The sequence below is a fragment of the Pholcus phalangioides genome, unplaced genomic scaffold (genome assembly GCF_987345545.1).
Source record: "Pholcus phalangioides strain wild (caught in Gottingen) unplaced genomic scaffold, Ppha-v1.0 ptg000014l_1, whole genome shotgun sequence".
Classification (NCBI taxonomy): domain Eukaryota; kingdom Metazoa; phylum Arthropoda; class Arachnida; order Araneae; family Pholcidae; genus Pholcus; species Pholcus phalangioides.
The window spans coordinates 8898774-8959721 of NW_028301607.1; the positions used below are offsets into that span (position 1 = coordinate 8898774).

The 60948-nt window shown below is 39.4% G+C and overlaps 1 protein-coding gene across 1 annotated transcript; it reads right to left on the reverse strand.

Moving 5' to 3' along the window:
• Positions 1–8123: 8123 nt before the first annotated feature.
• Positions 8124–60645, reverse strand: LOC149078097 (uncharacterized). Its single transcript, XM_089241693.1, has 5 exons — positions 60488–60645; positions 34155–34294; positions 14074–14388; positions 13298–13469; positions 8124–10150 (listed from the first exon to the last, which is right to left on the reverse strand). Exons 1-4 carry the CDS (start codon positions 60555–60557, stop codon positions 13299–13301), a joined length of 696 nt encoding a protein of 231 aa, XP_089097819.1. The 5' UTR covers positions 60558–60645; the 3' UTR covers positions 8124–10150; position 13298.
• Between the last annotated feature and the right edge of the window lie 303 nt (positions 60646–60948).

Sequence of the window (60948 nt, forward strand, 5' to 3'; positions counted from 1 at the left end):
GATTTTTATCTTTTAAATTTTTAATCTTACGCTTAATTTTATTAATTTAACAAAAGGCGCTTCTCAGGACCAAATCACATTGATCGCAATGGAGGATCTTTCTAGTAATTACTGTTATAAAGTAATCAGAAATGACGAGGAGAGAAAAATCGTTGTTTTTAGAGTAAAAGATGTGACAAACAAAGAAACCGCTATGGAATTGACTTTATAGCCTTTACGTTATACTAGGGGTCTTCAACGTGTGGCCCGCTGATCATTTTCTGAAAATAGTTGAAAACATTGAAAAACGATTTATCCCAGAGAATTAATTGAAGAAATAATTTCGAAATCAATGAAAAAAGTAATTTCAGAATTTATGCAAGAAGAAATAAATACTGTAATTTCGGAATTTATAAAAGAAATAATTCTGGAATAAATGAAAGAAATAGTTCTAAAATAAATGAGGGAAATAATTCTAGGAATGAATTGAAGAAATCTAAAATTTAGTTAAGAAATTATTCCAAAACTAATCGAAAATTTAGAATTAATGATAGAGATAATTCCAAAATTGATGAGAATCCTTAATTATTGGAATAAATAATTCCTGAATCGATTCAGAAATAAAAAATTTCCTACGTGAAGCTCAACACAATCACCCACATGATTCAAACACTTCTGACACCATGGAGAAGTGATCAGCCCAGTTTCCCAAACTTTAAATTTTTTCCTCCTTGTCAACCAATAACTTCTGAGGGGGTGATGAAATGGTCCAGAGGAGCGAAGGCTGTAACGAGATGCCTTTGAATTTCCCTATAGATTAATGATTTGAAACTCATCTCGTCTATTGCTTGCTAGCACCCAAGAGCGCTGTTCAACAGCCCAATTGGAAACCACTAAAAGAATTAACATTATGCTGGGTGTAGTCAAAGCAGGGTCATTGAAAGGAGTAGATTTCTCTCTCCCCGCAGGAAAAATTTCTGGCTATGTAAGAGAACTTCAGATCTTAAACAGCTACCTGAGGCGCGGGTGGATGTCTGGCCAAGATTTTTCTGAGGTTCTATCTGACTAAAAATGGTCTGCCTATGAATTTACATGTATACTAAAGAAAATTTGAAGACAATCCCGCCAGGCTCGGGTGAGTTTGTGTTAAGATGACACTGTTCCACCCGTGTAAGGCATATATATAGACAAGTTCTGGGGGAAAGGCACGATGATATGCAATATATAATGGTCGCCATGGCCCCGCAAGGTTAGGTAGGGCCCGGGACAATCATTTCCCCCTTCATGCTACAAATTCACTGTTGAAGGGCCCATGAAAACTTTGGTCTGCGGGCCCACAAAATATCCCAGCCCAGCCCATTATGGCCACGATGGTCCATAATCATCGGATTTATTATACTTACACAAAAAATGTATAGGTTACCCCACATCAATCAGCTGAGATCTTTGGCGTCCCATCCCCCCACAGTAAATTTGTTCTGTGAGAAATATAAAAAAGTTAAAAGAATCATCTCCTGAGCTCTGTCAGACCCGTAATTGTGGGTGGACATGGGTCACCAGCATAGGCGGAGATAGACTTGAACATCTGGGGGAACACGATGACGTCAATTCATATATTATATACTATATATATGCCTACGGTTGGGATCTCAGGGCCGCAACCACGGCCCCCACATGGGTGGGGCTGACAGGGCTCTAGCTGTGGGGCCCGAGACAATTCTCATAATTTTTTGCTTTTTCACGCTATAAATTAAATATAGAAGGACCCGTGGAAAGTCTGACCGGGGGGGGGGGCGTAAAAGATCCCAGCCTAGGGGCCCTGCTCCAGGATGTGGGGGCCATGGACGCAACTGGGGGGGGCAGGTGAGTCTGGTGCCCAGAGCGCTGAACCAGAAGAGGGTGCCGAATTCACCTTTTAATTGTTTCTTCTACATCAAGGGGCGCCAAAATGCCGACTTGCCCCGGATGACTAAGTATCTAGTTGCGGCCCTGCTCGGGGTATACACCTCAGGAACCAACTTTTGCAAGGGCGCTGGGCATGGCCCCCACGAGGGTGGGGCTGACAGATCTCCAGCCCTGAGGCCCAGGAATATGGACGAGATGGCCTGGGACGCTTCTCAGTATTTTTCACGTTATAAATTCATCATATAGGGGCCCGTGAAAGATCCCTTCCTAGGGAGCCTTGCTCCAGGATGTGAGGACCATGGCCTTGGGCAAAGCAGACATTAAATACCCCCACCCATCAACATGGGGGAAGGGAATTTTTTTTTAAATTATATAATCTGCAATAATAAATCCGCGTGAACCGAATAGGACCATTTGCGGTCGGCAGAGACGTAAAAAAACTTAATTATGCCAGGTGTTTGTGTTTTCCTAGCGTGGCGCATCTGTTCCATCGATTGCATATCCACATATTTTTGCCTTTTTACACAATAAAGGAAAAAGCGATGAAATGAAAATAAATGATTATTTCTTGAAATTGATATTCATATCACAAAAAATCCAATTAAAAGTGGGGGGGGGGCTTTTCTTTTCAATATTTGCTCTATTCCGCTTCAAGTATTTCTTTCCCGTGGTATTTATGTTAGGATGTTTGCTAACGTCATTATTTTGTCGCCAACGATAAATAGCCAGGCCTGACCACCCTCTACTAAATTAACCAATCAGGGAGCAGAATACGGGCTTCCGAACATTTTGTCTGTAGATATCGTGAACATGCGCCCACGCCTTTTATTCACTGTGACGCAGATATGAATACCGTTTCTTCTTCCCTAGGTTACATGTGCATGCATGATCTTTTTCTCGCGATAAATTTCAACGGGAATGCCGTTTTAAAGTTTGTGGAACGGTCGTGTCGAAACTCGCTAGCGCGTTCAATGTTAGATCATGAATGCATTCTTTGATGACAATCATTTGGATTGGTATGCAATATCACCCCTTTAAGTTTTTCCCATCTTTTCCGAATCACCCTGTAATTAATTTATAGCGGGAAAAAACCAAAAAATTATGATAATTGTCCTGGGCCCTTGTGGGGGGGGGGGGGAGGCATGGCTGAGGGAGCCAAAATGCACACTTGCCCCTTGTGATAGAGTACAGGGGCGGCGCTTGGCCATGGGACCTATTGCGGCCTCACGATGCACCGCTCAAGACGGGTGCTAAATCCAAGTTGAATGCGTAAACAAATGTTTCATTGGCCGAAAAAAATCAAAGAAGTTGTTTTCTGTCGGCTGTGGAAGAGCGCAAAAATTTTTTTTTGCTAGGAAATTGCTTGGATACATTGTGAGGGAGGAGGGACATGACCCCCAAGGGAAGGGCTGACAGGGCTCCTTCTTGGGCCCCGGGCAGGGCCATAAGCGGAGGCAACTACAAATTTAGGGGTTGGCATTTTTAGGTGGGAACAAAGAACACCATATTACAAAATTATCTAATTTTAAATCTAGGGGGGCAGCAAAATAATGTTTGCCGCTGGCGGCAAAAGTCCTAGTTACGGCTTGATCCCGGGGGACTAAATCCTTATAATTTTTCTTTTTTTCACTCTATAAATTAACTGTAGAAAAGACCCCATGGAAAATCTGTCTTGGGCCCGCAAAGATTCCAGCCTAGGAGCCCTAACGCAGGATGTAGGGCTATGGAGGGCAACACAGCAGGAGACACAAAAAATGAGTCCCGCGCGGGTACAGATTTTGTCTTGAATCGCCCCGATAGCTTACATTCATGATTCTGGTATTACGGTCAGAGGGCCTGTCTATTTTCTCATTGTTTCCGTTGTCGGGTATGACTCAAAAGCGTGATGTCATGTGAATTTTTACTGCGTTCAATATTTCGGGGCCTAAAGTATACTTTGCAGCCCGGGTGCACCACACCCCTAGCACCCTCGCTTAAGCCGCCCCTGCAGCCAGGCGTGGATCCAAGGCTATATGCGAGGCAGGGTGAATTAGTGGGTCTAATTTCGTACGGTCAGTGTCATCTTTACGCATGGGCTCATCCACGCATGGCCCGGGAGCCTCAAGAGAAAAAAGAGAGGAGGCACAAAAATGAGACCTGGTTGAAATTTTTGAGATTAAGCACTTAAATTTGCCAGGTAGGGCTTCGATAACATCACTATTGACCCGGGTGCCCACGATACTCTTAAGACGACTATGCGTAAAGTGATTAAACGTCCAATATTTTACGAGGCATCATGCAATTCATGTAATAAAATGCAACATTTGGATTGTTTATTAATGCAATATTTGGATTGTTTATTAATGCAATATTTAAATAGTATATTGACACCTTCGCGAACAAACTTATGGCAACAAACTTTGATGACCTGTATTTGATGAATCGGCGATAACTTAGGTATATATAATTGATAAGTAGATAAGAGAAAGTATACAGTATAATTCTCTCTTCACCCTCTTATCCCACATATGATGTTTCACTCTTTCCCCGGGGGGAAAACACACTAACAGGGGTATAGAAAAGAACAGGGAGGAAAAGAAACAACTTCTGTTCATAGGGCTACAGTAAAGCTTCGCGATGACGAGAAGAAAAAGAAAACACAGATAACCGGATTGAATTTATTTCGCTGGTGTTTGGATGAAATACTTCGTAAAGGGGGGTTAAGGCAATACTTAAGTTAAAAGATATGCATCAAATTGCATTCAAATATTTTTTTTATTGGAAAGATTGAAATTCTTCTTAGAAAATTCACACAGGATCAGTGACCGTATTTTCTTCCGTAAGAGGTTATTGTCGTCCTTTGACGCAAAAACAATCTCATAAAAGTTGAATGCAAATTTAAGGCTCAGTTTGTTAGGAAAATAATGATGACCGCATTATGTTATTATTTTGAGAAATATACATCTTGTTCAGAATTTGCTGAATCATGCGTAATCAACGACAACAACAGCCAAAGAAACACAACGAAACAAATATAAAAATCCAGATACATTTATTGATTTCAATAACACACATTAAGAGCAGTTCAATCATGGAAAAAAAAAAGTTTTTTCCCCCACATATTCCTTGTGATGTTTCGTAATTTCCGAACCCATATCAAATATGGAGATTTGTGTATGCATGTATTACAACTTCAAATGTGAATAATAAATGTAGGTAAAGCCAGCCACAAACTATTCTTATATCTTGTTAAATAGTATATATATGTATATATATAGTAATGTATAAAATGCATTGAGAAGAAAAACTATTGAAGAAAGAGTATAAAATAAAAATCAAAGTTCCATTGACTTTCCAATTAAAAAAAGAGTGGATCCATCTCTTTAGCGAGAAAGAGCGAAATGCAGCAAAAAAATGGCTCAGAATCACGCATTTTCAAAAACACGCACTTCACTAATTGAGCTTCACGTTGTGATCCTGACCGAAAACAAACAGCAATTTGTTTTGCGACTTATACGACGCTTTTCTGAGATATCTACGCCTTAACCAAACGTCTCACCTGTAACTGCGATGGAATCATCAGTTATCCATGTATCGATCAAGAATCAGATATGGACAAATAAGTTCGTTCACTTCTTCCCAGTTGGAATTATTAGAATGATTCTGAGACTTTCTTTTTTCCAGTTGAAATTATTAAGATGCTTCTGAGGCAACTTTCAACGGTTTCTCTACATTTTTGACTTCAAATAGAGCAAGGTATCAAGCTTTGCTTAGGTACTTTGAGGCCTTCTATCGTACTGAAATTATTAAGACACGTTTGAAGATATCCACTTCCCAAATGAAATTAGCGGCATATTTCTGAGGTCTTTGTTCCAGTTGAAATTGTTTGGATGTGTCTCACACCTTATTTTTCGTAGTTTGAAAAAAAAACAACTGGATCTATCGTTTCAATTGACATTATGAGAATATATTGGAGGATTTTTTTTTCCAGTTGAAATTATTAGGGTACGTCTGAAGTTTCCTTTTCTTCAATTGAAACAAGAAGGGTACATTTGAAGCATTCGTTTTCCCAGTTGAAAGTACTAGAATAATTCTAAGACTCCTAATACTTTCTGAGGCTTTCTTTTCCCCAGTTGGAATTATTAGGATGCTTTTGAAGCTTCTTTTCCCCAGTCGAAATTATTGGGATGCTTCTGAGACTTTTTTTTACAGTTGAAATTATTAGGGTACGTCTGAGGTTTCCTTTTTTCCCAGTTGAACAAGTAGAGTACATCTGAGACATTCGTTTTCCTAGTTGAAAGCATTAGGATAAGTCTGAGACACTCCCCTTTTCACAGTTGAAATGATTAGAATACGTCTGAGGCTTTTTTTTCCCCAGTTAGAATTATCAGGATGCTTTTGAAGCTTCCTTATATCACAGTTGAGATTATTAGGATATATCTGAGGACTTCATTTTCCCAGTTGAAAGTATTAGGATAAGTCTGAGACTATATTTTTCTCAGTTGAACTTATCAGAATATGACAGGCTTTCCTTTTTCCCAGTCGAAATATTCAGGATATGTATGTGGCGTTTTTTTCTCAGTTGAAATTATTAGGATGCTTCTGAGGCTTTCTTTTTCCCAGTTGAAATTATTAGGATGCTTTTAAATAACATCTTTTATTATCCAGTAGAAATATATTTAGAATACGTGACTTTCCACCTGAATGGTAACTTCTGATATGTTCTACCACTACTGTCTTTTTGATATACAAACGGCCCAACAGGCATACATACACCAGTGAATGATAGAGGTGTCCCTTGCATCTTTGACTGACTATAATGAACTGCTGATTTTCAGTGTTGACCTGTATGCTACTTAAGAAGTTTCCTGATACAGTCTGACTGTAATTAAACGGCACAACCTGCAGATATCTTCATTCAAAACTGAAATGCATATACGTATTTACTTCAAATTACCGCTTTGTCATGATCATAATGCAAAAGTGTGGAAGAAATCCTACACTTCATCTCAGACGTTAGAAAACCTTTTGGCTTCCATTGGTGTGCACAAGATTCCGTTTTCATATGGAGTCCATTAAGAACTACGAAAAATAAAATACAAGAACTCGTGTGGTGAAAGAATGACGAATACACTGTCGTCAATATAATTTCAACAAGAAAGAAAAACCTCAGATTGAACGAAGCCTGATACCTTACTTTGCTTAAAATCGGAGAAAGAGACAGATGAACAGCTGAAAAAAATATATCCTACTCAAAAGGGAGATGTTTTAATATTTTCACGTTTGATTTGTGACCGTTGAAGATGTATGCGGCAGGTGCAGAAGAAACGTTTGGTTTTGCTTTATCTTCTAGACGAAGACGTAATGATACAGAAAGCGCATCGTGCAGTGAGTGAGTCGTGATGAAAGCCTGCATTCGTCGTTGACTAAACTATAGTTTGTTAAACGTTTATGAAATGACTGAAAGATGGGAGAAAACTCCATACGAGATGAAAATGGTGATGACTGATGACCTCGAATGAAACAATTCGTGTTATAAAATAATAATAGACAGTAAATGGAACCGAAAGATGTCCGCGTCTGCCGTCCTATTGCAATATCTAAAGTTGCGTCATTTCTAGTGCCTGTTAATTAAATTTGGTCTCTTCTTTACATGTTTGTGATTCACACGGATATTAGTTATCATGAGCAATCACTCCTGGGCTGAATCAGATTAGATGACCGCTTGAAATAGCCAAGGTGCAGAATAGGTTTCTCGTTGCTAGTCTCTCCTTGGAGGATGAAATCACCGACCACACGATCGAATCTCCAGAAATAACAAAGGCATTTCTATATAACCTTCGAAATCACCCCTAAACTGCTGGCTACTGTCTAATAAGCTCATCTGAATGCGTGAAACTAGATCAGTGGGGACCAAATAGACAGGCTGGACTTTCCATCTAGCTGTATTCGATCACTTCAGAAAAACGTTGTTAAATGGTCACATTACCGTAGCGCGGTACGTCACTTTCGATTCGCATTCAATTTTTCCGTACTTTATCCTTTTCTCGTGTCGGATTATTGGAAAAAATGATGGAAGTTATCAGGTTTCTTTAGATAAATCGGAAAGCAATAAAGTGGTTTTTTTTCCCCGCCAGCAGTCACACTGTCTTCAGCCCAGTTGCTTCTGTGGACTGCACTGGGTAAAAAGTTGGCATTCAATTCATGTCAGAAGCAACATAAGTTGGAGAGATCAACCTAATTTTTTTTTAGATTTTTTTCACTATAAATGTCAAGTAAATAACATGTAAGCGCCCCGCGAAAAGTACTAGTCTAGTGGTTCCACTCCAAGATGTGTAGGAGGGGGGGGGGCGGCGCTTACTGGATTTGTTTCATTTTCCTTTCATTAGTTCAGTAAATTGTTGAGTTTGCTTTCATTTTTAGCGATGAGGGAGGGAGTTTTTTCCTAAAAATTCATGATTTTGGTGAATTCTGGAGCTCCAGGGCCGTAGCCAGGATTTCCTTTTTGGGAGGAACCAAAGTGATAGATTGATTATGTTATTACATATATGACATCTATATTTTTATGGGCATCTTTTTTCAGCCACCTATTTAGGCATTTGCCTGTTGTGGCCTTTGTGTTTGTATAATCAGTTATTTTCTCCCATTTTTGGGGGGAGAGGGATTGGAACCCACCCCCACCCGGTCTCACTTTGGCGCTACGATGAATCGCAGTTATTATAGGAAGATTATCCTGGTCTCAAACGATAGCAAGCAGGGAATTCATGAGTGAATTCGGTGACAACTGCTTTGGCAGGACCTAGATTAGACATTCGAAATCATTCCACCATTCCAGAGTGTGGTGTGCAAGACGAGTTAGCACTAGATCCCGCTGGTAAATGCTATTGTCAGCTGACGTCACAACATCTTAATCTAAGAATCAGACATCAGACATGCGCCTGTGAATCAAGAAAACATACCCGCGTTGAGGGAACACGTTCTTACTTTTACGAGGATTTTATAACGTTATGCTGATGTTATTTATAGAAAATATCCTCTAATGAGAAACGACAACCAAAAGGAGCACTTCCGGAATTGTTAAAAAAATAGCAAATAACCTCATCTCAATCATACATAAGATGTTATAGATGTAAAATCCACATTATATACATAGATGTTAAGTTCACCAATTTCAACATCGTATGACAGACGATATAGCATTCCCTTCTCCCAATTTTCAGTGTTTTTTGGCAGTTTCCGACAGTTGAAAAATCACCATAAATATATTACAAAAACATGTTTAAGACACAATTAATCACATTATGTTTTCTTCTATACAATAGTTAGTCATCGCATAATATTAACGTCTTTTTTTCCTGCCCCGAACCAGTTATTGTGTGGCCATCTATCAACGCAGAGCACCTTTTCCCCCCGTATGGTAGTTGTACTTACTTTCGAAATCCCAGACTCGACCCAAAGTAATGATTACAATATGAAATATCGAATCTTCGACTATTCGCCCATCTAGGCCATCCTAGATCTGAATTCCATCAAAGGATTTTGATATTAGCCCTTTCCTTGCAACAGAAGATAACAGTTGTACCGGTTATATCACGAGAGCCGAGTTAACCGGTACCATATGGTGCCATGGCCACACAAATATCATCCGCGAGAGCTTCAATAGAGTTTTAGGTGGGGGTTAAGATTCATATGAAACTTAATATTACGGTACACACACAATTACAATAATTGGGAAAAAAACCATCAGCTGATTCAGAAATAATAAATTGAGACGGATGAGTAAATGAGGGAAGCTGAATCGATTGACCTTGAAGAGAATATAGCACCATATTCATAAAATATACTGGATTGGAATGATGTCCGCCAGTCATCCGACAGCTGGACTGTAGTGATAATGAATGGAAACATATTTGTAGAAGCGATGGAAAAAATGTCTTCCTATATAGATGAACTTCCCCCTATGACAAATACCACAAAAAGCTTCTCTTTCTCCTTAAAAAGGTAACAGAAAATGTTCAAATCTGCGAAAACAAGGTAATGCCTCTTCATTGGCTTTTCGCCTTCCCCCAGAAATGATCGAATTTAGTTTGAGTCTCTCGTAAGTTCTGCTCAATGAGATAGGGGGGGGGGGAAAGTCCCACAAAAGTCACGGACGAAAACTTTTCTAAAGAGCAACATTTTTTTCTCCAAAAAACAATTAACAGCTTCTTTTCTTTTCAAGTGTCTTTCAAATTGATGATGGCGACTGAAGCTGCGCCACCTTCTGAGCACCGAAATGTCACCGGATCTGAAAGAAAAAGGGAAGGAAATATTGTGATTGAGTGACTTACTAAGGATGGAAGTTGCGAGTTTTATTTGACACACTTCTTTAATTAACTTTTTAAACACAATCTTTATTTGACACGCACTTTTATGTATCTGAACACAAAAGGACATGTTTCACACTCTATTAGACATAAAGGGGGAGTCCGAGCAGGTTATAGAAGAGTGCTGGAAACTATGACTGCTGGAAGTTTCGATATTACTTCAGCATAGGAGTGGCGCTAAGAAATCAAAACAATCAACTACTTCTGGCTTGAATCAGTAACTCTGCCCGAGAATTAAAACAGAGGAAGAAAACAACGTAGCGCTTACCAATTACTTGTACAAATGTTTATTACAAAAAAAAATCATTGTTTTATCAACCAATGAAATTGCTTCATTCATAGCTGGAGTCCGAATCATTTCTGCAATTCGTACTTTGGCCAAAACTCTTGGTCGATTCGCGAATTGGCCGCACTTCGGACTTGGGCAGTAACATATATGCTATGCACGAAACATAATTTTCGAAATTCATAATTACTGGAGAGAGTTTAGATAATTATGGCAACGTAATGATTTGATCTGAAATGCGTTGGTTTTTTTTTTCCATCAAAATGACTGGACTAATTGAATAAAAAAATAGATATTCACACTCCGAGACAAGGTCACGGCTTGGTAACGAATAATACATTACACGAACACGTGCCTTATACGTGCAATTACACCGATAGGGCTTCATTCCCGGTGCTTGGTGAAGAGCCTCGGCGTGTTTTTGTATGTGATCATTCATACGGAGAAATAATTCAGCAACGCTCGAAGAAGTTAGTGTCAAGAGCATAAGTTCATTCATCCGATATAGGACTATCCATCCACACGCGGATTGGATAATGACATTCGAGTTTTTAAACTTTCAGCAGCTTTGGGCAACCGTAAATTTCGTATCAGATATAAGGGTCGATCAAATGAAACCCATTCGAGTGGTTGTATTAGGACTGACGAATAGATGCATTGGTTGGTACGTTATACAGAGACACAGGAGAAGCAGGATATCGTCAGTGAAAAAAGAAATTTGGCCACAATAACACGGTGGCAGACAGATTTTGTGGGTGAAGAAGGGCTTTGGTAGTGACATAGAAAAAGTGGGTGCCGTCAGTGAGGACTTTGATAAGTAAGTACGCTATAATGACACAGAAGTAGGGGGGATATCGTTAACGGTAAAATTAATTAGGTAGGTCCACTACAATGTGTCACAGGAAAAACGTCGGATATCGTTAAGGGAAGAATTAATTAGGTAGGTCCGCTACAATGACACAGAAAAAACGACGGATATCGTTAAGGGAAGAATTAATTAGGTAGGTCCGCTACAATGACACAGAAAAAACGACGGATATCGTTAAGAGAAGAATTAATTAGGTAGGTCCGCTACAATGACACAGAAAACGGACGACGGATATCGTCTGTTAGGAAAGGTAAATAATGACACAGGACAAGGACGGATGAAGAAGAACTTTGGTAGGTAGGTACGCTGCAACGATACAAGAAAAGGCGGATATCTTCCCCGAAGAAGGCCTTCGTTTGAGCAACATTCACGCTCGATAAGACGTGATATCGTCCTCGCATATTGACCGTTATGTACGGAAGCAACAGTGACGCAGAAAAAGGTGGATATCGTCCACGCACCTGTTTGGTAGGTCCGCTAATGATGATACAGGGAGGTGATAGTTATCATCGATGAAGGACTTTCATAGTTAAGCTGCAGTGACACAAAAGAAAGACAGATATAATCTTTGGAAGAGGACTTTGGCACGTCCGCTAGCAGGGCCGTAGCGTGCCTTCTCATTGCCCCGGGAAAGACTTTTTCTTGGGGCCCACTTGAAAGAGTTATTATTATGTAAAACAAGTGTATATTTTTCTGAGGGCCCCACATTCGGCTCAGGGACCGGGGCAGCGCCCCGGTTGCCCAGCCTACTTACGGCCCTGTACACTGGAATGGCACAGAAAAAGACGGATATCATCCACGAACATTTGCAGGTCTGTTACAGGTGATACCAGATATCGTCGATGAAGAAAGACTGATAGGTAAGCTGCAATGACGCAAGAAACAGACAGATCAAAGACTCTGTTAAGTGCACTATAATTATGAAGAAAAAGACGGGCATCACTCGCGAAAAAGGGCTTTGGAAGGTAGGCACGCTCAGGGCCGCCTTTACCAGACTCGGGGCCAGGTACGAAAAATAATAGCAGGGGGGCAGAGGCGTCTTGATGTTTTCGGGGATTAGCTCTGAATTTTATATTGGGAGAATATTCTGTGAGAGAGGAGAATCGAAAATTCAGAAAATGGGAATCAAGAAAATTCAGAATAAATGAAAGAAATAATTTCAGCACCAATGAAAATTAATAGTAAATGCTAGAAATAATCTATCAAAATTCAGAGAAAATGTAAGATATAATTCCAGAAATAGATGAAAATTCAGAATTCCAAATATGATGAAAATGCAGAAAATTCCAGAATTATTTTTTTCCAGATGAAATGCAGAGTTCCAGAATTATTACTTCCTAGATGGAAATGCAGAATTCCAGAATTTATGAAAAGAATTATTATTATTGTAGGTGCGAGGCCTCCCAAAAGGCGGGCCCGGTGCGACCGCACCTGTCGCACATCCCTAAGGGCGGGTCTGGGTACACTATACTGATGAAAAAAAAAAAAAGACGGATATCACTCACGAAGGCGGCTATACAATGGGTCCTGCACAATATGCTACCCCCTTTTGTGAGCAAACGCAGTAACGAATGTTTGTAGTTTGTGGCTTGCCGTGCAACAAAATACATCATAAAGAATGCCGAGTTGCTTATTTCTGATGGTCTGACAGCTTACAGTTAATCGGTATGGCGTAATAACCGTAGCTGGTCCTCACGCACAGTTATCGCGTCTTCTTCTCGAGCAGTTAAATGCTTGTCTGAACGCCTATAGTTCAGACTTTATTTCGAAACCGCACAAGTTCGAAGCATTCTTTGCTTAACCTTGATGAATCCATTCGAATCGTTTCCATTTGATCGACACTGAAGTCTCAAAATTTGAAATATCCTAAGAACAATTTGCAACGGCTTATATGAAAGCCGTATTACTATTTACCTTACTCATCCACTTCTTCTTCCCCTACAGTTGGTTCTTCTCCTCCTCCTTCTTCGTCGTCGTCGAGCTCTCTGCGGACCTTGTATCCGCGGAAAGTGGCTTGGATTTTGACAGCGGCCTTCTCCACTGCTGGATCGTCCAGATCTATATCCACTTCTTCCGCATCATCTTCCTAAAAAAAGGCATATGTTTTGAACACGTACAGTTGACTACTTCACATTCAACGTTTTGGCTACAATTTGGATTTTCTCTATTTGACGAATCGGCGATAAATCTGGTAACCTTGTCCTAACCAACCTCACGTTAGAAAAAGGAAGATGGGGGAAAGAAAAAATATATAAAAAGAAAAAGTATAATACATACGGTAGATAAGGGAGTTTTTTTTTAAGAGTTCCTTTTCACCCTCACCCTACGTGTTCTCTTTCGCTGTTACATGCACATAGTAGAAAGATAAATTATATGGGTGGAAAAGAAATAATTAACAGGAGTATAGAAAGAAAGGAGGGAAAGGAAAAGCAACTTCACTTGTTGATAGGGTTGCTATAAAGTTTAACAATGGTGAAGAGAGAGGGGGAAAAAAACCAGTGATCCCTTGTTTGAATTTATTCCACCGGCATTTAGACGTAATATTACGCCCGTGATCGTGAAGAGGTCAAGAACGCTTTTCACTCATATAATGATCAGTCGAAAATTCTAGGAAAAAGTTTCCAGTTAAACGTGTGGGCATTTTTGTTAATACTTTTAATGCAACATTTGTTGATCTTCCATCTACTAACCTCTTTGCCATTTTCCACAACAACTTCGACTTCCTCGGTCTGTTCTGGATCGGGTTCTGCAGTGGCAGCAGCCTCTTCCTCAGGTTCATCCGCGGCGGTTTCCTGTTGCTCGGAAGCTTCAGGCTCTTCTTCGGCTTCCTTGTCAGCGTCTTTGTTCTCCTCGTCGTCGGCTTTCTCCTTGATGTCCTCGTCATCTTCTGGTTCGGCCGTTGGGGCTATTTCGGAAGGTTTGGCATCTTCTCCTCCTCCTCCTGCTTCTTCAGTTGCTGCTGCTGCTACTGGTTCTTCTCCTCCTCCTGCATCTTCGGCATTACTCTAAAAGAAGCAGACAGATTTGTTATAATTGTCGAACTAAAACTCGTTGTTGGTTTTCAGAACCGCTGTGTTATCATGAAAGAGAACAACATGGCATGATACCGGTACAAATTTTATGCGTTATATAATACTAGTTATAATTTTATGGTTGCAGCAGGAGTGAACTGGAAGCAAAAACAACGTTGAAAAAAAAACAGCGTTGACAGATGCTGGAGAATCCATAAAATAAAAATATTTGTTATGATTTCTTCAAGTAAAATTGGGTAATGGTTTTAAATTGGTGTGCAGCATGAAAATGAATTCATGTATGATCCCAAATATTGTCATTTGCATGCTGCGCACGAGTACAAATTTTATGCACCCCCCCTTTTCCGGTTTTATATTTGCAGCAAATTCTAGCAATTACTCTTTGGTGCGCCCAGGGCCACAATTTTATGCTTGGTCAGCCAGCACGAATTTCGCTGCTCTCCCGTAAAGGAGAGGTTAATGGGCGCAATTTGTGCAACTTCTGGTCTGGCACTCGGGGCACTATACTCACCTGCGTCGAACTAGTTGCAGCCCTGGTTGTGTCAAATACATAGCTGAACGTTTTATTTAAAGAGCATTATGATATTTTGCCGCAAACAACCCACTATGATGTACATTTTATGAAATTGTTTTGTAGATGGCATGAGTTCAGGTGTAGCATTAGTATACTCCATTATATTATACACGAGGAAAAAACATTATCGACTTGGACCCGTGCTGCCACCTATGAAATAAAAACAAAACTATTTGTTATAATTCTTCAGATAAAATTTGGTGATGGTTTTAGACCGGTGTATATAGCATGAAATTGAACAAACTACGGTATGATACTGGTAAAAAGATTATGCTCCTTAATTCCGGTCATGTTTTTAATGTTTGCCGAAGAATTTCAACAATTATTTTTCGTGTGCCGAATATGAATATATAGTTGAAACATGAAACGGACGGGCGATAAGATATTTTGCGGGAAGTGCTACGTTATTAACGAATGAGCTCATCCGACATGGCTCGGGGAGCCTCAAGAAAAGGGGGGGGGGGCGAACAAAAATTTCTGGTTTAAATTTTCTTGCGAGGTAGGGCCTCAGGAACGTCACTTGGCCCGGGGGCCCATGAGTCATGACACTCTTTAAACGGCTCCGGTCTGCGGAATACCGGAAACGCTGTTCTAGAACATTTGGTGAACTCTATAAACGCTCCATAAAAATATATAAACACAATAGACTCAGTCTTATGTCGAAGACTGGTGGTAAGTAGTTGAATTCATGTTTTGTCTGGCTCTCGGGAACTTTTCGCACGAATGGTGTTTGTCCAAATACGCCCATAACAAAAATAAAATACCATGATGAATATCTATAGAGAATTAAAATTATTAAAATTAGTCAACAGAGGGCATTTCTGTGCTTCGCTTTCAGTTTATTAGCCCTGAAAATGTAATTTTTACATTCATCGAGACTTTATTTGGAATTTCTACTAGCATAGAAAGATGCTCCTTTTGAAAAAAAATTATTTCAATAAAGAAAACCTCTTACGGCTTATAAATAATCGATTTTGCTATCGATATCCGGAGAGAATTTCTATGTAGTTACGAGAGATGGGGGGAAAAAAATCATTGCCGTGTGGCTGGAGATGAATGGCATAAAAATCGATTTGATCCAACCGATATTTATTGAGCCATAATCACGAAGTAAAATAGAAAAAAGAGCAATACATTTACAGAGGTGTGTGTGTGTGTATATATGTATAAATCTTGGCGCAAACGGCGGCCAAAAAACACATTTTCGTCGATGTTCCACATCAAAAATGGCCTATCATTAACTTTCACTTAACGGAATTGGGTTAGTAGTAATTATTTGTGTGTGTGTGTCAAGACCTTCAAAAATAACATATACGAGTATACGTATATAAAATGGCGTGCGATATTTGGCAAGGCTCGAGATATAGGCGGGTATCTTCCTGTTGAAAAAAAGAAATCAGGCTCTCAAAACCCCCTCTTTTAATAAAATGCTAACGTTCCCCCCTCTGTGTGTGTGTGGGGGGGGATATTAATATTAATGTATAACTCGCACACACACCTCCATTATCACCGACTGATGACACTAATGGCACCAAGACTCTAAATATAATTTCGATTCCTTAATTTCAGTGTTCCCATAATGTTCCTATGGGGATATTGGTCGGAAAAAGAACTCTATAATTCGATGAGAATAATGACTATTGGTTTTAATTGATACTTTTTAAGTTGAAATGAATAATAGTGATGCCCTATATTTTCGTTGCGATTATTCAAGTGCGTAATCAGGTGCGAACGAAACGTACCTCCGGTTGCGTCGAGTCGTTTGCTTCCTCTGTCGTTTCTACATCTTCGGCTATGGCTTCTTCTGATGGAGCCTTCGGGAGAAGGGGGGAGAAAATATTAGGTGCCATAAATATTTAGGGTGCTTGACAAGACAATCGATGAGGAACAGAGAGATTTGGTGCAATAAGGGTAGTGGTCCTTTACAACACGAGGCGTGTATTCATCGAAAGTCCCTTATACTCTCACTGGTTCGTCCCTCCCCGACATATAGCCCTGGATCATAGTGCTATCCTATATTTCTTTGCTACTATTCAAGTACTGTCCTTTTTTTCGTTGCGATTATTCAAGTGCTGTCCTATGTGCAGTCCTATATTCGTTGCGGTTATTCACCTGCTATACTAAATTCGCTGCGATTATTCAAGTGCTGTCCCATGTTCGTTGGGATTATTCAAGTGCTATCCTATATTCGTTGCAATTACTCAAGTGCGTAATCAGGTTGGCACGAAACGTACCTCTGGCTGCGTCGAGTCGTTTGCTTCCTCTGTCGTTTCTACATCTTCGGCTATGACTTCTTCTGATGGAGCCTTCGGGAGAAGGGGGAGAAAATATTAGGTGCCATAAATATTTAGGGTGCTTAACAATCGATGAGGAACAGATAGATTCGGATCCCGTATTTTAAAGGGTTGTGATCCTGTAAAATACGGGACATGTATTCATCGAACATCCTTTATACTCTTACTGATTCGGCCTCCCCGACATATAGCCCTGGATCATAGTGCTATTCTATATTCGTTGCGATTATTCAAGTGCTGTCCTATATTCGTTGCGATTATTCAAGTGCTGTACTAAATTTGCTGCGGTTATTCAAGTGCTGTCCTAACTAAATTCGCTGCGATTATTTAAGTGCTGTCCCATATGCATTGCGATTATTTCTCAAGTATTGTTCTTTTTTGCAGTTATTCAAGTGCAGTCCTGTATTCGTTTCGATTATTCAAGTGCTGTCCTATATTCGTTGCGATTACTCAAGTGCTGTTTTATGTGCAGTCCTATATTCGTTGCGATTATTCAAGCGCTGTCCTATATTCGTTGCGATTATTCAACTGCTGTACTAAATTTGCTGCGGTTATTCAAGTGCTGTCCTAACTAAATTCGCTGCGATTATTTAAGTGCTGTCCCATATGCATTGCGATTATTTCTCAAGTATTGTTCTTTTTTGCAGTTATTCAAGTGCAGTCCTGTATTCGTTTCGATTATTCAAGTGCTGTCCTATATTCGTTGCGGTTATTCAAGTGCTGTCCTATATTCGTTGCGGTTATTCATGTGCGTAATCAGGTGGGCACGAAACGTACCTCCGGTTGCGTCGGGTCGTTTGATTCCTCTGTCGTTGCTTCAGTTTCTTCATCTTCGGCTTCTTCTGATAGAGCCTTTAGGAGAAGGGGAGAAAATATTAGGTGTGACAAAAATATTTAGGGTGCTTGACAATCGGATGAGGAACTGAGAGCGATTTGGTGCAATAAGCCTGAATCTGAGAATTTCACCACTGATAACCAGGAGGTGTCGACAATGGTGAAACATTGTGGTGATGTGGTCTAACAGACGTCCATCATATACAAGAATCCTAAAGTTATGACAATGAGAAGGGGATGGGCTTCATATTGTATATTCACCGGTGCCACCCAAGGTGTTCCGTAAAGTATGTACTTAAATTCTGAAATTCAAAAATCTTCACTTCCAGTGCATTAAGAATTTATATATATACTCCAAAACCCATAATGGGGGAAAAAAATTAAAATTTTTAAATTAAAAAAAAAAATCATATGTACGAAACAAACATCACAGAACTGGAACTTGTGCTGCCACCTATAAAATAAAACTGTTATAATTCTTCGATGGAAATTGGTGTGACTAGTTTTTGATTAAGGGGCCGTTCAAGTATTCCGTCATCGATGGGGGAGGGGGGTTTCCGATTTGCTGACTTTTGATGACAAGGGGGAGGGGGCGTTTGGATAATGCTTACTTCAGCATCCACCCTTTATGAAAATATGAGTTAGGATTCAGAGAGGCAGAGCTGATGACGAAATTTTGCTGACAAGGGGGAGGGGGGGGGGGTCAAAAATGGCTAAAAATTTGCTTACGTAATACTTGAACGGCCCCTAATGAGCTGCATGGAAAAACAATATAATAGTGATATTAGTAAATTTTTTTTAAGCAATAATATTTTACTAATTTAATCAGCAACATATGCTTTCTGGAAAACATTGAAAATAATTATACGGTATACTATTATACTTAGGGTGACCATACGTTCCGTATTTCCCGGGACAGTCCCGGTTTTTTCGACCGTCCCGACTTTTTAGCGAAAGTTTTCCCGGTTTTTCCCGTTTTTTATACACGAAGCTTACCTGAATTTTTATTCATTATTGAAGTCAAAGAATGAAATTATTTTCTTACTCATAAATTAGATTATGATAATTACAATTATAAATACTATCTACCTACAGAGGGACATAGAATTGGTTGAAGGGGCGCAGAGAAGAGCTACGCGTGTCCTTGTTGGCACACGGGGCTTGAATTACGAAGAGACTCTTCATTTTTTGAATATGTTTACATTGGATGAACGCAGGTGTCGAGGAAATATGATCGAAGTGTTCAAAATTTTCAATGGGATGGATAGGACGGACCAGGAACTTTTAGTACACCGCCAATCGACTGCTTTTACAAGGGGACACCAGTATCGATTAGTGAGGGACAATGCAAGGTTATGGTGTTGAGGGAAGTTTTCTCTACTAGGGTTGTTAATATATGGAATAGCTTACCCCCGGAGGTAGTAAATTGTAACACAATTGACACGTTTAAAAAGAAATACGATAAACATGTTGGGGGTAAATCGAGAAGCTATCTATACTTAGAATCAGACAATCGCAAGTATTCTTTATGGGCACTGTATAATATTTTATCATGTGTATATATTGATTAAAATTTGTGTTAATGGCATTTTTAATTGGGTTGCTGTATTTCTGAAATATGTGACATCCATATTTTTATGGGCATCTTTTTCTCAGCCACCTCGTTGGGCATTTTGCCTGTTGTGGCGTTGTATTTGTATTTGTATAAGAATATTAATCTCTCACATTTGTCTTGGTGAACGTTTTATTTCGTGGAATTCATTTAAATGCACTGCAATTCGCAATAATGCTTTATTTCCCGCCATTTTGATTGTTTACGTAATTTCTCCAATATTTGGCAATTTTGTTTACTTCTGGCGTCATTTTTGGCGATAATTGGCAATGTCCCGTATTTGGAATCCCAATTTCCCGTATTTCTTTTGAAGAGATATGGTCAGCCTAACTATACTATATGTAAGAAACATCATAGAACCGGAACCTCTGCTTCCACCTATCAAACGAAACTGTTATAATTGTTTGATTCTGACCAGAATTAAACCGTTTCCGGTCCAGATCTCTTTTATTCACAATCCGGAGAAGCCAAGGAAGTCTTTGTGCATTTTTAGTTCATTATTTTACAGCTCATGAACAACAACTGTTACAATTTTGAAGCACAAACTCAATAATTTAACTAATATATAAATTACCATTTACCTATATATTTATGTGGCACATTTTAAGCAGGCTAATGGCTAGTATTTTTTATATTTCATAGGTGCCAGGGAAAAAATTCCGATGTAACGATATCATTTATTATTTAAGCTTAATATGCGAGAGAAAGCGTTGAAGGTTACCAGGAATTTCTAAACTTCGCCATGGTGACGCATTCGCACGCATCTTCGGAATTGCTCCTTGCATATGTCTACAACAGATGGCACCACTACACCAACAATCAATGCACAACAAATGTTTTCCAACCAAAAAAAAAACCCAGCTTTTTATAATATACTAGCTATAATACCCGGCGGCACAATTCCATTATGTACACAGGTTTTAACCTGGGATACGCTCATTGGCGAAGATCACAATGACGTCATTTAAGATCGAGGGAAATTCTAACTCCGAACCTATTCTCGTGACGTACTAGCCGAAGAGCCGAACATTACCGATTCGGAACTATGGCTGTTACGTTTTTAGCAACTTATCGCCAAACACCAGGATTCATTAAAGATCACGATATAATATTACAAAGATATAAAATTTTATAGCAACATAATATGATTATCATAATAATGATATACAATATCATATAACGACTCTAAAAAACATGCTTCCGACTTCTTTATTAATAAATGCCCCTGTAGGCCGAACTTCGTTCGGCGCGGGCCTGCGGCCCGCAAACGGCTTCGCTCCTCCAGCCGTTACAGGGGGCCCCTGCCCCCGGACTGAAATTATCAACTATGTTGTCACCACAACCGGAAATATGGCAAAACTTGTAAGTTGAAACAAAACATTCCAAAAACAGACCGCGGGTAAAACTATTAAAAAAAGAACTCGAGTGGGATTACATTGATATTCGAACTCACAAACCCCGTACTCTAACCATTACACCGACTGGCACACGCCGATTGCAGCTAAAATTAGATATATGTACTATTAAACGTTGCCAGGCAGTATATTGGCGCCAACCAACAGTCGCCGGAAAAACGCGCCAATAAATATGACGCGCATGCGCATTACATCGAGTTCCGAAGTCACGATCGGGTGTGACGATGTAGTGACGTAATAGTGATCTTAGCCAATGAGGCGCATCCCATGTTAAAAAATCCTATGTACGGTATGGAATTACGCTACCCGGCGCTGTCCGGGTTTTCTTGAATGAGGCTTTTTTGGATCACGTGATATCTCCCTATTTCTTTGAGGGACATACAAACCGTGTCTACGTTAACCAATATGGCGACTTCCTGCGCGACTCATGAAACAAATCTAGATTTAAAGAAACGTAAAAATAAATATATATTTTTTCTTTTTTTAAAGGGTGCTAAGTATTTTGATTCCCCCCTTTGAACTTCAAGTTATCCATCTCTGCCTGTTTCTGCTTTAAAAAATGCTTAATTAAAGCTGTGAAATTTTTTCGATTACGGGCCCATAATTAGTTTTAAAACATCCTAAACTATATGAATTTATGCAGTTGAATATCAAAAGACAATACGGAGACATTAATTTTCATGCTTGAGAAGATGTAAATAAAAAGTTGAAATCAATGTTATTGCATGGATATCCAACTCGAAAGTAGGTCCGGCTAATTACTTCATATTTAATTTTCTGGGCTTCGTATATCTCTAAGTGAACTCAGTATTTCAAAAATGGAGTTTGAAGACAATTTTGAAAACTGTTGATTTGACAGAAAACCCCACAAAATTTCCGCATTTCTACATTAAAATCGGCAATTTTAGCACCGATTTCTATGAGGATCACCCTCTTCCTGACCCTCAAAGCGATGCTGATGATGATTATGCCGTCATTCAAAAAACTTCATTACTGGGAGTATTGAAAATGTGGCAAACCATTATAAAAAAGCATAAATGTTATACATATACTGACAGCCTTGAAGAAATGACAAACCATTGTAAAGGCATATACACGTCTTAAACGCATTGCCAGGGAACCACGGTAACCAAAGTAAACGTTCGGAAAGTGATTGTTGAGGCCCAAAAACCATTGCTGCGCGACAGTTTTTTGCCCATTTGGGGCATTTGCCCTGCTCTGACGAAATTTTAAAGTAGCCTATTGTTCAAGTCGGGTCCCATTTGGTCTATATGCAAAATTTGGCGACGGTCGATCTAAAATTGTAGATTTGTATAGAGAACACACACACACACACACACACACACACACACACACACACACACACACACACACACACACACACACACACAGACAGACAGAAAATCAATTTTATATATATAGATAAATTTTTAAAACGGTGATTCCAACGGAGGGTATTTATTAATTATCCGGCACTGAGTATTGTTTCCCCCATTTTGTTTGTCTCTGAATTGAAGGAAGAGATTGTCTGCTTCTGTAATGAATTACCTCAGGGCCGTCTTAACGCATGGGCCCAACAGGCACGGCCCATGGGGCCTTCCCCGGTGAATAGGGGCACTCCCTCGATAATGGGATCAGGTGCTATGATAAATAGCATGTGCCGCTTTAGCAAATTAGCCATTTTTTCAAGAGGAAATTCGAGCAATCGACAAGGCCATATAATAATAGGGCCTTCCAATTAGGGGTTTGCCTGAGGCCGCCTCCGACGGCAGGTTAGGGGTTATACAAAATTCCCCCCCCCCCTTCACCCCTTCTAGTCTAGTTTTCTTGACTACTCATTTTTCTATATTAGCCGCCCTATGATGAACATTATACGGATATGATGACATCGTAACTATGATGGAAGCATTTGTATACGAGTATGATGGTATCTATGTGATGGAAGCATTTATACGAGTATGATGGTATCTATGTGATGGAAGCATTTATACGAGTATGATGGTATCTATGTGATGGAAGCATTTATACGAGTATGATGGTATCTATGTGATGGAAGCATTTGTATACGAGTATGGTGACAAAAGACGTCAGAAGTGATTTCGAACCTGTGGGTGCTCGTCTTGAACTTTATGCAGGAAATTTTGTTTTGTTTGAATCGATTCTGGTGGGGAAGGGGGGGGGGGTGCGAGGTGCTCCATCTTATGTTGCAGATTATTGCGAGTGCTCGAGCATTCACAGTATCTCGGCTCCGATGTCACTGATGATGACATCGTGACTATGATAACCGCATCCACATGCACACATATGAAGATCATTCCTATATGATGAAAGCATCTGTACGAGTCTGGGTCTGACGACATCATGACTACGATAACCGCATTCATTTGAAGAGTTATGAGTATGCTGGAAGCCTTTATACGAGTATGATGACATTGTCACTACGAAGACCGCTTAGAAAAAAAAATTAACGATGATGTCGTGACCATGATAGCCACATTCATACAAAACACTGGTCCTTCACCGTGGAAAAAAACTTCCTCCAGAGATCTCAGGGTTTTACTGTCTTTTGCGTAATGGGTCTCAATTTTCTGTTTGGGACGGCAATGTTCTTCCATACAGGACAGATGATGCGGCCGGTGTATGGGAAAAGTGATGATATCCTACGTATGACATGGCATAAAATATTTACTCAACGTGAATTGTATCGGACATGTCTGCGACAATTCTGGAAGACACTTAAGTCCAAAAACATTGGAGCTGCTACTACTACCGCTGTACTACTGTACTTAGCCCATTGCGGTCTCATAAAGACATGGAGGTCCTCCTCTGAGGATTGAAAAGCATCCACCGTGAGTTACCGGCAGGCACAAAATCTTGAGAGAGATGTTCCTCAACATTTTAAATATTGAAAAAGCATCGATTCTTACATGACATCCTCTATAAAGACGGATTTACAGTCTTTCGATCGCCATTAGCAATACTTCCGCGAGTAATGGATGCGTCTCTTATCGATTGACCGTCCCCGGGTGGGAAAAGTTATTGGCATTCGTTGCTGGATGACCGGTCGGCGAGTAAATATTGTCTGAGGCCAATCGGAAAGCAATTGCTCTTCTCGTGGAACCGCAAGGCACGTGACGGCGCATCTCAAATACAAGAAGGAGTGTAGACAGTGGAGTAATGTCCCCCCTTCTATCTTTACGCCATAGGGTTTTATAAGCATTCACGGGGGCGGCTCCTTATCCCTCAGTTCTGAGACAATCAAGACCGTCTCTGAGGAAGAGCGGGAGTGATTGAAGAAAGGAAAAGTAATTAAGAAGCAGCTGCTACAGCTCCTTGGGAAAGTCCATTATGTAAATTTCGTGTGCTAGTGGTGTTTCCTGATGCATCTATGTAGCTGATTTTAGCGGAAGGATCCTACCCATTTTATTTACATTTAGATGCGTCTTCTTGGAGAAGATTCAAGATTTTGTTTTTTTTGGAAAAGTGTTTCTTGGTTTCGTTTCGAGCATGAAATGAGTCCCGGATGTAATTTGGAATTCCTTTTCCCACATAAACTCCTACATCGAAGAAATTGCGGATGAGGTTTCTTCATCGGACGAGGATATAAAACGATATCGTGTCGAAAAGTTTCACCACCGCGTGGGTTCGTGGAGGCTTCAAAGGAAAAGAAAATGCGAAATGCTCTGGGAGTCCCGCTTACCACCAAACCTGAAGTAGCAAGCACCCCCCCCCCCAATTTAGAATAGCTTTTGCTATCAACCAGGGCCGTCTTAAGAGCATCATGGGCCCCAGGGCCAAGTGATTTTTCTGAGGCCCTACCTTGGAAATTATAGAAAATTTTAACCGGATCTCATTTTTGTGAGGCCCCCTCTTCTCCTGAGGCCCGGGTGGGCCCACGCATTAAGACGGCACTGCTATCAACCAAATGTACCGCACACCAACTCCGGTCATATTGCCATACAGCAACTTACTACCGATCGAGTTAGGTCGGAAATGAAGGTTGGTCACGGCGATCACATCAGGTTCGGTTCGGAAAGGTCTTGTTATCTACGTCCTTCACCCAGGCTCGAACCCGCATCTTATTACTGCGTCACTCCGGCGCAATTTATCCGTAGTTGACAGGATTCGAACCTGGCTAATTAAAACTGGAGAAACCGTGAGATACCCAGGCTCTGTCGCAAGAAGCAACGCCAATACTCAGGCTGCCAGACATCTCCTGCAAGGTTAGGGGCATTTTTTTTTTTCATTTGTGTCTCCGTATTGCGTTGCGGTTTACTCTACAAAAATCAACCCTGTCACCGTTGATAAATAAATAATTATATACATTTGTAATTTTTATTAGGAAAATTCATTTAGGAGCAGGCGCAGATCCAGAGGGAGTCGGTAGGGCAAGCAGAAGCATACGATGCCAGTATACTGGTACGAATCCGGCCATAGCAGATGACTCCGAGGGCCACATTTTTCCCGCGGGCCATCGGTTGAGCATGCGTGCGCTACGATACATAAGTCGCCTTAAATGTGAGGTCATCACAATCACGACGTCCTCATGCACGATTGCGAAAGAGACCGTCATACTCGTATGAATGCTTTCATTATTGCCACGATGCCATCATGCTCGTACGAATGCAACAGCCACGATGTCGTCATTACCCGAGTGAAATGTGGCAATCATAACTCATCCGAATGACTATCATTTAACTGATATGAATGTAACCTTTTGTTTTCTATCTCGATGCTAAATGACACTGGCCATTTATAAAAGAAAAATTCATACTATTTGACTGTACTGTGGAACCAGTACCACAACACTCGTGAATTCTCAGACTTAAAAGCGATAAGAAAAGGGGAGACCGCATTCACTCGGAATAGGGGAAAAACATAAGGAAAAATGACAGGCCACGAGAGAATCTCACAAAAAAGGGTATTGACGATGGTTATGTGGTGGTACATCTAATACTCAAGTATCGTGAAACACACTCCCAGGGATTATTTATCACCGCGTATAGCTGCCGCCTTCTCAGTGATCTATACTCGTAATACCGATAAGGGGGAAAAAACAAAAGTATAAATAAATGCCGACATTGGAGAGGTCATCTTTCCAGATGACCGGATGTAATTTATCGCAGTTTGATGCTTCGGTTTCCACATACGCTGTACTGTATATAATACATACTTCTTCTCCCGCGGAACAAAAAAAATAGCGAAAACTCTTGAAAAATCTTCGACCTAAGCGCGCCAAATCGACCATGAGAGACCATCCTGGTGGATGGAGGAAGGGGTGGCCCTGTGCCTGCAGGATATATCTAGATAAAGGTGGTTTCTCGGGCTCGGTATTCATGTGAATTGATGATCTCGCGAGTAATGAGGACGGGATTGCTATAAGTAAAGGAAACCAGACGAGGCAGCGGCCCGCGGGGACTCTGCCTGTTGTTGGTACATCGAGTGGGGTCAAGGTACATCGTGTACATTATACATGCTCAACACGTGGTCATCGGAGCCATCTGATGCGGAACGCGATTTCAATCCTAATTTTATAAAAATGTACTAAATGTCACATTTCAGATCGTTTAAGCGACTCGCGGTGCAGTTTCACATCACTTGAGTGGTCCATGACATGTTCCCACATAACTTCAGCGACCCGCGACACAGTTCCAGATCACCAAAGTGTCCCGAAGTACATTCCAGATCATTTAAGTGATCCGCATAATATTTACAGATCGCCGTGGCAAAGTTTCCGAGCACTCAAGTGATCTGTAAAGTGCCACTGATCACTTAAGTGACCTTTTAGTTCTAGATCACTTAAGTGACCTTTTAGTTCTAGATCACTTTAAGGTGCCCGCGGCACATTTACTAATTATTTAAGTGACTTGCGCCACAGTTCTAGATCACCAAATTAAATGACTAATGCCATATTTACAGATCACCACGACACAGTTCCAGAGCACTAAAGTAGCCTGCGACACATTCTCAGATGACTTAAGTAACCCGGGGTGCTGTTCCAGATCACTTAATTCCGCCATATGTTTTGAAATCAATGAAGCGGCTCGCACTCTCCTAAAGTTTGAACACCCTTGGCGCATATCGTGTCAAGCCGCCCGAGTCACTTGGACGGTGATACTGATAAGCCTTATGAGTTGACTGCTTGCTATTTCTGATGCTTGACTTCCGGATACTGCCAAGCCAAAGCCTCATGGTGTGGGCAATGGCTACTATGGTTATTCCTCATGCCTATGGTTCTAACGGGGACACAGGGCTGTAGCCCGAATACCCGATAAATCCATCTTATATATTTTAATATTCCTACAATATAGGTTTACCCGAAAACAAACATCAGGACACGTAAAAAATTCTTGAACTAAGGATCTGTCCTCATAGACAGAACTTTCGGGAAAAAAATAGGAGTCCCATTTCGAGTGCAAACCTAGTAAGCCTGAATTTTGTTGAGCCGCGCAACAATAAATTCAATAAGCTATTGAAATGGCAGGTCTTAAGCCTTGCCATTTCAGTGGATTATTGATAGCCATACACAGTATGTGGCTGTATCTAAGGTTCACAAACTGTTGATATTCGCGGTCCTCTTGCCAAGGGTTCATAAACGCATGACATCCACAGCAGAAAAATTAGAAAAAACCCTGGTTACGTTTAACCCTGTCAAAAGACATATCAATGTCGTTGGATCGACGCAATGCCCGGACAAGTTTTCAACTCACCCATGCAAAAATCCGTCTCAACCTGGGGAAGAAGTAGAACAATGAACATCTTGAATATTATATCCAGAAGCAAAACTGGGGCCAAAGTTGTTTGATTAGATAACGGATACAGTATTATATTAGACTAGCTATAATACCCGGCGCTGCCCGGGTTTTCTTTAACGAGGCTTTATGGATCACGTGTTACCTCCCTATTTCTTTGAGGGACATACAAACCGTGTCTACGTTAACCAATATGGCGACTTCCAGCGCGACACATGAAAGAAACAAATCTAGATTTAAAGAAACGTAGAAATGAATATATATTTTTTTCCATTTTTAAGGGGCGCTAGGTATTTCGATTTCCCCCTTTGAACTTCAAGTTATCCATCTCTGCTTCAAAAAATGCTTAATTACAGCCGGGGAATTTCTTCGATGTACTTTACGGGCCCATGATTGATTTTAAAATATCCTAAACTATATAAATTTATATGCAGTTCAATATCAAAAGACAATAAAGACACATTTTCATTTTGGAGCTTGAGAAGATGTAAATAAAAAGTAGAAATATCAATGTTATTGCATGGATATCCAACTCAAAAGTAGGTCCGGCTAATTACTTCATATTTAATCTCCTGGGCTTGGTATATCTCTAAGCGAACTCAATAGTTCAAAAATCGAGAATTCAATACAATTTTTAAAATTATTGATGGGGCGGAAAATCCCACTATAAGTCTGCTCATTTCTACTGTAAAATCCGCAATTTTAACACTGATTTCTGTGGGGCATCATCCTTTGCCTTACCCTCAAAGTGATGCTGATGATGGTGTCTATACAAAAAAGCTCTCATTACTGGGAGGATTGAAAAAATTGGCAAACCATTATAAAGGCATAAACTATTACACATATACGTACAGCATTGAAGAAGTGTCAAACCATTGTAAAGGCATATACACGTCTGAAACGGATTGGGAACCACGGTAACCAACGTAAACGTTCCGAAAATGATTGTTGAGGCCCAAAAACCATTGTTGCCCGACAGTTTTTGCCTATTTGGGGCATTTTCCCTGCCTTGATGAAATTTTAAAGTAGCCTATCGTTCAAGTCGGGTCCCATTAGGCATATATGCAAAATTTGGCGACGATCGATCTAAAATTGTAGATTTGTAAACACACACACACACACACACACACACACACACACACACACACACACACACACACACACACACACACACACACACACAATCAATTTTATATACAGGGTGATTATAAAAAACTATCCCGACATATGGGCCCCTAACTATCATACCATTCACAGAAACTGAATGAAATTTTGGCATAAGGTATTTTGATGTATGCGCTCAAGAATGATATGGAAAACAACAGTGTCACTCTAACAGTTACGGTTACAGTGAGAAAATTGAGAAAATATCAAATGGCAACACCAAGTTTTTTGTATTGGAATGTGATCTCCATTGTGAAAAACCCTAAATAGCGTTCGAACGGCAACTGTAGCATGAAAATCACCGGCGGTAGATAGGCTAAAAGTGAGGACAACCAATAAGGACAGAGAAGCAGCATAAAATAAAGCATTTTATTGTGTTTCCACATGACCTTGTGGAGGACTAATCAGGCTGGGATCTCAGCCGAAGAAACGGTGTGACGAATGAAACGAACATTAATGCTCTGGTGCACAACAAAGGCCCTTTTTACTTGCCTAGCTCCGGGGATTTTCGTGCTACAGGTGCCATTCCAACGCTATTTAGTGTTTTTCAGTATGGAGATCGCATTCCAATACAAAAAACTTGGTGTTGCCATTTCATATTTTCGAAATTTTCTCACTGTAACCGTAACTGTTAGAGTGACACTGTTGTTTTCCGTATCATTCTTGAGCGCATACCTCAAAATACCTTATGCCAAAATTTCATTCAGTTTCTGTGAATGGTATGATAGTTAGGGGCCCATACGTCGGGATAGTTTTTTTATAATCACCCCGTATACAGTAGACTAGCTATATTACCCGGCGTTGCCCGGGTTTTCTTCATTGAGAGGCTTTTTGGATCACGTAATATCTCCCTCTTTCTTTGAGGGACATACAAACCGTGTTCAAGTTGAACCAATATGGCGACTTACTGCGCGACTCATGAAATAAACAAATCTAGATTTAAAGAAACGTAGAAATGAATATATATATTTTTTTCTTTTTCAAGGGGTGCCAAGTATTTCAATTCCCCCCCCCCCCCATCCTGAAGTTCTAGTTATTCATCTGCCGGTTTCTGCTTCAAAAAATAGTAAAACTGTGGAAAACACGTCTGAAACGCATTGCTAGGAACCACGGTAACCAACGTAAACGTTCGGAAAGTGATTGTTGAGGCCCAAAAACCATTGTTGCCCAACCATTTCTTGCCCATTTGAGGCATTTTCCCTGCTCTGACGAAATTTTAAAGTAGCCTATCGTTCAAGTCGGGTCCCATTTGGTATATATGCAAAATTTGGCGACGATCGATCTAAAATTGTAGATTTGTATAGAGAACATACACACACACACACACACACACACACACACACACACACACAGACAGACACACAGAAAATCAGTTTTATATATATAGAATTCATAGAATAATTTTGAGGCACAAAATCACTGTGCCATGAGCTAATTTCAACTCGCCCACGCAAAAATCAGGCTAAACCCCTGAAAGAAGTAGAATAACGATTATTCCAAAGCAAAACTTGGGCCGAAATCAGGCACTGGAAGAAGTAGAATCATGAACATCCCGAACCATTTCAGGAGTATATGTCCGGACCAATGCTCTAAAATCTACTATATCCTACAAGTGGTGGAGCTTCTATGAGCTGCTTCTATTTCGCGGAGGCGCGAGTATCTTTGACATTCGTCCAACAAACGCGAAGGAAATGAGTTTTCCTTCGGAGAGTAAAAATTCCAGGTAAAAAAGCGTTTTTCTCCCGAAAAGCTCTCCTTTTCTTTCGCCCTCCGTCTCCTCTGTCTGAGGCCACGCCATTACTAATGATTTATTTCTACATCTCGGGGGCGTTGATCTCTTCCCAGTCAGACTGGTGTTGGCTCGATATATATACAGACATTGAATGACGCCGCTGACGGCACCTGTTGTGTCTGACAGAAGAAAATTTCCCAGAAAATGCTTGGATAATTTATATTTGGCGAGATCTCCATTTTTTTCTCTCTCTCGAGAAGAATCGAAGAGATCCGATTCTCTTTCTCTCTGTCTGAATGAGAAAAACCGATATTTCATCTCAGTTATTTATCTCTCTGGTAAGGCTGTGCGGAATTGAGGAAAAGTCGTATTATTTTACTTTCTGCATAATATGATGGAACATATTAATGGATAAATCATCATGAACAATGGAAGTGAGATAGATCAGATCGGTAATTGTATGGAAATATTGCCCATGAGAGAGAGAGAGAGACAGCGTAAGGGGCCATTCTCTCAAGTATTACGCAAGCAGATTTTCAGCCATTTTTGACCCCCCCCCCCCTCAGCAAAATTTCGTCAGCAGCTTAGAGTATTTCATATCTTCAAAAAGGGGTGGTTGATGACGCAAGCAACCTTCAAACCCCCCCCCCCCCGCCCCTTGTCATGAAAAGTCAGCAAATCCGCGAAAACCCCCTCGATGCTGACGTAATTTTTGAATGCCCCCTAAGTATTTGGCTGCCATTTTGGGTTACGTGTTGTTATTGGTTGGCTACTTGGAGTTCTCAATAGGGAATGTTTGATAACGAACACCCTCGAAAAGCTACGATAAAATTATTTTGGAAAATTCCATGATACGTACTTCAAGAGTTTTGATCCTATTAGTTGCGATCAAATGAAAATATGAGTAGGGCTGCAGGAAAAAATGCAGCAGCATATTTTGCAGAAGCCAAAGGTTTCGGACACTACTACTACTACAGTCGAATCCCGTTATAACGAACGCCAAGAAACCGGAGGAATCACTTTCGTTACTCACTGAAATTTCGTTATAAAGGAATTCCCGGTTACCTTAGCATTGTTCCTATGTAAACTTATTTGGGGGATTAGAAAAAACGTGTTTGTTAAAACGAGATTTTCGCTATAACGGTACTCGTTAAAACGGGATTCGACTGTACTTAAAGTACATGTATACCTTATATACATTCCCTCTGCGGAATTTCTAACGGATTTGTACATGCAGGAATATGTTGTGTGTGTGTGTGTGCGCGGAAGGACCTAACGTATTTATGTGGTCAGAGTGATACTTGTTTTACGTTATGCTGGGGTTTGACATCTGTCTTCCATTTTTTGAAGTCAAAAATTGTGAATGCTCGAATTTTCATGTAGTTTATATAATTAATATATAATGAAAATGTTAGTATCGTGTTGAAGGTCTATTTGTTGTCTGTGGAGAGACTTTCTCAAATGGGTTCCGAACATAATCCCGATAATACCGACAACCTCGAAATTCCAACGATACTGAAATCCCTACAGAACAAAATCCCGACGTACCGAAATCCTGACATTAAACATAGAAGAACCTTACACAGTCCGATTCACATTTCAGAGATATCAAAGTATTCTCGAAGGTTGGGTGTATCCGGATATTTGTTAAATATAATAACAAAAAAATCAAATACAACACATGGCCATATATACAGCAACGCGTCTGTAAATGGTAACCAAAAATCCCGAATAATAAAATCAAAAGCAAGTCGTAAATCATAAAATCAAAAGTAGATAATCTAATCTATATGTCTGTGTGTGTGTATGTTCTCTATACAAATCTACAATTTTACAAATCTACAATTTTCCACCAAATTATGCATGTATACCAAATGGGACCCGACTTGAACGGTAGGCTACTTCAAAATTTTGTCAGAGCAGGGCAAATGCCCCAAATGGGCAAAAAAACTGTTGGGCAGCAATGGTTTTTGGGCCTCAACAATCACTTTTCGAACGTTTACTTTGGTTATCGTGGTTCCCTAGCAATGGGTTTCAGACGTGTATATACCTTTACAATGGTTTGTCAACGCTGCCAGTGTATGTATAATAACTTATGCCAGGGGTTCTCAACAAATGCTCCGCGGAGCCCTCCGCGGCGACTCGAGAAAAATAATATAAATCAGTAAGTTTGATAGATAAATAAATAAAAGAGGCCTAGAAGGTTCTGCCATAAAAATTATGCACAAAAAAGGGCTCCTCGAGTCAAACAGAGCTCCGCCTTGAAAATTATATGCTGGATAGGGCTCCGCGAGTCAAGGAAGGTTGGGAACCGCTGGCTTGTGTCTTTTTAATGGTTTGCCACATTTTCAACACTCCCAGTAATGAGGCTTTTTGAATGGTCATCAGCATCGCTTTGACGGCCAGGAAAAGGGCGATCCTCATAGAAATCAGTGTTAAAATGGCCAATTTTACTGTATAAATGCGGGAAATTTAGTGGGGGTTTCTTGCCGCATCAATTTTAAAAATTGTATAGAATTCTCGATTTCTGAAATACTGAGTTCGCTTACGAAGCCCGGGAGAAATAATTAGGGAAGGGAGAAGTAATTAGCAGGACCTACTTTTTTGAGTTGAATATTCATGCAATAACACACATTGATATTTCAACTTTTTATTTATATCTTCTCAAGTATGGAAATTAATGTCTCCTTCAATATGGCGGATAGGGCCATATTTCTTTTAATATTCAACTGCATCAATTCATATAGTTTAGGATGTTTTAAAACTAATTATGGACCCGTAAAAAGTACATCGAAAAAATTCCACAGCTTTAATTAAGCATTTTTGAAAGCTGAAACTGGCAGATGGATAACTTGAAATTCGGGGGGGGGGGATCGAAATACCTAGCGCTCCCTTGAAAAAGGAAAAGAATATTTTCATTTCTACGTTTCTTTAAATCTAGATTTGTTTATTTCGTGAGTCGCGCAGGAAGTCGCCATATTGGTTAACTTGGACACGGTTTGTCTGCCCCTCAAACAGAAAAATATCACGTGATGCAAAAAGCCTCGACAGATCAAACTTGCGACAGCACTGAAATCCCGACGTTTGAAAATAAATTTCGCTAAAATTGAAATCAGTTAATTTACTAACAATCACCAACAGGACGTTTTGACGCAGAATTAAGTGGTTAAATCACTGTAATTTGAAATTTTTTTAAAATCGTAATTTCTATTTAAAAAAAAATTACGTCATTATTTATCGTGGCTTTATTCTGCGTCACTACATCCATCAACTATGTCATGCAGGCTTAATAATTATGATGATAACGTGTGGTTTTATAAATTTTATTAATTGAATAGATGATTGTGTTCGAATTAAATCACCTCGTCCGCAGCTTCCGTTTGATCTTCCGGCAGTGGAGTGGAGCTTTCATTCGATCTGAGCGACTTCCTGGCCTGGTAGTCGCGGAACTTGGACTGGATCTTTTTTGCTGCTTCGTCCTCTGAGAGTGGACCGTCGATACCTGTCGATAGCAAATAAATGTATGATGACGGGAGCGAATATAAAATAAGGGCATGCAAAGGTAAAAATTTTTTCCATGAGGAAATTAATTGATTAAAAGAATAAACTATAAAAAGAAATTTTCGACTCTAATCCGTTGATGAACTAATATTGAACTTGAAAATAATTTACAAAACACACTGTGTTGGGGGTACATTATAGTTTTCTAAACTGTTTGTTTCGTCCCCTTCTTCAAAATGTTTTCTTCTCATTGCCCCTAATTCAAGAGAGAGAGAGAGTTAACCAGTAGGATCAAGGGCGTAGCGAGGGGGGGGGGAGGGGGGGGGACTTGGGGGTCTGGTCCCCCCCTCCCCCCGAAAATGTGAGAAAATGACCGAAAAAAGGGAAAAACATGCAAAATCCATTGTTCTGTCACTTTGGTCCCCCCCACGAACGAAATTTCTGGCTACGCCCCTGAGTAGGATCCTATACTAAACTCTAAGCTTCTACCGCTCCCTGGACCCTTGGGGGGGGGGCGATATTGCTCAATTTAGTAAACACTGAGGTACCACAAAGCGTAAGATATGCTGATTCGTTGATGCTAGAAAGGGTTTTTACCTTTCATCACACACAAATTCTATCTCTCCCCACTAACAACGACGAGGGATTGATCAGAACATCAATCGATTCTTCAAAGTTTGTCAAAAATTATTTTACACTCACTTTATCTGCTCTAGTAGCTCTAGAATTCTGGATGCCTGCTCTATACTTTCCAGATCAGTGAAACCACCATCGACTTAAACTGAATTTCTTGATTTGATTTAAAGTATAGTCCGTTATATACGTTGTATAATAATAACGTACAATACTTTAGATCAAATCAAGAAATTCAGTATAAGTCGATGGTGGTTTCACTGATCACTAATCAAGATTTTCAGAGAAAAGGTTATGATGCTATGGGTTCTATGTCAAAACACCGTATACAAAAATAATGTATGTCCCTTTTCTGGACGCGGTAGCCCACAGATCGATAAGTATACTCGCGTGTATAATACTAAAGTACCAAAGGATGTTCAGAGGTGCCGCGAGTTCGATACCCGGTTCATCCTTGTTATAAAAGCTTCCCTGAAGCGGCGGGGGGGGGGGTACAATAGAAACGGTGACATGACCACACCACATAAAAAGATTTCTACCGCAAAGAGTCCCACATGGAGGGGCTAGCGCACCAACCACTCGGTGAGCATTGATGTCGTTCGGAATCGGCGATAAATTGTTGCCACCGGTCCAGTTGGCGCCCTCGTGTTCAGAAAACGACCGTGGTGTAACAAACATGATCAATGATAAAATCTATCTTTTCTCTCTGTTGCTAATCGTTGACCTAACAAGTCAACATACTCTTCAGCTACACGAACGAACCTCTGTACAACAATTCTACCATTTTTTTTTAATATTGTCTTCATATTCTGTCCCCCATATGATCAGCCAAGGGGAATACTTTCTTGAATTACCTATACCTCCGTTCACTTCTTTGACCCATCCTTAAATTTAAAAAAAAAAAAAACACCAAAAACTAATACTAAAAAGGTAATTTAGTAATTGATGAGATGCCTGCATTTCGAATTTCTTAAATATTCAACGTTTGGAAATTGAAACGAATAACTAGGACGAATACCAAAGCTGTCTAAAGATAAATTACCAATAAGAAACGACACCCTTGACAACATTATGCGGAGGTGAGGGGAGGGATCACCATCGAGGTGTTGTGACACACACATCAGCTATTTTCAACTTGCTACTCACCTGCAGCATCAAGATTATTCGATGCTTGTGGAGGATTTTGTGCTCACGGAGGATATTGTTCCTCATCTCGATTTGAGCAACTCATTAAGTTGCTTTCAAAGACTGGGCTAAATCGGTTTTGCGTAACAATGTCAGAGTCACTATATAAGTATTCTTATTCTGATGACGGTCATAGATGGTGCTCACGAATCAGAAGAGAGATGAATATTCTTTGCATAAATGGACCATAACGTTCAAGCTCATTTATATGTTTATTGTGCGTGTGTGTGAGCATTTTTTTTTTCCTATTTCCCCGAAAATGATCAGTGAATAATGAATTTGTGAGATCCACATCACGTCATACCGATATCGTCCCTAATGATATAGATCAGCGTTTCTCAACCTATAGTAAGCGGACTAGAGGTGGTTCACGACAATGGCATTGGTGGTCCGTAGCCATACTTGATAATTTTATTCTAACTAAATGGAAATTATCCATTAAAACAGTTGTAAGTGATGTTACTGATGTTCTCAGCTGGGTTCAAATAAAAAATACACCTTCACATACGTAGGTTCAATATACCTAGTAAGAGGGAAATTACGATCGTGCATATGGGATACCACTAATTGTAGCCAAAAAACGTAATTTACGACAAATTTGTTGAGTTTGGGAATAAAGGGCAGCTACACAAATAGCAGTAAAAAACAATTTTTCACGGGGAAAAAACAAAACAAAAAAAAAAGCATTCCAATGACAGAGTGACCATAGTTCATTGGGAAATACGGTGATATATGGGACATTACCAATTGTTGTAAAAATATCGTCATTGGTCGAAAAATTTTCGTTGTTAAAATTGCTGAAAAATTACTGTGGGAGGGAAAATCGTATCGCATTGAAATGTGGTGCACGAAAAAAAAGTTGAACCAGTAATACGGGACGTAAGTGGCCCGCCAAATTGTTTCAAACATTTCATTGGTCTTAGGATTCTCAAAAACGTTGAGAAACGCTGGTATAGATCACGTGATTGATTGAAAGCCGAAGAGATTCTCACAATACACCAAGATAAGGAGGAAAAACAAATTCATTGAATTCCTTAAGTAAAATGATATTCGTGGAAAAGGATGGTTCCACATGTCGTAAAAAACCGGCAAAGCATTCGCCTTCAAATAAAATCCACAGAAATCCCGTTTGAAAAATTGTAGAGCATCATCATCATCATCATAAACCAGAGAGAGGGGGAAAAAACAACACGCGTAAAAAAACTCCCGGCAACACAAACGACCACAACAAAAGACCTCCATGGACAGGCGCCATGTTTGAAACGGCGCCAAAAATCCGACATTCCGCAGATCCGGGACAAAATGATGATAAATAAGTATAAGATGAAAAATCCTCCCCCGAAAATACTTAATCTCACGAAAAGAGAATCCCAGTTTTTTTTTATTATTATTTTCTACCATTTCTGCAAGAATTTCGTGGTGCATTCGGTTCGGCTTGTTGTCTTCGAACCGAACCCAATCGAATTCCTCTCCATATTAGACGGAAAATCCTTGTCAACATCAAAGGAAATAAAAAAAACAAATATATATATAATTTATATATCATAAAAGAATGTCCTCTTTTTCCCAAGGCAAGGGAAAAAACACTGCGTTTCCACCATCTCAGGGTCCACTTAATATCCTTATTATGTCTCCCTTATATGTTGCTTCCGATGCCAACAAATACTGTAATATTCAGGACAAGGAAACTAGATCAGGAATTCCACTTTCATTTTTTGTCTGATAAATACTTTTTTTTTTCCTTACCGAGTGTCTATTAATGGTCCTAGGTTCTGTAATGTCTTCCATAATATACACGGGAAGCAGTACATTTACGTTCGTGTCATTTCTCTTCATTACAAGAATATCTCATTCTCTAGAAGGAAAACATGTCGTAACAATAATATACGGTGTGTATATAGCCGCAACTATTTAAGTGAAGAAGCTTATGCCGGCTCTGAGCTGTGAAAAACCGGTTTTGGGGAAGTGGTAAAATAAAACCGACCATTGAAATTAGCCCGCGCTTTGCTAGCCGAACCTCAAAACCGGTTTTTTCCCTCGGGTTAAACCTGTGGGGACACTGCGGGTGTGGACCCTGTTTTAGGAAACGTCTTGATGGGGAGGTTTGGGCCGAAAATATCTTACTGGCTGATTTTAAATCATCTTGTGCAGACACGTTTTACCTAATTTGCTGAATTACGGGCTAATTTTACATCATCTGCTGATCACGGGCTGTTTTTGTGTTGTCTGCGCTGATCACGGACCGATTTTACATAATACGCTGATTACGGACTGATTTTTACACCCGGTGATGACAAGGAGATTTAATTTGCTAAAGACGGGAAAATGTTTACATTTTCTAACCACTGACCAATTTTACATCTGCTAGTCACTGAGTGAGTGATTTTACATCTGTGAATCACTGATGAGAATTTACTTCGGCTATTCAGTGACGTTTTTACATCTCTAAATCACTAATCAAAGTTCGAATAAGCTATTCAAATACATATTTTTAAAACACTAATATACATTTTATATATCATTAAAGAATGCTCGCTTTCTCAAGGCAAGGGACGAAATACTGCGTTTCCACGATCTAAGGGCCCACTTAATATCCTTATTACGTCCCCCTTATATGTTGCTTTCGATGCCAACAAATACTGTAATATTCAGGTCAAGGAAACCAAATCAGGAATACCACTTTCACTGTTTGAGAAGAAATGCTTTTTTTCTTACGAGTGTCTATTAATGGTCCCGGTTCGGTAATGTCTTCCATAATATACCCCGGATGTAGTAGATTTACGCGCGTGTCGTTTCTCTTCATTATAAGAACATCTCATTCTCCGAAGGAAAACACATGCCATAAATAATATACGGCGTGTGTGTGTAGCTTAAGTTCTGAGCGGTCTACAGCCGCCGCAATCCCAAGCCGAGTACACGACGCCTGCGCTACGCGATTCTGGGCTGTGAAAAACTGGATTTGGAGGGTTGGTTAAGCAATGTCGATCATTAAATACTTGGCCGGTGCTTTGCTAGTCAAACCTCAAAACTGGTTTTTCCAGCTGTGTAGTGCTGCGGGTGAGGAGGCGGCTTTAGAAAACGCCTAGATGAAGATTTTGGCCAAAAATCTCTTGCCGACATCATCTGCTGATGATTACAAACTGATTTTACATCATCTGCTGAACATGGACTGATCTTATACCTTCTTTTGATGATTATGGACTAATTTTTACATCCGTTCATCATTGACTGATTTTTACATCCGTGACAGAGATCCAAATTTACTACAGACAGAAATTTTTCTACATTTTCAAACCACTGACCAATTTTACATCTATAAATCACTGATCGAAATTTACTTGGGCTATTTAGTGACATGTTTTACATCTATAAACCACTAATTAACGTTTACATAGGCTATTCAATGACATCTTTAAATCAGTAATTAACGTTTGAGTGAGATACAGTTGAATCTCGTTATAACGAACTCCAAGAAACCGGAGAAATCACTTCGTTACAACGAAATTTCGTTATAAAGGAATTCCAGGTTATTTAAAAATGTCCCTATGTAAACATATCTGAGGGGATTACAAAAGTGTTCGTTAAAACGAGATTTTCACTATAACGGGGTATTCGTTAAAACGGGATTCGACTGTATTCAAATGCATATTTCCAAAACACAAATATATATTTTATATATCATTAAAAAATACTCGTTTTCTCAGAGAAAAATACCGCGTTTCCACCATCTAAGGCAAAGTTAATATGCATATTATGTCCCCTTATATGTTGCTTCTTATGCCCACAAATACTGTAATATTAAGGACAAAGAAACTAGATCAAGAAAATTCCACTTTCTCATGTCAGGTAAGAAATTTTTTTTTTCGTACCGAGCGTCTAATGGTCTCTCGGTTCCGATTCAGTAATGTCTTCCATAATATACACGTTACATGGGATTTATGTATCATTTCTCTTCATTATAAGAATAGCTCATCCTTCACTGGGAAACATGTCATAAAATAATATACGGGTGTATGTATTGCTCAAGATTCTCTGGTCTGAGCAGTCCACAGCCGCAAGTATTAAGTGAAGAAGCTCAAGCCGTACGCCACGCAATTCTAAAAGTAGCGAAAAACCGGTTTTGGAGGGGTGGTTAAGCAAAATCGACCTTAAAATCAGCCTATGCTTCGCTAGCGAAACCACAAAACTAGGGGTTTTTTTGTGGGGTTGAAGCTGTGTGGCACTGCGGGTGTAGACCCGGCTGCTTATAAAAAATCCCTACATTTCTAGCTACATTGTAGAAATCTAGCGCATCGTGATTGAATGAGTGATGAACCATTACGTCACTCATGGTGAAATTTTTGCTATCGACGTTCAACAATAGATACATTTGATTGTGCTTGAGTCCTATATTCACCGTTGGAATAATGGTTATAGTACGAGACTCATGTACTGAAGGTTGTGTATTCGATTCGGTCTGAAACCCATCCAATTTTTTTTTTACATCTTTGCTATCATTACTGATTTACTAAAAAATGTTTCCATTTTTGTTTCTGATTTGATCAAATGTGGTTCACGTGTATCGAGAAGACAATAATAAAGGTTCGCGAAGCTGGGCCCAGCTATAATTTACTGATTCAATAAAAAAAATGATTTCATTTTTTGTTATAATGAACTTTGGAAATTCAGTTTCTCCCAAAACTCCACCTCTCGTGACGTCTCGCTAGCTTTTTTGCTCGCAGTAACCAATCACTGGCGTGCTAATGCTTCCTGTGTTACTAAGAGAGTAGGGATTGTAATTACTCGACCCGGCTTTAGGAAACGTCTTGATAGAGGTTTTGGGCCAAAAATCTTACATTTTACATTATCTGCTGATCGCGGATTGATTTTACATGTTCTGTTGATGATCACGGACTGATTTTGTATCATCTTCTGATCACAGACTGATTTTATATCATCCGATAACAGACTAAGTTCACTTCATCTGCTGTTATACGGACTGATTTATAAATCCGTCGTTCATCATTGACTGACTTTTATACTCGGTGATGACAAATAGATTTAATTTGCTAAAGACGGGGAAATTTTTATATTTTCTGACCACTGACGGATTTTATATCTGCGAATAAATGATCAAGATTTACCTCGGCTATTTTCAGTGACATGTTTTTACATATATAATCCTTAATCAACGTTCAAATAGATTATGTTTATTCAGTGACATTTTTACACCTGAGATCTAACTAATCAACGTTACAATAGCTATTCAATGACAAATTTATTGCATCTACGAATTACTAATCAACATTTTATGCCTATTCAATGACATATTTTTAAATCAGTTAATCAGTAATCAACGTTTACATAAGTTATTCACAGCTTGATTTTTATTTCTGGGAATCACTAATCTACGGTTTGAAAATACAGTTAACGACGTATTTTTAAATCTACGAACTGACATTTATATGGCTAATCCATTTAGGAATCACTAATCGACGTTTATATAGAGGCTATTCAATGTCACATTTTATATCTACGAGTATAAATCAACGTTCACATAGGATAATGAATCTGCGAATCACTAATAAACGTTTATACAGGCCATTCAATGACATATGTTTACATCTGCGAACAACAAACAACATTTACATAGGCATTACATTGTGATATTGTCACAATGACCTATTTTTGCACCAGCTAATCATGAAATGATTTTATGGTCATTCCACTGACGAATTTTACATCTGCTCATCATGAACCAATTTTACATCTGTTCCATCTGCTCCCTCTAGTATTTCCACTGACTATTTTATAGGAATTTTTTTGTCAAAAGCCACTTGAATTTTTGTTAATTACATAACAGTTGGCATCTGACACATTTTTCACATCAATCACACTACTGAGTTTATCTCAAATATATTTCGAATCAATTTCAACACCCGTTTAACCCGTTTGATCACAGTTAACGTCAATATGGTACAATGGGTAAAACGGGGGTAAAAACTAATTTCGAAATTATCGAAAGTCACACAAAGGTCATTTTTGAAAACAAGTCTTCAAATATCAGAGATTTCTTTCATTTCTCCAATATTTTTTCCCACTTGAATGAGAGCGAGCGCAAGTTTAATTACTTTCCAAAATGTTATGATACCAACTTAATCTGTTCTCTCCTCCCGTGAGAAATCGATATCCCTCCGCCCCCCTCAAGATATGTATTCCTTTTAATCAATTATAATTTCTTTTTGCTCGAAACAAAGATTCAATTTTTAATTAGATCTTTTGTTTTTCAGAAAGAAACAATTATTTATCTAAAAAAAAAGACTGAGAAGAGATCGTATCGAGGGAAGCCATTTTCTTTTCCGAATTTATTCTCATATGTATACTTCAACCCACGCAAAATTTTATTTCGCGTATCAAAGGAATTAATGTGTTTTTTTTTACACAGACATGCTCCTTGTATACTTGATGTATTTGCATGCGAGCTGTAATCCTGATCCTGGAACTCATTCAAAAACTTATTGTTTTTCCCCATTAAAATTTTTTTTTTTTTTTTTTGGGGATCATCAAAAATAGCTCTCCGTAAGGTTATCATTGAGTAGAGAGAGAGAGAAAAGCCTAGAAATAGTCTAATTTATACATTAATCATCGATGGAAAAAGTGTGTAACGTGTTTTTAAAATGAAAATGGAAAATCTAAAAACGGAATAAACTTTTTAGATAAAGTAAATAAATCAAAAAGTATATGCATATGGTTTTTATTATTATTGGATTTTTTTTTTGGTCATTAATAGGGTGACTATATTTTGCCATAAGAAATACTACTACTAATTAACCGTACGTGAGCTTAGTACAACACAAGGGTGTTCAACCTTTAGGAGAGTGCGGGCCACTTCATTGATTTGAAAACGTGACACGGGCCACTTAAACTTAAATGATCTGGAACAGAACTGGAATGATCTGTTAACGTGCAACGGGCCACTTGAGCGATCTGGAACTGCACTGCGGGTTACGTGAGTGATCTGTCAGTTCACGAATTGTCCGATTTCGTTGTGAATTGAGCCGGCCAATGCTCGAATTTCGGGCTTTGGCCAGCCAGTTCACGAAGTGGCTGTAGATCTCCGGTGGAAGTCCGAGAAGAAGAGGCATGATTCAAGTTGACGCACTTTTTTATGTGATAATAATGGCCATCCGTAATTATGGTTAGCTATGGATACGCCCTAACTGTATAAAAGATATCAATATCGATAGAAAAATGTATTTATTGTATATAAATATTTTTTCTCTGAAATTTCTCTTTTTCTCCTTCGTAACATGAAGCTAATCCTACTACAGCTACTATATATAACATGTATCACAAGTTGGCGATGAAAGAAATGGATGTGGCGCCCACACCAGACCGTCCTACATAAGCACATCGAACGTGTGTCAGGGATTTCCAGTCACTTCGCGAATTCGTCGCTCAAAGCCGGAAATAACACTTGTCATTTCACTTTAGCCAAAAATCTCGATCGATTCGCGAACTGGCCGCACTTCGGACTTTGGCCGTAACACATACTTGTTTGTTTTCAGTGCAGTTAACAGATAAAAGTTGAATATAAACCACTGACAACCAACGTTTTTCTTGGCAAATATGAGAAAAACATATTTGTCAAGAAAAAAGTTGGCTTTCATTCATCTTGTGGCAAATATAAGTGCTTTTGAGTAAGATAAAAGTTTGATTCGTTGAAGATCAGGGATAAAACGGAACGCGATTGTGGAAACAACAAGATGGCCGAAAAATACGGCAAATTCTCGTTAAATATGTTACGTATAATCACCATAGCCCTAAACATGGACTGGTATGTGATAGGTGCGGTCGCACCGGGCCCCGCACTCTTATAGTAATGGTAATTTCTTTCAGAAATTCTGGAATTCTGCATTTTCATATAGAAAGAAATATTTTGAAACTTTTCTAAACTTCCATCATTTTTGGAATTATAAACACTCATCTCAATTTCTGTGGAAATAATTTTTCCTTTATTCAGAATTTTCATCAATTCTGAAAGTATTCCTTGCATTTATTCAGAATTTTCATCAATTCTGAAAGTATTCCTTGCATTTATTCAGAATTTTCATCAATTCTGAAAGTATTCCTTGCATTTATTCAGAATTTTCATCAATTCTGAAAGTATTCCTTGCATTTATTCAGAATTTTCATCAATTCTGAAAGTATTCCTTGCATTTATTCAGAATTTTCATCAATTCTGAAAGTATTCCTTGCATTTATTCAGAATTTTCATCAATTCTGAAAGTATTCCTTGCATTTATTCAGAATTTTTATTATTTTCATTTTCCGAATTTTGGATTCCCATCTCTCACAGAATATATAAAACTCTGGACCAATTTGAGGGGGAGCGCGACGGCGGCGAAATTATCAAATGATCAAAATGATTCTGGCTCCACTACTATTTTCGCATAGGGCCCCGCGTCTGTTAAGGGGCGGCCATTACTAATCAAATTGTGATAGATATTAGATTTTTCAGCGATTATTCATCGGGTCAATAGAAGAAACAAAAGGTAATCAACGGTTTATGAAAACCCCCCTAATCATGAAACTTCTGGACACTCTTGGAATTCATCTAGCAATCGATGGATTCTCACCATAAAAAAAAGCAAAACACGGAAAATACCGACGCTTATATTGGAGATTCCTCGAAACAAAAACCTAATTTAGTCTCACGAAAGGAAGTTGTATACCACCTTAATGACCAGGGCAAGTCCTTATCCGTGAGATAATCAGGAGATATATATATTATTTTTTTACTATTTTCCAAGAAGTGTAACTGAACTGCATGGCGTGTTACGCTAGCATTAACGTGAGAAATAAAATGATAAATGCTTTTCCCCCCTCCCACAAACCAATTCTCACTCCTGCGTTATATACTACTCCTACCCTTTCTGTACCAGAGATGCCTTGATCTCTATGTCGATGCTCTTTAAGCCCCACGAGATTCGAAGCAGCCACACCCGAAAACAGTTAAAGGTAAAATTGACGAAACAAAGAACTAGGGGGGGGGAACCCCAGCTAAATGTTGCGAGGATAATGACGCGTCACGTGACCGACTGTCCCAGAGAAATCGCCTCCTTCATAATTACATGAGTATTATTATTTTTTTTTTGGTTACTGTTTTTTCAAGTACTGTGCTTCGATCTGGTGATCGGACAAAAAAAGAAAAAACTGTTTAGTGAACTGTGACACCAAATACATAATGATTTACAGTATCGCCATCTGTTGTGGGAATTGAAAATAGAGTTTCCTGGACAAAAACGGAACGTGGTTTTTGGGACAGACATTTTTTTTTTCTTGTCCATCAAGGTCGTTATGGGAATTGTATATAGGTCAGTTGGGAGATAGAATGGTAGTTTGAGTGTTAAGCTATCTCTTTCTTGTACTGCAGCAGTGATTCTCTAAGTTAATGTCGTGGCTCCTAGGGGGCACCGCAGTTTGCTGGCGGTATAAATACGTATTTTTAAGGGAAAATGTGATTTTATTTTAAATAGTTTTTTAATATTAGCTACTACCACTACTAAACCACACACGCACCTCGTCCATGTTCCTCTGCGGAACTTCTAACGAATTGGTAAATGTTGAAATGCGCGTGTATTTGTTATGAACCCAAATTGAAGATTGTTTCTGTGTAATGCTTGTTATACGTAGTGCTGCCATCTGCCATCAATTTTTGTAACTATGCGCGTGATGATTGAATAACTGTACCGTTGTAGGCCTGTTGTTCTCTGTTATATAAGTTAGATGAGCTGTTGATGTGTGGTGGAGCGGGATGTGTCCGGCCTATCTACGTCAGGGGTCTTCAACCCATGGCCAGCGGGCCACATGCGGCCCTCGGAGCTTTTTATCGTGGCCCGCCGACCATTTTTAGACAATGGCTAAAAACATCAAAAGACGATCAAATAAAATAAAAAACAATTATAATAATTTTATTGAACATTCAGAAGCCACTGAAAGTTATACCGCGGCATTATTGGAAGAAATAATTTCAAAATTTATTTAAAGAAATAATTTCGAAGGAAATAATTTCAAAATATTGAGAAGGACCGGGGCCTCATTGGCCATCTATTAAGATGACAATTAGATGAGAAACTCTTAATGTATGTGTATGGACTTTTCTCACAATTATAAATACCTCGGTATGAGTTGGTTGGGTCCCGCGGGCTTCGTAGGAAGCTTGAATTTTGTCTGTAATGTCTGAAAGATAGAAGACCCCTCCCCGATCTACGTCAATGAATTAAAGTGATATCATGTAATATTATGTGTGTGGAAATTAAAGATGGCCGACCGGGAAGGTCTGAAATATACAGGGTGGAGAAGAAGTCCTAGACACATTTTAAAATTAATGACAAATAAACTAATTGACATTATAAAAACGTGGTTTATAATTAAATACTTACCATGGCCGGAGTTTTTTTTGTTGTTTGATGGACCAAAAAAAAGTCCAGTTTTCACTAACAGATGGCGTTTGTATAACGAAAAACTCACCACATAGCATGTAAAATTCAACACAAAGAGTGTGTAATCAATGTTTATGATGGTTTGCGTATATAAAATCACCACATTTTGGAATGAGCACCCTTTGTAGCTCGGGGCACACCTGAATGATTGAATGGGTGCTCATGTTAAAATATGGCAGTTTCATGTAACGCGAATCGTCATAAACATTAATTATGAACTGTTTGTGTTGTATTTTATGTTTTATATCAAATTTTTTGGTGATGAAGTGCCGTCTGTGGGTGAAAATTTAAACTATTTTTTTTCAATTTATAAAAAACAACTCTAGGTCAGGCCATGATAAATATTTTAGTGTAAACCATACGTCTTAATGTAAATTAAGTTTAAATTTTTTATTAGTTTTAAAAACGTGTATAGGGATTTTGTCTGATTATATATATTTTTAAAGTAATAAGAGCTTGCGGGGCAACTCGCCCATTTTTATTAAGAACTTTCTGGCTCGCCGCATCTTTCAGGTACGGATCGGAAGCACGTTATCAGCTCCCCAAATTCAAGAACAAGGTGTACCTCAAGGTAGCATTTTAAGTGTAACACTTTTTATTTTGAGACTCAACGGGGTGTTGAACCAACTCCCGTTGTCAGTCACTGGCGCACTCTACGTGGATGATCTGTTGATATCTTACCAATCAGTGAATATGAGGACAGCCGAGAGACAATTACAAACCGCACTCAACAAGATCAGCAAGTGGGCTCATGATAACGGCTTCTCTTTCTCAGCCGACAAGACTGTCGCTGTGCACTTTTGTCGGCGTCGAGATTTTCATGATGACCCACAATTGTTTCTAAACAATAGTCAAATACCATTAGTAGAAAATAAAAAATTCCTCGGTATCACATTTGACAATAAACTCACTTTCAAACCTCATATTGCGCAATTAAGAGCTCGTTGCATGAAGACGATAAACCTCTTGAAGGTCATCTCTTCTACATCATAGGGAGCAGACCGTAAGTCGCTCCTCCACTTATATAAAGCTCTAATAAGATCGAAGCTCGACTACGGCTCCATTGCATACGGGTCAGCACCTCGGAGCTATCTGAGTGTGCTCGACCCAGTCCACCATCTCGCCCTGCGGATTTGCTCTGGAGCTTTCCGGACATCTCCAATGGGGAGCCTGTATGTCGAATGCAACGAGCCATCACTGACATCAAGACGCCAGCAACTTTCCTTGAAATATCATATCAAAATGAAGTCTTTGCAAGGTCATCCACTTCATCGTGTCGTTTTTAATCCCTCATTTCATAGACTTTTTGCTGCTCGCCCTTCATGTGTTCCAACTTACGGTCTTCGTATGAGGGCACTTGTGGAAGAACTAGAACTAGACAGCAGTCGTGTGGCCCCAGTTGCTTGGCAACTGGCACCATGGGAGCAGTCTCTGCCAGATGTCTCTCTTTCATTATCATTATACCCTAGAGCCACAACAGCAGATGTCATATATCGACAGATATTCTTTAGGCACAGGGGTAGGTACAATAAGTACTTCCCCATATATACCGACGGCTCTAAGACCCCTGGGCATGTCGGTTGTGCCTACATCTGCTGTGAGGAGACATTTTTCAAACTTCCCAACACATTCTATATTTATTCGGCGGAGCTGTACGCAATCCTTCAGGCTCTACGTCATATAAGACGCAAATGCCACCGACGATGCATCATTTATAGCGACTCTCTCAGTGCATTGCAAGCACTGTGTTCTTTTAGTTTTCACATTCATCCATTTCTTCATGCCATTTTTCATGAATTACATTACCTCATCCATCACGGTACCTCAGTAAAATTTTACTGGGTACTAGGTCACGTTGGAATACAGGGCAACGAAAAAGCAGACACCACAGCTCGAACAACAACTGACATCGACAATAGCCTTTTGGTACCTGCCAGTGACCACTTCTCAATCCTCCGGGAAGTGATGTATCGCCGCTGGCAGGATCATTGGGACAATCAAATTAATAACAAATTACATACTCGATAGTATGTAATTTGTTACACACTTGGCCATTGGCGTTCGAGCTGCAGAACAAACCGGAAGGAGGAAGTTCTGCTTGCCCGGTTGCGTATAGGACACAGTCGCATCACACAATCATATCTTTTACTACGAGAGAGTCAACCGGAGTGCCCACATTGTCAAAGTCCATTAACCATTGCTCATGCTTTTACTTGTTCGCACCATCGTCATCATTTTACGACCGCTTTTGGTCAGAATCATCATTCACTTCGTGACATTTGATCTGACAATAGCGATGCATCTCGCATTTTTAAATTCATCAAAGCCATCGGTTTATTTGACAAATTATAGTGTTTTACAATTCATGTCATTTTTACGTTTCACGCATAGTTTTATTTTCTGCACTTGACAAGAACAAGTTTCATCTTATTCTTAATTAATCATTTGTTTTGGCGCATTTTGGCCTTGTTGGCCCTTGCGCCATTAAACCAAAAATCCAATCCAATCCAAAAAGTAATAAGAAATAAATATAAAAAAACAATGAACTTTACTTAAGCAATGAGAAATGTCTTTCTTTGCAATCCCGGCATATGCTAGGGGAAACAAAAGCAAGAAATGAAGTTTTCGAGGGAAATATGGTGGCGAAAAGTGTCTACTTTCAGAATTCTGCAGGATGGCTCATAGAACACTGGCCTGTGTCCCACATGATGAGATCTAGTGCAATGATATTTTCGAGAGTCTGTATCTAAATATTGTATCTAAGCTGAATATGGTCTAATGACTGAGAGATGGGTAAAGAAAGGTTAAGGAAACCACGGTCTAGAAATCGCGTTTTGTGTGGATCGATATTATCTTAGGAACGTTTTTGTGTGATGCCGGAGGTTGTGCATCTATTTGACTTTAAAGAAAAGAGTTGTTAGAGCAGTGTAAGGCTCAGGGCCTGTTTCCCGCATGGGCAAGGGCACACAAAGTTTCAGGGCTCTTTCATGTCGTTCTACCTCTTGGTAGGTTTCAAAGAATGCGATATATAAAAGCCCCCCCCCCCCAAAAGTCGTGTTTGTCTAAAGCCCGAACTAATGAAGAACAGGCCCTGGTGAAGCTTACCATTGTCACGATGGTGAAATAGTCCTAAGCCTAACTTTTGCCGTTGCCCCCGACACTTGTTTATCATCACAGACGGCTTTCAGATTTCACAGCAGCATTTCATTGCAACAGTAATGTCGAGATCGATTTCGATCACAGGTCAAGAACTATGTCCTTCAACCTTTTTACAACTGCGGACCGGTGAAGATGGTTCAAGAATTTCGCGGACCGAGTAGAAAAATAATTTGAGGGCACACAGGCAAAATAATACATTGTATAGGAGAAATAATTTCCGGGCCGGGTAAAAATACTTAAACAGAAATAGACTGTATTTTATTTAAACCTAAAATTTTATGCAGCGGTTGCACATGAATTGGGCAAAATGTTTTTCGGACTAGGTAGGAAATTCTTACGTACCGGTCCGCGGACCAGCTGTTGAAGAAAATGGTCTAGAACAGTGGTTCTGAACCTTTGGGAGCACGTGGCCCAGGGGATTATTTTTTTTTTGTAAGTGAAACGTCCGGTCATACACATGACTAAAGAAAATGAATATGGAAAAATAAAACTTTGAATTATTCATGGCCCGGTGTGACTGGTGTTAAGGCCCGGCAATTGACAAACACTGGTCTAAAAGACTCTCTAGTTCGAGTTGAAACAACGACTGGGTGCCATATGGCAAGAACATTCAACGTTTAGGTGAGTGTAGGCCACTTTATTGATTTGTCACGGGCTACTTAATTAGGTGATCTAAAATAGTGCCGCAGGTTAGAATATAGCCGCAGGTTGTTTAAGTATTACGTAAGCAAATTTTCAACCGTTTTTGACCCCCTATAGTTGACCCCCCCGCCCCCGTCAGCAAAACGCTAACCCCCCCCCCCCCCTCCCTTCCCTTGTCAGCAAAATTTGGTCATTAGCTCTACTCCTCTGAATCCTAACGCATATTGGTGGGATCAGAGACGTACACGGGGAAGGGGGCGTAAGGGGCTCGTGCCCCCCCCCCACGATCAAAAATTTATTTTTTAATGCAAAAAATGTTTTTTTTTATTAAAAAATTTCGGGAGGAAATACCTTTATATGTTATTATAATCAATTTCTGTTAATTTCAATCCCATTTGAAGGCCATGGAACTCAAAATTTATCTTTCATCAATTCATTGCGAGCCACCCTCTAAGCCATATAATGATGAATCGCATAAAGTCCCTTGGCCCGCGGACCAAATATAGCCCTGGGGGTTATTTGATGCGGCCTGCCCTCTTCAAACCTAATTTTGTAAAAATGAACCAAGTGACACATTTACAGATTGCTTAAGTGTCCCGTGGTACAATTCCCGAACACTTATGCGGCCCGTGGCACATTTAGAGATCCCTTGAGTGACATGTGACGTAGTTTTAGAACACTTAAGTGGCCCCCAGTGCGGTTCTACATCACTCAAGTTACCCGCGGCACATTCTCGGATTATTCAAGTGATCCGCGGCATATAATTACGGATCACTTGAGTGATGTGTGGCACAATTCCAGAGCACTTAAGCGTCCCGGACACATTTTCAGATCACTTGGATCCGCGAAACATTTAGAGATCACTAAAGTGGCTCTGTAGGGCACACTATCGAAAGGTTTTTGGCTCACCGAGTAAGATGCCATTAAAAGTATTCGTATTTTCATTAAGGGTGGTTGATGACGTAAGCATCAACCAAACCCCCCCTCCCCCCTGTCATCAAAAGTCAGCAAATCGGAAACCCCCTCCCCCCCATCGATGATGACGTAATACTTGAACGGCCCCTTACTTGTTTGAGTGATTTGTAGTTACTTAGTGATTTGTAAGTGTGACGCGCGTGGGCTGCTTAAGTGCTCTGGGACTGTGATCCCGTGAGTCATTCCTGATATTGGCCGCCCTGGCTATAGCCCACTTCCCGTAAATATGCCTCTGTCTCTAAGTCGCTCTTGTGCCCGCTTAAGGGGTTTCACACTCTCTAGGTCGCTCATTTTGTCTCTCGCTCATTTCGTCACTCTTTTCGTCTCTTGCTCTATTCGTCACTCTTTTCGTCTCTTGCTCTATTCGTCACTCTTTTCGTCTCTTGCTCTATTCGTCACTCTTTAGGTCACTCCCATGCTTACACACTCTGTAGGCCACTCCCATGCTTACACACTCTGTAGGTCACTCCCATGCTTACACACTCTGTAGGTCACTCCCATGCTTACACACTCTCTAGGACAGTGTTTCTCAACCGCAGGCCGGGCCACGAATGATCAGCTGTTTCATTTTTCCTCTTTGATTTTCCGTTAGTCTTGTGTTTGACCGGGCCTTCCACCCACAAAAATGAACGAAACCGGGCCGCGGGCTTGCCAAGGTTGAAAATCACTGCTCTTGGTCACATTTTTGGCACTCAAAGACCAGTTCAATCAATCTCTAGGTCACTCTTTCAATCCCTCACTGGCCCAGCATCTCGCTCTTTAGCAATTTTGGTCTCACACACATACCTTCAAAATGTATTGGCCATTCACATACTTTCACAATGTTTTGGTCACTTACATGTTTTCTCAATGCATTGGCCACTCACGTATTTACACATTCTCTAGGTCAATCTTTTGGTTACTCTCTGATGTGATTTCTTGCTCTTTAAGTTATTCACACACATTCTCTAGGTCACTATTACGGACAATCTACCTGGCCCAACGCTCTCTGCGCTACTCTTTCATCCACTTACTGACCTGGCACCTCACTGTTTAGGTTACCCTTTTCACATATTTGCGCACTCTCTGGGGTCGCTCTTTTGACCCGCCCCTTGCTCTCTAGACAGAGGTGGAATTATGGTTTTCTTTACCGTCTTTTTTCCATTCCAATCTAATTTTCTTGACCGCTCTTTTCTCAAATTTGCCGTTCCTCCTAGTTTTTCGGCCGGGGCTATAGCGTTTGCCTCTCATCCCTCCCCCACCCCCGTAAATACGCCTCCGTGTACCATTGAATATTTAATTACCGTATAGAGATCAATATTATAGGAGTGGTACTCAATCCTACTTTTATTTCTGTTTCCAGCTTCTGCAAGGATCTAAAGACCTCAGAGAAGAGAATAAGGAAAATCGATGAGACGCTGACATAATTTCTCGAATGTTCCCGTAATCCATCATCGTAGTTTTTCGGAAGCAACTTCTAAAAAACCCTCCGCCGTCGTCGCGAGTCACGAAAGCGTCACTTTCCGTCAATTGGAAACGTCACGTGCACTTCACGGAATGGATTCATTGAATTTACCTTGAGATCAGTATGTGTATAGGCTCTTGGAATTATTCTTCATATACCTGTACGTTCTCTGCACAAATCTTAGAAACATCAATCTTGGCTATGTTATTTGCTGTATTCTTTATTTAAGCCACTCCGAAGGAATTGGCAGTAAATTAATTTTAGCAGTCGTGGGAATGAGTCATTTTTGTTTAAAGTATCCCGGTCTAGTATTAAAATAAACTTCTTACAGTCTTTCAAACAATATCCTAAAATGATTCTGTAATTCCTGACAAGCTGTTTAAAATACAAGCTAGGCAAAGAGTCCACGACACACTGCCAGGGAGGTCTGCACAAACTTTTTTTTTTGTAGGGTCCTGTTTTTGCGAAAGGTTTCCTTATGTTGTTGAAATGATCATTAATTTTGTGAAAAATAAGCAATTTAAAATAAGTAAACATCCATATTTGGAAGCTAGAAGACAGGGAAAACCAACACACTGTATTTTCACACTCACAATTGCTCCAAGGTGATTTCTGAATACATTTTGAGCATTTTTTTTTTTAAATTCTAGCCATACCTATACGACGAACGGTTGATGAGGTAAACGCCGAAGTAGGACTTAGAGGACACCCTGTATAGTGTTGTGCATGGGTTTTCAGTGCCGCCATCTATATTTCAGAAGTGAAGTGTAATGATTGAATATTTGTACCGTTATAGGCCTGTTGCTCTCTCTGTGACAAGACTTTTTGATGTGGATAGACATTTATACTAGGCTTTTATAATTTCCTGGCTATGTGGCATTCTACTACTGTGCCCCCCCCCCTTCCAACCATGCCGAAGTTGTGCTGTGCCCTTTGACTAATCATTAGTTAAAATGATAGTTTTCAAGTAAAGTTTCCTTCGTATATTTTGGAGTTTGAAACGGATCATGAGTTCTCATTGAAAGCTATTAAAAGTATTCGAGTGGAAGTCATGAAGCGAGAGACTCGTCCAGAATTCTAAATGGACTACGAGCGTGTTAATGCTCACTTATGGAACCCGTTGCCCATGTTGTCTAAAAGGAAAAAGTAAAAGAAAATGTCGCATTTGACCTCGAAGTTATGTGGCCGGCGGCCGTACAACGGTCCTCAATCTCGCCATAAAAGGGCATCCGTCCGCCATCTAGACTGACGTTTTGCAAACATTGACCTTCGAAGTCGAAACTCTTGCTTCTGTTTCATGTCAGAAGCATCGCAGCAGCAGCTCTGGCATCATGCCAACATGATTTACAGAATGCTCGGGGGAAAACGTATTACATATGTATTGTTTTGTTTTTTTGTCGCGTGTATGTATGTGTGTGTGTTAGTGACGGAAGCACCAATACATTAAGGAAGCCATTGAAAATAGAATCGAGGTCTTAAAAAAAGCCAAAAAAAAAAAAAAATAATAATAAGTCTCAATAGAATCTCGCGCCAAGAAACAAAAAAGATTTAACGCCCATTAATATTATACGTCCAACAGAAATGGGACAATGGCGTCGAACAAAAGACATCAGAAAAGTGTTTAGAATTGAGACTTTTCTCAATTAAGACAATTGAAAACGGTATTGATGACCTTAGAGAGACAATTAACAACTAAAAAATGGTCATGTTGCCATTAAATACGGTTTTTTTTTGGTAATGATGTGTGAACCATTAATGGCAGAAATTAGGTTAATTAAAGATAACCAAGATTAATAGAAATTTCCAGTTTTAAACTTGGTCATGGCTTTTTATTCTTCAATTAATACTTTACCTCAGGTATAGCCTGATGAAATATCCGATAACGACTATAAATACATATCACTTTATCTCCGGAAGCGTTTTTGTCGTTCTTTTCTTTAATGTTTTTTACACTGTATAAAGAGTCTTTCTGCAGTGAAGCCCACTTACAATGATTCGAAGCAAATCGGTGTAGTACAAGCTTACAATAAGTTTTTTTGCCACCCGATATTGCACGTCAGGGCGGTAGGATGATCAGCAGAAAAACAGGATAGGTCATACATGCTCAACTCCATAGCCCTTGAGCCAAATGGTGCCTCCTGTGGTCTGATGTGACTGGTGACCTCAAACATAATTTTGTAAAAAAATATATTTATTTACATCTCAACAGGCAAAAAATTGCCCAATTATAGAGATGGACAAGAGAAGAGAGAGATACAAAATACAAATACAGAAGAGGAATACAACAAAATACAAAAAAAATGAGTGGAACAATGATTTAAAATACGATACTGAGAAATACATACGGAAAAGCATAATAACATGGCATTCAATACTCGCACATAACTTTTAAGAAACTCTCTTATAGATGAATTGAACATATCGGGTTTCACATCGCACTGATTATATATATATAGCACATTTCAAAAATAGGAGACCGTCGCAAAATATTTGTTCGGGGTTTAGGCAGGTGAAAAGTCCGCCAAACAGGTCCATTTCCGATTGGCACAGAAAAATCTATACGTTGAGGAAGATCGCAGCCATCGATTACATTATTTACTATGTTATACAGAAAGCGAAGGTAACTACTTCTTCTTCTTCGGCATTCCAAAGATTGAAAATGAAAAAATCACCGCAGTTCAGTTGTACTTACGTCAATAATGTAGACGTGGAATTGCCTGTAGAACATGTAACATAGAAATCCGTTCTGGACTCTTTCTTGAATCAGTGAGTCTGGATTGTTGTGAGGACCCCATATAATAACGCAATACTCCAGTTTCGAGGGAACATAAGTCCTGAAAAGTGTCGCAGTTGTTGCGATTGATTTGACATTGTTGCTGCTCCTCACAACAAATCCTAACAGTTTTAAGCATTTAATGGTGAGATCATGTATATATTCGGTGAATGCAAGCTTGGAGTCAAAGAAGACACCAAGGTCTTTGGTTACAGAAACACGACTGATTTAGACTGCATCAATGATTTAGTCAAATTCACTCGATGATAATTTTCTTGTACAGCTGACGACGTGGCATTTACGAATATCGAACTGGAAGAAATTAGTCCCACACCAATCATGGAGAGACTCTAGGTCTCTTTGTAGAGCCATACAATATTCCAGACTCTCAACCTCACGATGAATTTTCACGTCATCAGCATACATCAGACACTTAGATGCACTGAAGCACAGAGGAAGGTAATTCACAAATATTAAGAAAAGCAATGGTCCAAGATTCGAACCCTGGGGAACACCTGATCCACTGACATACTTTATTAAAATTGCGTTATGAATTACAACTTGTTATAATCTCAAATACAAGTAGCTGGTGAACCACATGATAGAGTTCTCGGACACATTGAGAGAATGGAATTTATAAAGTAATGTCTGGTGATTTATTTTGTCGAATGCTTTAGTAAAATCCGTGTAAGTGACATCTGTCTGCTTGTTGGCGTCGATTGATTTAGCAAGATTGTGAGTGAGATGAACTAATCCGCATATTCCCAGATCATTTGACTGACCCATGCAGTTCTAAACCACTCGAGTAGTAACGTGGCATATTCCCAGATCACTTAAGTGGCCCGTGGCACATTCCCGGATAACTTGAGTGACTCGCGGCATATTTACAGACCACTTGGGTGACCAGCGGCACAGTTCCAGAGCTCTAAAGCGAACTTCGGTACAGTTCCAGATGGCTTAAGCGATCCGCGGCACAAGTGATCTGTTGCGGCATATTTACAGATCATCACGGCACAGTTCCAAAGCACTTAAGTAACCCGAGGTGTATTTACAGATCACTTTAGTAACACGCGGCGTTGTTGCAGATAATTTAATTAACGGGCCCGTGAGACGTTTTTGTTGTGATACGACGGGTTGGATGTATCGGAATAAGTGAGAGGAGTCGATTGCATAAAACGGAACAAGTGCCTTTCTACGTTCTAGACATTTCTGAGCCCCTCTTCATTTCATATAAAGTATTTTTTGTGGACATTTCAGCTCCAAATATTTTGATAAAAATATCAACAAACTAAAAAAATTCCTGAAAATTCGAAACAATTAAAAATATGTAATTGAAGAATTAATGAAAAGTAGTTTAAATAAATGAGAAAAATAGTTCACGAATGAAGGAAAAAATTCAGAATTAATGAAAATTTAGAAATTATGAGAATTTTCACTTAATAAAAACTACGTAATTCAGAATTAATGAAAAATATAATTTCAGAATTAATGAAAAAAATAATTTCAGAATTAATGAAAAATGTTAGAATTAATGAAGGAAATAATTTCAGAATTAATGAAGAAATAATTTCAGAATTGATGAAAGAAATAATTTCAGAATTGATGAAAGAAATAATTTCAGAATTGATGAAAGAAATAATTTCAGAATTGATGAAAGAAATAATTTCAGAATTAATGAAAGAAATAATTTTAAAATTAATGAAAAATGTTAGAATTAATGAAAAATGTTAGAATTAATGAAAGAAATAATGTCAGAATTAATGAAAGAAATCATTTCAGAATTAATGAAAGAAATCATTTCAGAATTAATGAAAGAAATCATTTCAGAATTAATGAAAGAAATCATTTCAGAATTAATGAAAGAAATAATTTCCGAATTGAGATGAAAGAAATAATTTCAGAATTAATGAAATTTGTTAGAATTAATGAAAAAATGTTAGGATTAATGAAAGAAATAATTTCAGAATTAATGAAAGAAAATAATTTCAGTATCAGGGAAAACTTACAATTGTGTGTGAGGTAATAAGAGGTTCTCCCTTTGGCGCAACTGTGGACTGGTTTCACTAATTTCGAAAACTAAAAATTTTTTTAATCAGGAATATTTAATAAGAAATTTGGAAATAAAAATGGATCGATGAGTCGCGAAAATGATCGTGTTGTTTATTTCGGATCGCGATTGAAAAATGTTAAGATCCCTAGCTCTAGAGTTCTCTTCTTGGATCAGTGATTCCACAAATGTGTGCCCTAACGTAGCCCTTAACCGATGTCAGGGGCACCGCAGTGAGCTGTCGATATCGATGTGTGCCTGTTAAGTGTTTCAATGTGGTTTCTTTTTAGATTACTCAGAAGTTACTTTCTTATTTACTTTACTTAAGCGAAAAACGTTAAAAGTTTGAGAGCCATTGTCTTAGATCCTGAGCGGGTGGAATCATTGGAATCTATCATTCCGCTATATGCTTTTAACGAGGTATAAAATTGAATCCCATTGCGTTATTGTTGTTGATAACCACATGAGACTTATTCGGAATGATTTCCTGCTAAACCGGATCGTGTAGCTCAAACACTGAGAGAGGTGTCAGACGCTGATCTCCCCCCACCATGGTCCAACCCACACACGGGTAAAGGGCTCTGTATCCCGGAAGGGACAGAGCCCGAGTCTTGTCTGGTCTGACAGATGCTTACCGTATGTGCCGCCATCTATTTTTGATACTTGCAGTAATTGCTGTAGTGCAGCGGAATATAGCCGGGTACATATCCATTTTACGGCAAACAAACTGTACCATATTTCTTGACTTAATCACTGCGACACTCATATTTTTGAAAACACTATGTTGGAGGATCGTGGTACATAAGTTAATATTTATTTAAGGAAAAAACAATCAAAAAAATTTTACCAATGTAATTTTACAAAATACTTAGCTCGCTCGTGGCAGGCGTGTTTCAGTAGCGTTGTCTGTAGCGACGCTCTCTATTACTTATAGGTTGCGAGTGACGCTGTTTTGTTTTAGGGATCATATATACATGAATAAATATAGCAATCAATTTTGATGCAGTCCTCGTGTGCTAAAAGTCCCGATTAGATTAAATGTAGATCTCGCTATAAAAATTCACTTGCAAAAAAAAAAAATCTAAATTTTCACTATTTAAAAAATAACTATATCCACTTATATTATTAAATCACTACATTTCGGGGCAACTTATCACTTTACTTAAACTTTCTGACAAGTTTTCATTGGCTCTAAAGTTGCCATTTTTAGGAACTGCACACAAATAGAATAAACTCGACCCTTTTTTTTTCGTTCACAAAAAATAACAATTAAAATGTTTTTTAAACAATTATTTTCACAGTTACTTATTTTTACCCAATTACCTTTTTTGCAATTATTTTGACAATTAATTTTTTTTTCAATTATTTTGACAATTAAATTTTTTTGCAATTATTTTGGCAATTACAGACTTTTTAAACTTTGAATTTAATTTACGTTTCGAAATTTGTGAAGCACACCCTCAATCATTGGCGATAAATGCTAAAACTACAAATCAAATATCTCCGTTAATATTGTATTTAAAAATGTTTATGCAATTTTTTTTGTAAAAGTTTGTTAAAAGGTGCAGCCCACACAGGGTCTACATAAAAAGGTTATTTTTCCTATTTTTTTTTTATGTACACGACCCTATGGGAAATTCAAGACATTTTAAGTAACTGCACGTCGTTTGAAAACCTTTTATAACTGAAAGTATGTTTGTAAAGTCAACGGTAGCAGAGACATCCTCTGTCCAAACAGTTTGGGACAGCCTGTATAAAATCCATACAACTTCTTTGATTGTCGTATCGTATTAAAACCGATACCATAGTTTTTTCTGCATATATTCCACATTTGTAAATTTTATTCATCGATAATGAGATATTAAGAGGAATAATGGAATGGTAGAGTCGGTTACGTTTTTGTATAAAAAAAATGACAATTTTTCTAATCGCATTCAGACCGCATTTATATACATGGAAAGATCCGTTGATTTCTTCGAGAGCCGTATAAAATAAATCTGAATAACTTTTTCTATTGAAGAGTAGAGCTGAATAGCTTCAGGCCGTAATAAAAATTTCACTAAACATTTCTAGGGCTGTATAAAAGCCGAATAACTTCTTTGAGAGACGATATTAAATTTGAATAACTTCTTCGAGAGAGACGATATGAGATCTGACTAACTCCAATGGCAGAGTGAAAAGAGAGAGAAAGATAGATAGATAGAGAGAGAGAGAGATAACATTTTCGATGACAGAATAATGTTGAAGCTCAATAACGTTTTCTAGGACAGTACCAGAGCTGAATAATTCCTTCAAGGGCCGTATAAGAGCCTTCTCCGGGGACCAGGCTTTTGATACACCACGGGATCTCAGAAAACCTCTCGAGGAATCCTGATTAACACCAGCCGGAAAAAAATATTTCATGGGGAATCGCTTATCCCTCATCGACGCGTCGTGATAACAGAATTCTACATTGTTATTACTTTCATTACGCAAGCTGGAACTCCAGACGTTACATATTCAGCTCCCACGCCCACGCAGTTCCCAGACGTTAACGCACTCAGCTCCCTGAGCATCGCGGCGGTAATTAATGAGAGCAACGAACCGAGGTCCGAATCAAGCATTTATCTAGTTGAGCAAAAATCCTCAGATGTTCTTCTTTAAGCCGTCCAAGAAGAACATCGGGAAGAGAGGAAGCACCATCACTGTTGCCTTTGAGCACCGATTCCGTGCCGAATCCTTTCCCTGGTGAGGGAAGTCTCGGTGCCATTTGTTCCCATCCCGAGATTTAATCCTAATATTATTTCATACACCCTGGGTAGGAAATCCTTCGTTTCAAGAACGTAAAGACAATCGAGAAAGGATCGACTTACCATTTTCCGTAGGAGGTCCTTGAGCACCTTGATCTTCAACTTTAACGTCTTTGCTCACATTACATCCCATGTCTGAGCACCGCTTTTCCCCATAACATGCGATCCTGGACTTCAGTGATGATATCCTTCCTTTTTTCCCCCCACACCCTGGCTCAAACCACCGCCCGCCAACCACTTGCTTTATTCCTATCCACCCTCCCATCAACAACCACCCACGTATGGGTGGGAGAGAGAGAGAGAGGTAAGGTTTGCGCGCTTTTCAACATCAGTGTCCCACGTGGGTCCCACTGCGCATGACGCGATCGATTTAAACAGAAGCGGATCCCGTCGAAATTTTTGGCTTGGTATCGCCATAAGTTGGATAACGGCGTGGGTTTACTTAATAAGCAACAAGCGTCAGCGATAGCCATGGTTGACCCCCCCCCCCCTCCCCACCACCACATTATACCGACAAGACTCTG

Bases quoted from the DNA above. Each gene is read 5' to 3' on its own strand.
- LOC149078097 (XM_089241693.1), bottom strand. From the start codon at position 60,557: ATGGGATGTAATGTGAGCAAAGACGTTAAAGTTGAAGATCAAGGTGCT. The intron at 34,295-60,487 runs GTAAGTCGATCC...TGCTATCGACAG, and splicing joins AGGACCTCCTACGGAAAATG to GTATCGACGGTCCACTCTCA. The intron at 14,389-34,154 runs GTGATTTAATTC...TGCTTCTTTTAG, and splicing joins AAACGGAAGCTGCGGACGAG to AGTAATGCCGAAGATGCAGG.